General features: G+C 43.1%; 1 protein-coding gene and 1 long non-coding RNA gene across 4 annotated transcripts; one reads left to right on the top strand and one right to left on the bottom strand.

The window, feature by feature from the left end:
• Positions 1 to 27,099: 27,099 nt before the first annotated feature.
• Positions 27,100 to 43,899, bottom strand: LOC122680030. Of its 3 annotated transcripts, XR_006336584.1 has the most exons (5): positions 43,719 to 43,899; positions 37,046 to 37,128; positions 34,605 to 34,876; positions 30,165 to 30,323; positions 27,100 to 27,154 (listed from the first exon to the last, which is right to left on the bottom strand). It is a non-coding gene; the product is annotated as an uncharacterized LOC122680030 (long non-coding RNA). The 3 variants fall into 3 exon arrangements; XR_006336587.1 differs by lacking the exon at positions 37,046 to 37,128 and having other exon boundaries at positions 43,719 to 43,898; XR_006336585.1 differs by lacking the exon at positions 34,605 to 34,876 and having other exon boundaries at positions 43,719 to 43,894.
• Positions 43,900 to 50,234: 6,335 nt separating this feature from the next.
• On the top strand, positions 50,235 to 55,197 carry DUSP6 (dual specificity phosphatase 6). The gene is made up of 3 exons (XM_043880855.1): positions 50,235 to 51,609; positions 52,188 to 52,625; positions 53,685 to 55,197. Exons 1-3 carry the CDS (start codon positions 51,210 to 51,212, stop codon positions 53,990 to 53,992), a joined length of 1,146 nt encoding a protein of 381 aa, XP_043736790.1. The 5' UTR covers positions 50,235 to 51,209; the 3' UTR covers positions 53,993 to 55,197.
• The last annotated feature ends 16,892 nt before the right edge of the window (positions 55,198 to 72,089 follow it).

Below are 72,089 nucleotides of genomic sequence, written 5' to 3'. Positions count from 1 at the left end.
CGCATCTCATAGCTTTGGACAGCTCCCTTTCTGCTTTCTGGATATCAGTCAGCATCTAACAGGCATGGATTGAAGGGGACTTGCTGACATACAACAGGACTACACAGGCAACATTTGAGTTAGATCAGGCAAGAGGGTCCTGCAGGATATGGAAGGACCCAGGGCAAAGAGGCCCTAGACCTCTTGAGAGTAACCAAGAAAATCTAAAGGTGCCACACAGCACAAATACACCGAGCTGGTTCTTGTGTTGTTGCTTTCTTATTGCAAGTTTCTCATTCTGCTTATTACAGAAAGATCAGAAAATACAGTCAACCAAAAATATCAGCAATCTATGATCCAGTTTGTCATGGACTTACATTTTTAAACATGTAAATACATATAGATAGGTATCTACTGCTGCTGCTGCTGCTAAGTCGCTTCAGTCGTGTCTGATGCTGTGCAACTCTATAGACGGCAGCCCACCAGGCTCCGCCGTCCCTGGGATTCTCCAGGCAAGAACACTGGAGTGGGTTGCCATTTCCTTCTCCAATGCATGAAAGGAAAAGTGAAAGTGAAGTCGCTCAGTCATGTCCGACTCTTAGCGACCCCATGGTCTGCAGCCTACCAGGCTCCTCCGTCCATGGGATTTTCCAGGCGAGAGTACTGGAGTGGGGTGCCATTGCCTTCTCACAAATAAACATATATTTTTTACAAACATGGGAACTTTGCTTTGCTTTTAAATGTATCATTGTGTGTGAATGCATGCTAACTCGCTTCTGTCGTGTCCGATTCTTTGCCACCCTATGAACCCTATGGCTCGTTTGTCCATGAGATTCTCCAGGCAAGAATACTGGAGTGGGTTGCCATGCTCTTCTCCAGGGGATCTTCCAGACCCCGGGATTGAACCTGCATCTTTTACATCCTCCTACACTGGCAGGTGTGTTCTTTACCACTAGCGCCATCTGGGAAGCCCAAATGTATAGTTAATAGCTTTCCATATCAATTCATGTATTTGAAAGTCAGTGCTGATTAATAGATTGGTTAAATAGAACCAGTCTGCTACTGTGAGGCTCTTCGATTGTTTCTAACTTTTTGCCTTCACAAAAAATCCTGCCGGAGAACATCTTGACAAAATTCTTTAATCATTTCCTTAAGAAAAATTCCTGGAAGTGATGTTGCCAAATGAAAGTTCATGCATATTTAAGTTTTCTTTTCCTGATTTCCTTTTCCTTAAGTAATCTGTGTTCATCTTCTTAACACTTGCTTCCTATTTCAGTGAGAAAATAAATGCCACCAGAAGATAACTTGCACTCTCTCCCACACCACTTCTACCACTATCTGACCTGAGCCCTGCCTTCCCTTCTCTTCGGGACTGGATGCCGGCCCCCCCTTGCCTATGCACGGACACTGCTCCAGCAAGTGTCTTTTCACTTTTCTGCACCATCAATCTTTCCTCTCCTTCCTGGGGATCATTATAATCAATAAAACAACTATTATTTTTCCCATCTCTCTAAACAAATAAACAGAACACTTCACTTGGCCCCATTTCCACTTCTAACTGTAGGTCTATTTCTCTTCCCTCTGCAGCAAACTCCACAGGAGTTGTCTTCGTTCACTGGTTCCGGTTCCTCCCATTCTTTCTTAAACTCACTTCAATCAGGCTTTCATATGCACACTCCAACAAAACTGTTCTTGTCAAGGTCAGCCATGACCTTCAAGTTGCTATAGTCAATGAACAACTTTTCCTCTCATTTTACCTAACCAATCCACAGCAGTTGACACTGATCATGAATCTCTCTCCTTGAAAAAGGTTTGTTTTTTTTTTTTCACAAGACTCAGAATATCATGAGCTCCTGGTTATCCTTCTTCACATCTTCCTTCTCAGCATCCTTTGATGGCTTATCATCATCTCCATGAACTTAACTCTACAGTGTTTCAGAAGTCAGGGTTTGGACACCTCTTTGTTGTTTAAAGGCACTCTTTTGGTCATTTCATTCAGTGTCTCGGCCATAGACGTGTTAACAAACTCCCAAATGTACCACTTCAGCCTAGGCTCCTTCTCCCACCTGTATCCCACCCCCAACTCCAGATCCATCCTTCCTTGACATTGCAAATACAGCATGTCCAAGATTGAACCCCTGGTCTTCCCCTTCCCAACTGTTCTTCCTACTGATGTCCCGATGTCAGTCAATGGCAACTCTAACTAGAGCCATAAGCCTGGGAGTCTTCCTTGATCTCTCTTGGCCCCTCACTCTATCCATCCGAACCTTCAGTAAATCCTGTTGGTCACATCTTTAGAATATATCTTGTACCATACCATCGTCACCACCACTCTGGTCCTAACTACCAGAACATCTTTCCTGGACTGTTGAAAGAACCTCAGGACTGGTCTTCTTGCTTCCACCTTGCTCTCCTAGAAACTATTTCCAACACATCCAGAGGGGTACCAACAAAGGATGGGCAAGGACATAGAGCTCTGCTGCCCAAAATCAGACAATGGCTTTCCATCTCAGGGTAGGAGTAGAGTCCTTGTTAGATCCTAGTTGCACATAATCAGTCTCATTGCCTTTCCAACCTCAGGTCCTGCTACCTTCCCTCCTCTTCCTTGCTCTGTCCTCGCCTCATGCATTATTTGCGTGTGTTAGTTGTTCTGTGTGGAAATGCTTCTCCACAGACTCCTGGAAGACTTACTCCCTCACCTCCGCTCAGTTTTTGATTAAATATCACCTTTCTCTGAGCCTTTCTTGACACTTATTTTAAAAACCACACTCTGGGGTTTCTCTGTGGTCCAGCGGCTAAGACTCTGCGGTCTCAAGGCAGGGGGCCCAGGTTAGATCCCTGGTCAGAGAACTAGATCCCACATGCTGCAGCTAAGACCCAGCACAGCCAGATAAATTAATATATTTATTTGGGTCTTAGTTATGGCATGAGAACTCTTAGTTGCTGCTTGGGGTATCCAGTTCCCTGACCAGGGCTTAAACCTGGGCCCCTTGCTTTGGGAGCTTGGAAGCTTAGCCACTGGACCATGAGGGAAGTCCCCAAAATAAATATTAAAAAATAAAATAAAATGAAAACCACAATTCTCCACCCCATTGGTCCTGATATGCTCCTCCACTTGATTTTCTCCATAACACTACATACCGTATTATTTCTTTTGTTGCCTAGATCCTCCCATTAGAATCTAAGTGCATGAGATTTGCTGTTGTATCTCCTGCACCTGGAAAACCCCCAGCATGTGACAGGTGCTCAAGACATGTCTGTTGAGTGAATAAATCTTTCCAAAAAATTAGAAAAGTAAAAAGAGAGAATTAGAAAAAAAAAACCACCCATATATTTGAAAAGGAAATTTTAGTCAGCCATGAGAAAGGAAGCAATCCTGCCATTTACAATAACATGAATGGACCTATGGACATTAATCTAAGTGAAATAAGTCAGAGAGAGAAAAACAAATACTGTATGAACTCACTTAAAAGTAATAGAAACTACACAAGATGTTAGAAAAAAGAGTAGAATGGTGATTACCAGGGGCTAAGGGTGGGGTTTATGGGGAGATGTTGGATAAAGGGAAAAAAATTCCAGTAATGAGTTCTAAGGATCTCATGTATAGTATGGCGGTTATAGCTATAATACTGCAGGATATACTTCAAAGTTGCAAAAAGAGTAGATCTTAAATGTGTGTGTGTGTACTCTCTGTCATGTCTGACTCTTCATAGCTCCATAAACTATAGCCCAACAGGCTCCTCTGTCCATGTAATTTTCCAGGTAAGAATACTATAGTGGGTTGCCATTTCCTACTCCAGGGGATCTTCCCAACCCAGGGATCAAACTTGTGTATCCTGAGTTTGCATTGATAGGCAGGTTCTTTACCACTAGCCCCACCTGGGAAGCCCCATAAGTCTTAAATGTTCTCACCCCAAAAAAGAAATGGTAATTATATAATGTGATGGAGGTGTTAGCTAAAGTTTTGATGGTAATCATTTTGCAGTATATAATTATCAGATCAACACACAGTACTCCTTAAACTTACACAATGTTATATGTCAGTCAATTCTATCTCAGTAAAGCTGAAAAAGAATCATCCCATCACCACAGTATCCAGAGAATCATCACTTATGTACATATGAACTCACATTTCTCCCGTGTATCCCTATGTATTTTTGGTGGAGTCACTATATGTGTGTGTTCAGTCATTAAGTCATGCCCAATTTTTTGCAGCTACTTAGACTGTAGCAAGCCAGGCTCCTCTGTCCTCCACTATCTTCCAGAGTTTGCTCAGATTCATGTCCATTGAGTCAGTGATGCTATCCAAACATCTCATCCTCTGTCATCCCCTTCTCCTTTTGCCTTCACTCTTTCCCAGCATCTAGGTCTTCTACAGTGAGTCAGCTCTTTACATCAGGTGGCCAAAGTACTTGAGCATCAGCTTCAGCAATAGTCCTTCCAGTGACTAATATTTAGAGTTGATTTCCTTTAAGACTGACTGGTTTGCAAAGTTGAAAAAGACACATGTACCCCAGTGTTCATTGCAGCACTATTTACAATAGCTAGAACATGGAAGCAAACTAGATGTCCATTGAAAGATGAATGGATAAAGAATCTGTGGAATATTACAATGGAATATTACTCAGCCATAAAAAAGAATGCATTTGAATCAGTTCTAATGAGGTGGATGAACCTAGAGCCTATTATACAGAGTGAAGTAAGTCAGAAAGAGAAAAACAAATACTGTATACATATATATGGAATCTAGAAAGATGGTACTGATGAAATTATTTGCAGAGCAGCAATGGAGACAGAAACATAAGAACAGCCAAATGGACATGGGGGTGGGGAGGAAGAAGAGGGTGGGATTTATGGAGAGAGTAACATGGAAACTTACATTACCAGATGTAAAATAGATAGCCCATGGGAATTGGCTGTATGACTCAGGGAACTCACACTGGGATTCTGTAACAACTTAGAAGGGTGGGATGGGGAGGGAAGTGGGAGGGAGATTCAAAAGGGAAGGGACTTATGTATACTTATGGCTGATTCATATTGATGTTTGGCAGAAACCAACACAATTCTATAAAGCAATTATCCTTCAATTAAGAAAATAAATAAACTGAAAATTGAAAAAAAAAAAAACCCACAAAGATTGACTGTTTTGATCTCCTTGTGGTCCAAGGGATTCTCAAGAGTCTTCTCCAGCACCACAATTCGAAAGCATCAGTCCTTTGGCACTCAGCCTTCTGTGTGGACCAACTTTCACATCCGTATGTGACTACTAGAAAAACCATAGCTTTGACTATATGAGCCTTTGTTGGCAAAGCGATGTTACTCTATACATAGTTTAAAAACCTGCTTTAAAATTTTCGATATGCATATAATTTAGACTTTGAACACATACCCCCAGAGCCATTCAGAAATAACAAGTTATACCTTGCTGGGAGTTTATGAGGGTCTATTTCGCAATTTCTCCCCTGAAACTTGTCCTTACCAGATTTGTTTTTATATAACCCAGCCAATATAATAAATTTGCCTGTGATCTTGAAATCTCTCTTAGCCGACTTTACTTTCAGTGGCTTCCCAGTTTCCTGTCCCCTTCACCACTTCTCACTATACACACATCCCTCCTCCTTCCCTAATAATGGCAGGGATTCAAGAGAATGAAAAGTGAACTGTCTTGATAGAGAAAATTTCCAGAATTTCAAAATCTAACTTGTTAATACACAGAAAGTCTGATAGCTTGAATGAGGATGGCCAAGTATGAACACAGCTGTTTTTCACTTGTGGTATTTTGAAGTCTCTCATAAACTATTGCTGCCTTGTATAGCCAACCAGCTGTGCCCTGTGTGACTCCACGGGGTGCCACGGACACAAACCACAATGAGAAGTCACCCCCTCGGAGCTGTGCAGTGTGACAGCCCCCTTAAAGGTCTAACTATATTACACTCAGTTCAGTTTTAGGAATCATTTCTGAGATGCTTTCTTTCTCTGGCTCTGTCCTTTCCCTCACAATCTATTGAGTGTTTATCTAAGAAAAGCACACTTTCTGGTGTGATAATCAATTTTTTTAAAAAAATTATCATTTTTGGCCCTTTCTCTGATGCACAAGAAAGGTATGCAAGCCATTTGGTCCAGTAAAATGAGCAGACACGTCTGCCAAATGAGTGTGCTAACATTCTCTCTAAGGGGAGCTAGGGATGGAAGCAGACAGTTGAGCTTTGAAACCCATGACATCTCCGGTGGGCCAGTCAGCATCTGGCTTCTTTGGACCTTGATGCCTTGTCTGCTTCATCTATTTACTCTGACCCTCAACCCCTAACTCAAGCCCCACGTTGCATGTGATGGGTCTTATGTGTGTGAATCTAATCTTTTCTCATTGCTGCAAGAACATTTTAAACACCTTTTAGACCTAAGAATCCCTTTCTACCAAACCAGGAATCCAAAAAATGCTTACCCAAAATGTTAGCAAAAAAAAAAAAAGATCAAGGCAGAGCTGGTCTGGCTGAAAAGGTTCTACCTCTTCACCTGTAGGTCTCTTGGAAGCAGAATCTGAAAACCTGGCACCTCTGCTGGAACTCACGCACAAAGAATCCTCTTTCCTCCCATTCCTATGCAGTGTCCCCTAGATTCCCCTGGAGACCAGAGAGAGGTCCTTGCTTAAGGTACAAAATGTTAGTGGAGAGCACCAAAAAACTCAGCAATGCAGATAAAGAGTATTTTAATGTATTACTCTAACAATCAAAATTAATGCAAAAAGTTGAACTTCCCTGGTGGTGCATTAAATAAGAATCCGCCTGCTAATGCAGGGGACACTGGTTTGATCCCTGGTCCAGGAAGGTTCCACATGCCACAGAGCGACTAAGCCCGTGTGCCTCAGTTACTGAAGACTGCACCCTCTAGAGCCTGTGCTCCGCAACAAGAGAAGCCACTGCAATGAGAAGCTCACGCACTGAAACTGGAGAGTAGTCCCCGCTCTCCACAATTAGAGAAAGCAATGAAGACCCAGCACAGCCAAATAAATAAATAAAGTAGTGTGCACATGTCAAAAAAACTTTTTTAATTAATGCAAAACCATAACGATGAACAAAATATGAACATGTTAGACAAAGACAGGATTAGCAATGGAGCCATGCTGAGCCACACTGGAACTTGAAACAAAAGGAAAAAATGAGTCATACGAACTTAATCTTGATAATACTCTTTATCTTGATTACCTAGTTTCTGGTGTCCCTTTAAATTTTGAGCCCAAAGTGAGTGCCTCACATCTCCTTACCTGCCTCTCCTGGTACCCTTTACCTCTACTACTCCACATGGTGCTATAACTGACTATTTCTCATGTCTTGCTTCCCTCCTTAGACTATACACTCCCTGAGTATATAAGAGTCATGTCATAGTAGTCAATATTTCTAATATATTAAGTTCATAGTAAGCATTTAATAAACATCTTTTAAATGAATGGATTGGACTAGTAACTATTGGCTATAGGTATTTCCACCTAGCTCAACTTCTAACTAGCCCTGTGATCGAAGGCAAATGATCATTTCTCTGGCTTCAGCTTGCTGCTGCTGCTGCTAAGTCGCTTCAGTCGTGTCCGACTCTGTGCGACCCCATAGACGGCAACCCACCAGGCTCCCCCGTCCCTGGGATTCTCCAGGCAAGAACACTGGAGTGGGTTGCCATTTCCTTCTCCAATGCATGAAAGTGAAAAGTGAAAGTGAAGTCACTCAGTCATGTCCGACTCTTAGCGACCCCATGGACCGCAGCCTACCAGGCTTCTCCGTCCATGGGAATTTCCAGGCAAGAGTACTGGAGTGGGTTGAAACTGAAGTTGAAGGGGAACAATTAAGTGACTTTTTCCAGGTCCTACAATAAGCATTTGGAGCTACCAGTAATTAGAAGAATTACATGTAAATATAATACCCAAAATTCAATTTTGATTCCATTTTCCAGGGCTCCTACCACTAAAGCATACTTATACACATTAAAATAAGAATATATAAAAAAAAAAAGAATATCAGGTAGAACTAGAAAATCACAGCAATATATTAAACATATTCATATTATATTCTTTGGGTTCTCTTTCTCCTACTCATAGAAAGTTTCTCCTAACTCATAGTAAGTTTTTCTTACCATGCTGAGTTTGTTTTTCTGTTAATCTTTTTTTTCCGAGTAAGAAATGAGACTATTCTACAATACATTCTCTTAAAGAACTTTAAAAGTAACACAAGTTGTTAAAACATTTTTCCAGTACATGTAATTACTATGACTACCACGATAAACTACTACTAAGGATGGTGACAGCACTTATTTTTGAATGTTTATCACGTCTCAGGCATAAACACCTTGTCTGTATTTATTCATTTAATCTTCACAACTGTGAGGTAAAGTATTATTATTATCTTTATTTTATTTATAAGGAAAATGAGGCCCAAAGGTAATTTTGCTATGCTTATGCATTTATGGTAAGTTACACAAGAAGGATTCAATCCAGGCAGTCCGGCTTCAGAACTGAGGCTTTTAAATGCCATACTATGTTGCTTTTCCTGCTTCCCTATGTTTTCAAAATATGTTTCTTTTACCTGGAGCAGGACTACACTGGTAACCATCAGAGTTACTTTTATAATAATGTTTGGAAGTCTGTAAAATGAAAGACTTGGTCATCTCAAATGTCCTTCCTGTATCTGTGAATCGAAATCATCTATCTGTAGAAGCCTGTGCCTGTGTGCTAAGTCACTTCAGTCATGTCCAGCTCTTTGTGACCCCATGGACTGTATAGCCTACTAGGCTCCTCTGTTCATGGGGATTCTCCAGGCAAGAATCCTGGAGTGGGTTGCCATGCCCTCCTCCAGGGGATCTTCCCAACCCCAGGGATCAAACCAACCCTGTCTCTTATGTTTCCCGCATTGGCAAGTGGGTTCTTTACCACCAGAGCCACCTGGAGACCACCCTGTAGAACCTGGAGGAGCCCAAGTCTCCCCAAATATTCCCTGCCTCTTGGTTGATGGTATCAGTAAAGCAGCTGCAGGCATGCTGGTGTTTTACAACGGAGTGCAGAGTTGTATTTAGGAAAGCTACGGAGTTCTCTGTAAAATGCCCTCTTGACCAGATAATTGCTTTAAACTTACACATTGCTGAGACTGTATTTTCAAACTGCTTAGAGGGTAATTTCTCCAGTAATGTTATCCTGCTTGGGGAATTCAGGCACTCTCCTTTCATTAGACCAGTGTATGTTGTGTGTGTGTTAGTCAATCAGTCGTGTCTGACTCTTTGCCACCCCATGAACTATAGCCCACCAGGTTCCTCTGTCCATTGAATTCTCAAGGCAAGAATGCTGGAGTGAGTTGCCATTCCCTTCTCCAGGGCCAGTGTTATGTTAAGAAATACTTTTCTCCTTCAGTTCCATTCCTGTCAGCCTGTAGTTTTTAAAACTGGGGAAAGCCATAGAAGTATTGAAAAGCATTTTATGCTTTCTCATCATCTTTTGTATGTGATTGAGAGAGAAGAAAGACAAGAGTGAAGCCATTCATTGCAGGTTTAGACATATGTCTCCATGGAGCACCTACTGTCTAACCTACTACATACAGCCTTCTGTAGGAAGCACCTCAGACAAGGGTCCCACCCTCAAGGAGTTTTCCGATCTTCCCAGGACAGAAAACATGAACACAGAAGCACTCTGAGTTGGTTAGGTGATCCAGTACCAAGATGGAAAGAATAGTAGGAGAAAAGAAGGAAGCAGATCATCTTCATACACCTAGTGTGTGAGGACGTAGAAGTCTTATCTTGCGCCATCTCTGTAACTGTCTTTTTTAACATTAATTCTTATTGGAGTAGAATTGATTTATAGCGTTGTGTTAGTTTCTGCTGTACAACAAAGCAGTTCAGTTAAACATACATACGTTTCCACTCTTTCTAAGATTGTTTCCCCATATAGGTCATTCCAGTATTGAGTAGTGGGTATTGAGCAGTGTTCCCTGTGCTATACCGCAGGTTCTCATTGGCATAACTGTCTTTTTGAGTTGAGTACTACTCGGTCTTCTCTGGTGGCTCAATGGTAAAGAGTCTGCCTGCCAATGCAGGAGATGTAGGTTCAATCCCTGGGTCGGGAAGATTCCCTGGAGAAGGAAATGGCAACTCACTCCAGCATTCTTGCCTTGAGTATTCCATGGAGAGAGGAGCCTGGAGGGCTACAGTTCATGGGGTTGCAAAAGAGTCAGACGTGACTTAGTGACCAAACAACAACAAATGACTATCTCTAATATAAAAATAAGGACATTAGGCTTAGAGTTGGAGAAGGCAATGGCACCCCACTCCAGTACTCTTGCCTGGAGAATCCCATGGACGGAGGAGCCTGGTGGGCTGCAGTCCATGGGATCGCTGACTTGGACACGACTGAGCGACTTCAGTTTCACTTTTCACTTTCCTGCATTGGAGAAGGAAATGGCAACCCGTTCCAGTGTTCTTGCCTGGAGAATCCCAGGGAAGGGGAGCCTGGTGGGCTGCCGTCTATGGGGTCGCACAGAGTCAGACACGACTGAAGCGACTTAGCAGCAACAGCAGCAGCAGGCTTAGAGTAAAAGCCAATCAGTTTGCATAATTTGCTTTCCCAAAGTGCTCATGAACAGGTTTTGCTAATATGTTTGAAATGTCTTACTTGACCTAGATACTGTGAAGTTTAACCAGATAAGGATTATTGCATTACCTCTCTTCCCCTCAGTGATGCAGACCTTGGGTTTGAAAGCGGCTTTTGTCTAATCATCTCATCGATGGAGTGTTTGTTTATTAGCATATCACCAAGGTTTGGGGAATTAGAACAGGCCCTTAGTTTCATTTTCACACTAACTATTATTTAGGCTTTGGTCCTGGGCCACCAGACACAAAGGTTCTCACGTATTATTTAGTAGTACCAAAAGCTCAGGGCTCAGTGACCAAAATTTGCCACCTGGCTCCATGCTCCATGCTTTTTCTTTCTTCTTTCCAGAGGCAAGCTAGATGCTGGCTGTTTCCATGAAGGAGGGCTCAGGGGGGAACCTGCCACCTCTGTCACTCTAAAGCCATGACCTTGAAACAACAGCTTTGGGACAGCAAGACCTGTAAAATTTGTTTGGTGTGTTTTTTAATGAGTTTACCATGATGGTGTTCTACCTCTCCTTCCTTCTCTACCCATGACCCCAGGCAATGAGAGAGGGGGTGAGATTTAACCATCCATGACAGATGGCAATTTGGCAGCCTTGGAAATGTGGTGGTCTGTTTACCTAGAGGCCAAATGTGAGGCTAGAAACGTACACATCTCAGGCCTCAACCTGAGTCTGAGAGATTCAGCCTTCTTGTTGGGAATCAGAGGGACTCAACTAAGCTCTCAAAGATTCATAACATACTGGCCTGCATGACCATTAAGTATTTCTCCCTTAAGTAAAGTCAGATGGATCAAGGGAGGACAGTGACTCACCCGGCATTTGTAACTTTTGAGGTGGCAATCCTATCCTTATTAAAAGGGGACTTTTGATAATTTAATTTAAAAAATGACTAATTTCTATTTTTGTAGGACAATTAGAATATCTATTCCACACTTGGTCAGTGATATTTTTAGTTATTCAATGAAATATTCATAGAAATATTGGCACAGAGCTTTTTGAATCTAAAATGTAAAGCATCATCACAAAAGTTAAGAATATGAAATAGCTGAATGATGGTATTTGATGGGAAAGGGGAGCTTCCGGTAAGTGGTTTGGATGGCTCCTCTATTCAGGCAGCACATAGTTGATTTGAGTCATAGATGTGCATGTTTTCCAGGGTCTTGGCTTACAGGTGAAAACATGATGGTCTTTCCACCGCCACATACAGTCTTGTTAGCACTGGAGGTGGCCAGGAAGTCAGCACTATTTCCCAGGATGGTGGAATGTACTCTTTCCTGTAATAGACCCAAGGGGAAGAAAGCAAAATAATTAGAAAACAAGGTCCCTAGAAGATCTTAAAATTTAATTGTAGGAAAAGAACCTGAATTCAGAGAACTTCTCAACAACAAATGGAAGATTACCGATGTAGCCACGGATGGCATGGCACATGCATGGCCTGTCATATCATTCCTGGCCTCCTCCATCTACCGCACATCCCATCTGTGCCTCCCCACCTTCCTTTACCTGCTCAACCTGTACTCATCCTAGAAGACTCTGGCATCAGCTTTTCCAGGAAATCTTCTGACACCCCGGAAGATGAGTGCGTGCGGGCTTCTGCATGCCTATCTCAGTCATCAACCTGATCACATTTTATTAGACTATTTTTTTTCCAAGTGGACTGTGACCTCCATGAAGGCAGTGACTAGGGTTTACTCATCAGTGTAGCTCCAGGACCAAGCCCAGTGCAAGTAAATACCCAGCAATACAGAGTAAATCAATCCACAAATAACTGCTGATGGTTTGCAGTGATGAGGAAGGACCACAGCGTAACCAGGGAGAGCTTCTCAGAGGAGTGCTGAGTAACATTTGAAGGAAGTGGAACTAATTGGATTGGTAGGAAAAGGACTGGACATATCATTTATGGGAAATGTCAGTAGCTGCACTGTGCTGCTCTCAGAAACCATTGTGCAGGGGATTCATGCTAACAGAATTAATAACAGAGGAAAGAGAATAGTCGGAGGACCATGGAAAGCACTTTGTTCTGGATTTGATGGGCAGACCACATCACGCTTTCCACTACTGTAGTCGAGAGGGTGAGCCAATGCCAGCTTCCTGATCAAATGCTCACCAGAGAATCTCTCTTTGGCTTATTTAAATCCCACTGTGCTTTCAGTTTAATGCAGCATTTCCTTTATTTCCTGTCTGAAATCCTTATGCCTATTTCAGTGGTGCCATTGGATTATTTCCATGTACTACTATAAATCTATCCCCTAAAGATCCGGGCTAATTCAGGTTTTTCTTTTTTCTTTTTTAAGGCTGCAACTTCTTTATCTTCAAGCAACTATAATCTCACATTTAGTATGATTGGAGCATCAGTTCCCATGTATTTTTATGTCATGAAAAGCCCTTTATTGAGACCTACAATCACAACAGCACCATCAGGAAGAGGAAATGAGCAGGGCTGCTAACCAGAACACTCTGTACCTTTTTAAACATTAACCATTGTTCAGGTCTGTAGACCTGGCTGCCGGAGGCAGTGTGGGAAATCCAGAATCGCATGCAAAAAAATACAACTTATGGAAAATTTTAGGGTTCCCATATCTGCCTTGATCCAATAAAAGTATGATACCAAATATGCATATATTTATATATTACACATTTTTTTAGAGAAATAGAAGTTACAACTAAACTGACCAATCTCTTATCTGAAAATAGCTCTATCTGATCCATGTCATCTTTAGAGAGCAAAGTCATTCCATCTGACAGTGTTTAAGCTAGGCTAACATCACGCCATTAAAACATCACTATGAAAGAAGTTTTTGTTTCATGAGTAATTTTGTTTTACACTTAGATAGAACTTGATAATCTTTGTTATTTGCTGGCACAGCCTAGGCATATATGGGTTATCATTGAATTTTTTTTTTTACAGTGTTGTTATTTTTTTTAAATTTTTTAAAATTTTAATTGGAGGCTAATTACTTTACAATATTGTGGTGGTTTTTGCCATACATTCACATGAATCAGCCATGGGTGCACATTTGTTCCCCATCCTGACCCTCCCACCCACCTCCCTCCCCATCCTATTCCTCAGGGTCATCCCAGTGCACTAGCCCTGAGCACCCTGTCTCATGTATCAAACCTGAACTGGTGATCTATTTCACGTATGATAATATACACATTTCAATGGTATTCTTTCAAATCATCCCACCCTTGCCTTCTCCCACAGAGTCTAAAAGTCTGTTCTTCACATCTGTGTCTCTTTCGCTATCTCGAATATAGGGTCATTGTTATCTTCTTTCTAAATTCCATATATATGCATTAGTATACTGTATTGGTGTTTTTCTTTCTGACTTACTTCACTCTATATAATAGGCTCCAGTTTCATTCACCTCATTAGAACTGATTCAAATGCATTCTTTTTAATAACTGAGTAATATTCCATTGTGTTTATGTACCACAGCTTTCTTATCCATTTGTCTGCCAACGGACATCTAGGTTGCTTCCATGTCCTGGCTATTGTAAATAGTGCTGCAATGAACACTGGGGTACACATGTCTTTTTCAATTCTAGTTTCCTCAGTGTGTATGCCCAGCAGTGGGATTGCTGGGTCATATGGCAGTTCTATTTGCAGTTTTTTAAGGAATCTCCACACTGCTCTCCATAGTGGCTGTACTAGTTTGCATTGCCATCAACAGTGTAAGAGGGTTCCTTTTTCTCTGCACCCTCTCCAGCGTTTATTGTTTGTAGACTTTTTGTTAACAGCCATTCTGACTGGCATGAGATGGTACCTCATTGTGGTTTTGATTTGTATTTCTCTGATAACCAATGATGTCGAGCATCTTTTTGATGTTGAGCATCTTTCAGATTTTGAGCATCTGAGACACACAGATGTTTGTTAATCATCTGTATGTCTTCTTTGGAGAAATGTCTGTTTAGTTCTTTGGCCCATTTTTCAACTGGGTCATTTATTTTTCTGGAATTGAGCTGCAGGAGTTGCTTATATAGTTTTGAGATTAATTCTTTGTCAGTTGCTTCATTTGCTATTATTTTCTCCCATTCTGAAGGCTGTCTTTTCACTTTACTTACAGTTTCCTTCATTGTGCAAAAGTTTTTAAGTTTAATTAGGTTCCATTTGTTTATTTTTGCTTTTATTTCTGGGAGGTGGGTCATAGAGGATCCTGCTATGATTTCCATCATCAGAGAGTGTTTTGGCTATGTTTTCCTCTAGGAGTTTCATAGTTTCTGGTCTTACATTTAGATCTTTAATCCATTTTGAGTTTATTTTTGTGTATGGTGTTAGAAAGTGTTCTAGTTTCATTCTTTTACAAGTGGTTGACCAGTTTTCCCAGTACCACTTGTTAAAGAGGTTGTCTTTTCTCCATTGTATATTCTTGATTCCTTTGTCAAAGATAAGTTGTCCATAGGTGTGTGGATTTATCTCTGGGCTTTCTATTTTGTTCCATTGGTCTATGTTTCTTCTTTGTGCCAGTACCATACTGTCTTGATGACTGTAGCTTTGTAGTATAGTCTTCAGTCAGGCAGGTTGATTCCTCCAGTTCCATTCTTCTTTCTCAAGATTGCTTTGGCTATTCGAGTTTTTTGTATTTCCATACAAATTGTGAAATTATTTGGTCTGGTTCTGTGAAAAATACTGTTGGTAGCTTGATAAGGATTACATTGACTCTATAGGTTGCTTTGGGTAGTATAGTCATTTTCACTATATTGATTCTTCCAATCCATGAACACGGTATGTTTCTCCATCTATTTGCGTCATCTTTGATTTCTTTCATCAGTGTTTTATAGTTTTCTGTATATAGGTCTTTTGTTTCTTTAGGTAGATTTATTCCTAAGTATTTTATTCTTTTTGTTGCAATGGTGAATGGAACTGTTTCCTTAGTTTCTCTTTCTGTTTTCTCACTGTTAGTGTAAAGGAATGCAAGGATTTCTGTGTGTTAATTTTATATCCTGCAACTTTACTATATTCATTGATTAGCTCTAGTAATTTTCTGGTGGAGTCTTTAGGGTTTTCTGCATAGAGGATCATGTCATCTGCAAACAGTGAGAGTTTCACTTCTTTTCTAATCTGGATTCCTTTTATTTCTTTTGCTTCTCTGATTGCTGTGGCTAAAACTTCCAACACTATGTTGAATAGTAGTGGTAAGAGTGGGCATCCTTGTCTTGTTTCTGACTGGGAAATGCTTCCAATTTTTCACCATTGAGGATAATGTTTGCTGTGGGTTTATCTTATATGACTTTTATTATGTTGAGGTATGTTCCTTCTATGCCTGCTTTCTGGAGGGTTTTTTTTTTTTTATCATAAATGGATGTTGAATTTTGTCAAAGGCTTTCTCTGCATCTATTGAGAGAATCATATGGTTTTTATCTTTCAATTTGTTAATGTGGTGTATCACATTGATTGATCTGTGAATATTGAAGAATCCTTGCATCCCTGGGATAAAGCCCACTTGGTCATGATGTATGATCTTTTTAGTATGTTGTTGGATTCTGTTTGCTAGGATATTGTTAAGGATTTTTGCATCTATGTTCATCAATGATATACTGGCCTGTAGTTTTCTTTTTTTTGTGGCATCTTTGTCTGGTTTTGGTATTAGGGTGATGGTGGCCTCATAGAATGAGTTTGGAAGTTTACCTTCCTCTGCAATTTTCTGGAAGAGTTTGAATAAGATAAGTGTTAGCTCTTCTCTAAATTTTTGGTAGAATTCAGCTGTGAAGCCATCTGATCCTGGGCTTTTGTTTGTTGGAAGATTTCTGATTACAGTTTTGATTTCTGTGCTTGTGATGGGCCTGTTAAGATTTTCTATTTCTTCCTGGCCCAGTTTTGGAAAATTATACTTTTCTGAGAATTTGTCCATTTCTTCCAAGTTGTCCATTTTATTGGCATATAGCTGCTGATAGTAGTCTCTTATGATCCTTTGTATTTCTGTGTTGTCTGTTGTGATTTCTCCATTTTCATTTCTAATTTTGTTGATGTGATTCTTCTCCCTTTTTTTCTTGATGAGTCTGGCTAATAGTTTGTCTATTTCATTTATCTTCTCAAAGAACCAGCTTTTAGCTTTGTTGATTTTGGCTATGGTCTCCTTTGTTTCTTTTGCATTTATTTCTGCCCTAATTTTTATTATTTCTTTCCTTCTACTAACCCTGGGGTGCTTCATTTCTTTTTCTAGTTGCTTTAGGTGTAAAGTTTGGTTATTTATTTGATTTTTCTCCTGTTTCTTGAGGTAGGCTTGTATTGCTATGAACCTTCCCCTTAGCACTGCTTTTACTATATCCCATAGGTTTTGGGTTGTTGTGTTTTCATTTTCATTCATTTCTATGCATATTTTTATTTCTTTTTTTATTTCTTCTGTGATTTGTTGATTATTCAGAAGTGTGTTGTTTAGCCTCCATATGTTTGTATTTTTAATAGTTTTTTTTTCCTGTAGTTGACATTTAATCTTACCACACTGTGATCAGAAAAGATGCTTGAGATGATTTCAATTTTGTTGAACTTCTATCATTGATTTTTGCAGATCAAGGAACACTCTTTTGGGCTTTCTTGATTTTATTTCTTTTTCTATAAATGTGAATCATGGGAAGCAGCATTTAAATGATTCTATCAAAAATGGGATGGCTAAAATCATCATCATCATTGTCATTTTGATACTGAGTGTTTACTATGCCATGTACAGTGCACAAATTTTACACATTAGATCATAGAACTTGGCACTTACTTCTATTATGATACTTCTCAAGGTGAACTAAAATACCTTACATAAGCATCTGTCTCTACTACATTCTGTCTTCACTGTAGTACCCTGGGTATAGAGCCCATACCTTACTCATCTTGTTATGCCAGCATGCTGCACAGATTGGGCACTAAATAAATGCCTGATATTTAAGTAGAAATAACTTGAGGTCACAAAACCATATCATTTGAAGAATCTTAAAACATATTATGGCCCTACTACAATGTTCTTTCTAATACCAAGATCTGGAAACAAACTATATCCCAACCATAGGGAAACAGTTCAATATGAGCAAGGTTGGATATAACAAGACACACTTGATGCACTTAATATAACAGAAACACATTCGCTGTGAAGATGCTGCTATCAGAAATATAACTGGCCTGTGTGTTGGGAGTGCTTTCCTTCTCCGTCTCCTATTGGGGTTTCAGATCAGAACTTTCCCCAGCCTTTCCACCTTCAGACTGTCTCTGTATTAAGTGTTCTTTTCTAGTTCACCCTGCCTGGCCACTTGCCTTTTGTTTTAATTAATTGATTAAGTTTTTTTTTCTCTTTTTTTTTGCATCCTTTCCCCTACCACTCTAAGCCTTCTCAGGTGCTTTGTGCATTATTTATTTGCTCCCACAATTCTATCAAAACTGTACTGGCATCTTTCCCAACAAGGCATCCTGCTAGCAGACGGTTCCTGTCTTGCTTCCAACAATTCTTTTCAGGGGCTACTTTGCAGAGATCCTGGGTTCAACGAACCTTCATCCTCCAGCAAGAGAGCTGCCCAGACAATTTTTGGTGGGGTAAAATTAGGCCTTTCCCCCAAATAACAGCAAAATAATAATAAATAAATGTATGTCCTCAAAGAGCATTTGCTTGGTTCTGCACAAATCAGAAGGGATTATATGTACACCTCAGGATTAATGATCAATGAATTAGCAGAATTTCTGATCCTATTAGAAATGCTAATCTCATGAGAACAGAGAGAACCAGTTGTGAAAGGGCTGAGCTGTCCAGACGGTGCCTGTCCCCACCGACCTGGCTCTGTGAGAAAGGAAGGAAAGGGGGAGGGAAAGAATATTTGTTCAGAGCTTACTGTATTCCAGACTTTGGGTAAGGGGCTCTTACAGACCCGGTGTAGTTTATCCTCACACCAACCTTTCAAAGCAAGATTACAGTCAGCTTTGTTCCTGATGGAAAACCTGGATGTCATTAAAATTAAGCAGCCTGACTTGGGCCACCCAGCCAGGAAGTGCAAACCTAGAAGGGAGGATTTGAACTCAGGTTTTTATGAGTACAAAGTCTGCCATGTTGTTATAACAGTGGCAGGGTTTGGTTAGACAGCTGGTAACAATGTTCAGGTTATTAAAGACCAAAAAGCAAAGTACAGGTCATCCCTGACAAGGCTGATTCCTCCTGTTATTGTGGACTCCAGGACTCCTTCCCACACTGACTGTGTTGCATAGACCTGAATGAGAAGTCACGTTATCCCAGATGGACTCTGAGAAGTCACAACCTTAGGCATAGGATTTAATGGCCACAGCCCCAGTACTGTGTTATTTGAGCAGGCGCTGGCCCCATGAGTAGAAAGGACTTGAGGACCCATGGAGAGAACCTATCTCTGTTCCTAACCTACTGTATCTTTTTATGGAAATTTCATCATCTTGAAAATAATTCCTTAGCACTTGCTTTCTCCAAAATATCCTACTGAAATACATCCACCCTTAAGAAAGTGACTCCTGAAACTTCTTTATCACCCAGTATCCTGGCAGGAGATAGTTGTGCAAGGCCCATAGGTCAGGTGCCTGATGATGAAGCAAGAAGATGAGTTCTAGAAGCACGATTTTCCCTTTACCACATCGTCCCTCACCATGTGCTCAGTTCTATCTTTTTGGTTCAGTTTTCCTCTTGGTAAATTATTGGTAATAACGGGACAGGAATTTAAATCAAGCAGAAGTGGAAACATGAGTAGATGTAAATGATTTGTTTCATTTAAGAACAATAGCCAAACTAACTTTAACATTTATGTTTTTAAAAGTACTTACTTCTTTGGCTGCACCAGGTCTTGGCTGCAGCACGCAGGATCTTCGATCTTCATTGTGGCATGTGGAATCTTTAGCTGCTGCGTGTGGGATCTAGTTCCCCGACCAGGGATCACGTCTGGGTGCCCTGCGTTGGGAGCAAGGAGTCTCAGCCCCTGGAATGCCAGGGAAGTCCAACATTTGTGTTTTTAATAAATATTTAATTTTAGAATAGTTTTAGATTTATAGAAAAGTTATAGAGATAGTACAAAGAAAGGTTCTCGTATATCACACACCCAGTGTTTCCCTTATTGTCAACATCTTACAACAGCACAGAACATTTGTCACAGCTAAGAAACCTAAAGTAATAGGACATTATTGACTAAAGGTTGTACTTTATTCAGATTTCCCCAGTTTTTACCTAATGTCCTTTCCTGTTCCCACCCAGTTGTCCCATCTCTTCAGGCTCCTCTAGACTGTGACAGTTTCTCCGACTTTCCTTGTTTGTGATGACTTTGGCAGTTTGAGGAGTATGAGTCAGGTAATGTATAGAATGTGTTTCAATTTGGCTTTATCTGATGTTTTCCTCATGGTTAGATGGGGTTGGTGGGTTTTGGGGAGGACAGCCTCAGAAGTAAAGAGCCCTTCTCATCCCACCTTATCAAGATTATGTTTATTGTGTACATGCGTACTCAAGTCGTGTCCGACTCTTTGCAACCCCATGGACTGTGTAGCGCGCCAGGCTCCTCTGTTCATGGAATTTTCCAGGCAGGAATACTGGAGTGGATTGCCATTTCCTACTCCAGAGGATCTTCCACACCCAGGGATCGAACCTGATTATGTTCATTAAATGTTAAATCACAGTTGATTTAACATTTATTTTTATTTATTTATTTTAATTTTTTTTATTTTAATTTTTTTTTTATTAGTTGGAGGCTAATTACTTCACAACATTTCAGTGGGTTTTGTCATACATTGATATGAATCAGCCATAGATTTACACGTATTCCCCATCCCGATCCCCCCTCCCACCTCCCTCTCCACCCGATTCCTCTGGGTCTTCCCAGTGCACCAGGCCCGAGCACTTGTCTCATGCATCCCACCTGGGCTGGTGATCTGTTTCACCATAGATAGTATACATGCTGTTCTTTTGAAATATCCCACCCTCACCTTCTCCCACAAAGTTCAAAAGTCTGTTCTGTATTTCTGTGTCTCTTTTTCTGTTTTGCATATAGGGCTATCATTACCATCTTTCTAAATTCCATATATATGTGTTAGTATGCTGTAATGTTCTTTATCTTTCTGGCTACTTCACTCTGTATAATGGGCTCCAGCTTCATCCATCTCGTTAGGACTGATTCAAATGAATTCTTTTTAGCGGCTGAGTAATATTCCATGGTATATATGTACCACAGCTTCCTTATCCATTCATCTGCTGATGGGCATCTAGGTTGCTTCCATGTCCTGGCTATTATTTAACATTTATTTTTAAAGAAAATAAATCATGTGGCAAATTATTCTGAACTAGAGCCAGCTCTGTCCATTTTTTACAAGGACAGAACTGGCACAAAATCAAACTGTCAAAGTCTCTGGAAACAAACTAATGTTTCATTCAGTCCAAATTCCAGGTTGTAACGTTTATGTGAGTTCCTTTTGCAGAAAACATTTGGAGTTCCTGAGGAGAAAAAAAATGGCTGTCATATATAGAATGTAGTTAAGATGCCATGTCTGAAGCATTTCAAAGACTTGCCAGCGAGTGTCATCACAGAACACCAGCTGTGGAACCCTGTCTGTTGAACCCACAGGCCCCAAGTCCCCAGAAGACAATATTAGCAATGAACCAGATTTTCACATTTCCTGCCTCCCCTGAATTCATAACATTTCCAAACTGCCGGGCTGCTCCTGGGAGTCTGTACCCTTACCTTGTAGGGAAAGTGCTGGCAGAACCACCTTTCATTTGTGTTGCATAAGAACATCATCTTCATTTCAGTAATTTAACTCTGATTAAATTTAGCTGTCAGCCTTTAAAGTTCTCTGAGCAGCTTTCAGACTCAGAAAGGGAAGAGGCATGCCAGCAGCTTTTCTGCAATCCCTTCCCACCTACCTTCCTGCAAGCTCCTTTCCAAGCAGCTGGGTGAAGCCAGAATCATTCAGAGAATAATCGTTTGCCAGGCTGGGAGGTGCCTGGTGGAAATGGATCCTTTCACTCTGTGGCCTGGCGCTGCCCAGGGAAGGCAGCTGGGAGCACCCAGCACTGCCTGCCACTTTTGCATCTTTCAAGTTGCTTCCTTTGGTTTCTTGCTTCTCAGGTCAATATAGCCTGTGGGGTTTGTTTTTGTTTTTTAAATTTAATTAACATTTTTAAAAATTGGAATATAATTGCTGTAAAATGTTGCGTTAGTTTCTACCATACAATGAAGTGGATCAGTTATATGTATATATATATCCCCTTGGACCTCTCTCCCACCCATCCCTCAGCCTAGTCATCTAGGTCATCCCATTTTTTCCCACATTTTTAAAACTTGAAAGATTGTTTGAATTCTATAGTGCTATAAAATTCTCAAAAGTTTCACACACATGATTTCATATAATCCCATCATTTTTATTACTATTATATATATTTTTTGGTTCTTTCGATTTTTCCTTTCTCTCCAGACCGTCTTGTATTTTTCCTCTTCCTGTTTGGGTCCTCTGGTCCCCAGCCCTCAGGCTCTCCCTGAAACCCACGGCTGTTTCCCCCGGAGGAGTGTCTTTTCCTGTGCTCTCCACTTCCTGCCATTGGGAGAGGGGAAGGGGAGGGGCAGGAATGGGGCTGGGGGTGTGGTTCCCGGTCTTCTTCCCTGGCAAGGGCAGAAGCAGGCCCATTCTGGGCAGGGCCACACACAGCTCCCCAGGCCTCCTCCCACACCCCTCTTAACTTACTCTCTTAACAATCTCAAGGGTCTCAAGGCTGCAAATTGCATTTTAGAGTTTCCATCTGGTGCTTTCTGTGAGCTCACCATGCAGGAAACTAAGAAATACAGAAAGACCTAAAAAGTGGTCCCAGGAATCCTGATGTAGGTTATGGCCATTACAGGCAGCACAGCCTTCCACTCACCAGGGTCCTAAAAGGATATATAAGGAGGAGTTTTGTAATCAGATCCATATGCTCCAGGCTTAAAGACCAGGACAGATCTTCCATGTTACACAATCCACAACTGCTTTGATCTTCGCTGTCCTGGTCAGTATTCCCAGCTGGATAAATAACATTAGTCCAAAAAGAGCTTGCTGGACAAATGGTAAAAATTGATAATGTCCTACATTTGCCAGAAGCACAGGTGCTTCAGATCAATTGGGCTAACCTTGTGGAAACAATTAGCACTAAGCCTTTTTATAAGACAAAAAAAGCTTTTATACTAACAGGTTCAGATTCTGGAGGTAAAATGAATTTTCTGGGAGTGAAAAATGTTCCCTGTAGAGCTGATGGATTGTTAACATTCAGCATGGTTTACTGAGCTCTTAAAAAAGAAGAAAAGAAAAACAACCCAAACAAAAGTAATAAAAATCTGTCCCATCACCATCAGCTTATTACAACAGTTAACTTTCTGCTTATGAGTTTTTCAATGATAACTCCCCTGAAAGCTTGAGATAAATATATTATTATAATACGGATTATCATTCTCCAAGTTTGCTCTTATCAGAACGGATACAGGTGGAATTGGAGACTCCTACCAGAATATGGGTTTGAGTAAGCTCTGGGAGTTTGTGATGGACAGGGAGGCCTGGCGCGCTGAGATTCCTGGGGTCGCAAAGAGATACAACTGAACTGACTGACGACTGACTGACCAGAATATGGCTAGTTTCCAATGGCTTAGAAGTGTTTCTTAAGACTAAATAGATAGCCTCATAATTGGGTTTGTGAGTACAAATTTGTCAAGATTCCACTTTACATGGCATGGATATTCTCAGCTCGAACCCTCAAAAAATATTCCTCTGTAAATATATAGGCAAATACCGAAAGCCTCATTCTAGCTTTTCTCCAGTTGGGAGGCACACTATAAATGCAAGTCTCTTTCTGTTGGTGAAGGCATGTTGTGTGACTTTAAGCAGATCCTTCATCGTCTGGGGCCTCTGCTGCCTCATGCCTAGACTAAAGGGTTAGCTGCTCAGTCGTGTCCAATTCTTTGGGACCCCCACGGACTGTAGCCCATCAGGCTCCTCTGTCCATGGGATTTCCCAGGCAAGAATACTGGAGTGGGCTGCCATTTCCTTCTCCAGGGGATCTTCCTGACCCAGGGATCGAACCTGAGTCTCCTGAATTACAGGCAGACTCTTTACCATCTGAGCCAGCAGGGAAGTGCCTAGACTAAGGTCTAGTCCTAATAATCTGTGCCCCTAATTAGAACAGTGATCAGCAAAGAGGGTTCTGCAGCCAAGTCGCTGTGGTTTCAAATGCTGTCTCCATCTCTAAGTAGTTACCTATCAATGGGCAAGACAGTTAGCCTTGGAGCCTACATTTCCTCATCTGTAAAATGGTTATAGTAATAGTATCTGCCTGAAAAGGTTGGGGTAAGGATTAAGTGAGATAGTTATATGAAACACTTAGTATAGGGCCTGGCCTATTACTGGTGCTGGAGAAATGTTTACTTTATTTGTAGAATCCATATTGTTATAACAAATGGTTTATTTGTATGTGGTTTCCATCCTTTTCACTAAATTGACCTGCTTTCTTTTTTTTCTAATTGAAATATAATTGATTTACACTGCTGTGCTAGTTTCAGGTGTATAGCAAAGTGATTCACTTTATGTAAATAGATCCCACATGTGTGCATGCTAAGTCACTTCAGTTGTGGCTGACTCTCTGCGACCCCATGGACTGTGGTTTGCCAGGCTCCTCTGTCCATGGGATTCTCCAGGCAAGAATACTAGAGTGAGTTGCCATGCCCTCTCCAGGGGATCTTTCCGACCAGGGAGTGAACCCACATCTCCTGCGACTCCTGCATTGCAGGCAGATTCTTGACCACCAGGGAAACCTATATGTATGTATATACACTTTTTTTCAGATTCTTTTGCCTTATAGGTTATTCAAAAATGTTGAATATGGTTTCCTGTGCCATTCAGTAGGTCCTTGTTGTTTATCTATTTTATATATAGTAGTATGTATATGTTAATCCCAGACTCCAATACATTGATCAACTTTTATGCGGATGAATCAGGCAAACAGGTCATGGAAGACTGAGATACTGTTATAAATTCAGAGGTGTTGTTATTAACATGACATCAATGTTCCTTCTAGAGATTCTAGTGTTTTTGATGCAAAACAGTAAATAGGTGTGTGGTGTCCTCTCTGGATGGGTTCCAATGACTGTGTCTACCAAGAAGGCAAATGCCCCATTAGAAATGTGGTTCTTTTCCTGAATGATTTCTGAGCAAGGAAGAAAAGGTTTAAAAATAATCATTTTTGACAAATGATGGGAGCAGATTATAGAGGTATGTGTGTGCATCTCAGGGGAATATTCTGTATCCTAATAAAAAATTATGGCTAATCCCCGTCGAACCCACAGCAACGGAGCACGTTGTGGTAGATGACAAGGTTATAGACGATGAGACAGCTGGAAGGGGAAGAGTGAGGATTGTGGTAATGACCAGGAAAGGGAAGGCCTGGTTTCTGGTCCACTTAAGCTAACTGGTCAATGATTTCCTGTTTTCATTTTCGTTGTCTAAAGTGTTTGGTGAACTAATTGCTACTTTGCGCGAACAACCATTTCCAGCTGGGAGGTGAGGACATTTGACTCCCCTTCTCCCAGCGGTTAGACCCAGCGTCTACCTATGAGCCAAGTAGATCATCTCTCTCCTTTGGAATAGAAGCACCTGGCAGGCAAACACCTTGCCTGCCTAGTTTACCAGTGCCTGGTACAGAATATTAGAGAATATATTCTGTATGCGTATGGAATAGGCTCTTGACAGGCGCTTGTTGAGTCAAAGAACAGACAGAGGTTTTTCCTCATTAGGCTGCTGGAGTGGCTTCCGCAGCAAAACCAAACAAGAGGAGGAGGGAAGGAAGAGAAAGGAGAGAAGGGGAAGAAGTGGGGTGGAGGAAGTGGGGAAGGAGGGGGGGGGGGGAGGTTCCAGCAAGTTGAGGAGGGCTCTGATCAAGGTTTCCAGAAGTTCGTCTTCTCTGCACTCCTTCCCTGGCTCCCTCTTGCTTCCTAAGCTCCATCAGAGAAGGCTGGTCATTGCTGATTTAGGATACTTTTCAAACCAAAGCTGAAAATAACTTCAAAAGAATGTGACATCTTAGGGCTATCAAATGCCATAACCAGGAGATGCTGCTTACAGGAAAGTAAAATACAGTCTGTCTCTTTCTCAGTGGCTGTCATGCAGAAACAGTGGTTCCGGCTGACTTTAAAATTGCTGCCTAAATGAAGGAATGAGGATCTTCTGGGAAACGTAGGCTCCTAATGGAGGGTTGTGGTTTGAAAAGTTTCCCACGCAGTGATTTTTTAAAATGCCTATTGACCTCTCTGCAGTGGCTGCTTTTCCATCATAATCTGTTACATAATTATGGTGCAACTTCCAGGCTGCTTCTTACAAAACTGATTTAAACTTAGCCACCTAGACCAGCATCACTTACCTTTTTCTAGAATCTGTGGGGCTTATTAGAATTGCATTGGCAGAGCTAGAGAATCTGGTGATTTCAGCCAAATGAACCCCTGGGAAAATTGGTTCAAGGGCTCCTTTTCCTTCCTAGGCTTGCAAGCGATGCTGTAAAGCCAACAATTGCAATTTGAACGGCTTGAGAAAAATTGAGTTTGGTGCCTGAGTAAATGTTTGTTTCGGAGCAACTCTCCCCACCTCCCACATACTGACCTTTCAGCATTGCACATTGAAACTTGCAGCATCTAAGAATCGATTTTAGTCCGAATTCTGTGATGAAAATAACAGAAGCAGAGTTCGGGTATCTTAAGCAAACAGATGAATGTATTGGAAGGATACAAAAGAGCTCACGGAACAGAAGGAGAAGCCAAGAATCCACTATATCAAAGTCCGAGAGAAGTTGTAGGAATTCAAGTGGCAGGAATAATACAATTCCCTTTGGCCATTGCTACCAGAGTAAGGGACTTAGAACCATTCTCAGTTTTCACGTCACATGTCTCCACACTAACATTCCAGGTCAGGAGCATCTGGGACACCTAGTTTCAGCTATGTTCGTGCTCTCTGTTTGGTCAGGATAGGGGAAGGCACCGTGATGGAAAAACGTGTCTTACTGGGGAAGCGTTTCTCCTACAGGGATTTTTCTCTCCAGAGAAAAACCAAGGCGCTCTCTCTTCAGGCTATGGTGGCACGTGTCTGCCCTACTGCAGGGGCAGAATGGGGTGTGTATTTTTAACTCGCCAGCCTCCAGTTCTACGTCATATCTTCCTTCTCCTCCAAACTGTGTGTTAGCACACCAGGCCAGCACACACCCGTCCCCGCAGGAACAGTCAGATGTGTGAGCAGCCTAGAATTTGGAGAAGGAGAAAAATGAGTTAAAGGAATGATATGGGAGAGTGGAGGTGTGGGTATCATGCTCTTCTTCTGAGCTGTTGATTTCTGTTTTCCTCAGGTCAACACATTTTTAATTTAATTTGAGAGAAACTCGAATTATACTTCTGCGGCAATACCATCAAATCTGCTATCTGTGATTTCTTTTTTTTAACATGTGAAGAGAAAACAAAGATAGAGTAATATCCAAGATGTTTTAAAGTTTCTTTTTCTAGAACTGACCTCTCTATAATTTTTTATTATATCATGCAGTTAATTATAACAGTGCATCCGGAGTGGAGCAAAACAACACCTCCTAGAAAAGAAAATGTCTTCCAGAGTTACGCCCGTGCAGGCCTTAGTTTGAAGAATACCTATCTAATTCTGTGGCTGCTTCAGAAAATACAGAGACTTGTAGCTCTCGTAAACCTATTTGTTACTTCTTTTAAAACTCTGGTATGTTTTATACAGTTCAGCAAAAAGTTAACCCTTGAGTTTGATCCATGTTAGAGCAAATCAGTATGTTCATTCTACTTCTCTTTTCCCTTTCAGTTCCAATTACCTCCCCCAGCACTGCAAATTGCCCTCACCTCTCTATGGCGACAAGTCCCCAACCCAGAATGAAGCTGATGTTTACCGGATACCTGTCACGTGACAAACATGCACATATGTGTAATCCAAGATCCAGAGAGGTTTTTAAAAAAAAGTATTCAGGGTCACAAAGCTAGTAATTGTAAGTTCACATTGGAACCTCTATCTGTCTGATTTCAAAGCACATTCCTCCCATCGTATTACGTCAAATAAGATAGTTGGCTATCAGCTCATCTAGAACTACTACAGATTCCAGGAAAAAATGCATATTACAAGTTCCTAAGACCAAAATGACGCTAGAAGAGTTGGCTAAATGGAGGCAGAAATATGTCAGATATGTTGTATCTGACATATAGTCTCTTGGTTCTCTCCCTTTCCCGTTGGGAGTGCCCAGAGGGTGAGTGAGTGGATTGAGTACTCCTGAGCTCACGTTGAAGAGTTTAGGTCAGGGAGAAAGATGGCTAAAGGTTGGAGGACCATAAAGTCATGGTGAAAACTTATAAACTAGATGAAACAAAGCTTTCATTTTAGTGGACATTGATTCATTCTTTCATACAATGAGTATTTATGCTATGTGTTTGTGAATGTCTATGAGAGGGCAGGCATACAAAGATGAATAAGACATGGCTCTTGCTTCAAGGAATTCAGTGTCTATTGAGGAAGAGAGATAAGTTAACAAGCTGTCAGAGTGGAGTGGGATAATACATATTTTCTCTGTCCTTAGATGCCCTTTCTATAATCAACATATTATGGGCACACACTGATTTTTGCCTGTTCATTATTCTCTCCAATTTGACTTTCTCCAGAAGGATTACATCTTCTCCACTGGAAAATCTGATGAGACTGTTAAATCTAGGGGTCCTCAACCCTCTGTGTACACGCGTTCTAAGTCACTTTAGTCACGTCTGACTCTGTGTGACCCTATGGACTGTAGCCCACCAGGCTCCTCTGTCCATGGGATTTCTCAGCCACGAACACTGGAGTGGGTTGCCATGTCCTCCTCTAGGGGATTCTCCCGACCCAAGGATCAAACCCAGGTCTCTTTCGTCTCCTGCATTGCCAGTCAAATTCTTTACCACTAGTGCCACCTGGGAAGACCCCTCAACCCTCTACTCACCAACAAGTGGCTTCCTTACCCAAGCTGGAACACTGTTTATTCCTTGGAATCAAAATCTTAAAGGAGGATAGAAAGAAAAAAAAATCCCCAGAAATGACAGAAAATCATTCATTCTGGATCAGGGCACTGACAATACTTGAGTGTTCCTAGACCCACCTCATCCTCTCCCTGCCAGTTTCTATCAATTTAAGCATCTTCTGGACCCTCCAGAGGGCTGATAGAAATCCTCCCATTGCTTTTTTTAAAATATATGATTTTATTTATTTATGTTTGGCTACACTGGGTCTTTTTTGCTTTGCTTGGGCTTTCCCTAGTTGCAGCTAGCAGGGACTATGCATCATTGTGGTGCGTGGACTTCTCATTGTGGGGGCTTCTCTTTCGTTTTGGAGCACAGGCTCTATGCACGTGGCCTTCAGTAGTTTTGGCTCACAGGCTCTAGAGCACAAGCTCAGAGGTTGTGACCCACGGGCTTGGTTGCTCCCCAGCATGTGGGATCTTCCCAGACCAGGGATTGAACCCATATCCCCTGTATTGGCAGGCAGATTCTTATCCACTGTGCCACCAGGAAAGTCCAGGTCGCATTGTTAAACAGTGAAAAGACAAAATCCCCTGGGTGTGATATGGGTTGTCTGGGACAAGATTGAGAGCAGGAGGATCAGTTAGGAGACTATTGTATCAATCCAGGTGAGACAGTCAGCGACTAACTCACTGAGTAGAGAGTGAAAGAAGGAAAGATGAATTCTAGAATCGAGAGAGATAGAGCTAGCTGGAAGTGATGACCACCAGATGCAGAAATATGAAGAGTCGAAAGAATTGTTTTTCCATGAAACCATGTAGGGCAGGTCACGTCAACTCCTTTCTGTTGGTCTAGAGGGTATGCTCTGACCTGGCCTTGGTTCTGGCAGTATTTTCTTACCTGTGAAGGCTGCCTCTTCCCCCGCGCCCCCACCCTCCTAGTCCTGGGATGAACATATCACTTCCTCCCGAAAAATCATCTCCATTATCCACTTGGCAGGGACATCAAATTCCTCCTTTCACCTTGCCTCCTAAGCCCCCAGGGTACGTGTACAGTAGATTCTTGGAAATAGTTCTGGACAGCATGTCATTGTCCAACCTCAACAAGCACATTCTGATGACGACTGGACGTCGTGTGGATATCTGCTACATTTGTGATTCCATTTACATCCTCACCTACACGACCACAGCCCACGCAGTTCACACAACCTCAGCCCTCCTTCCCTATCGGATTCCTGAGGTGTCCTGTGCTGTCAACTCTGCTACAGAGGAAAGGTGTTCAAGGAGTGGTGTGGTCATGCGGAAAGAACCCCCCGGCGCTGGGCAGAGGTGGACTAGGTGGACTATGCTCTTTACCCTCAAAAGGAACACATGGGTCACAAGCAAACAGCAGCCTTTGTGAGTCAGCGCCCACTCTGCCCGACTGTCCTTTGCACCAATCTTTTGAACCAATAAATACAGGAACACCCACAACTACCACCTCTTATCTGCAGGAAAATAAGCCAGTTAGGGAAGTTGTGCAAGACACTGAACAAACATCCACAAGAACCAAGGACTCCACCCTCCCTGGAAAGCCCTTCAACCCCGGATGTGGGGCGCTCACCATTGAGATGGAGAAGAATTGACAATGGCTTTACTTGGGTCTTTCTCTAGTTTCTCTTTTTTTGGAAGATATCTTGGAACTTGAGGATCTTTTTAAAAAATAACATTTTAAGGAACATTAGTGGCATTCAGAATATCACATTATTTCCTGGGTGATCTTCTGAAAAAAATAAAAGCAAGATATTGGTAAGTTCAGTGACTTCAGGAACCTCAGAATTTTCAGATCCATGCTATTAAATAACTCCCCTATTTAAGGCTGTCCAAGTAACTAATGTGCTGCAGACTCTCAGACTGTGAAGGAAATCTTGAAGGATGATAGAAGACAAAGAAACAAACATATCTCACTTACAGTTGATGCTCCCAGGCAGTTTTTTGCTGGGTGATTAGATTATTGTATGTGTTACAACTTGATCACCTGTATTTCACTTTAAATACATTTTCCTCAGTTTCTTTGCCAGCAAAGCACACTTGATAGAAATGCCTCAAAATCAATTTATACTGCTTCACTAGTTTTATGCATTTTAAATTTCAGGAAACAACAATTAGGATATTTTCAATGAAGAAAAGAGCTCCATTAAGCTGCCACAAATGTCAAAAGTTCCTGGCTATGCTAATACTTATGTAATTGTTCTGGAAACCCCACGCACCAGAGTAGACCTACAACACAAGGAGTGACTCACTGAATATTTCTACGCACATACACTCTCTAAAATGTGCTCCAGTTTTTTTTTTTTCCCCCTGATGGGGGAAAGACAAAATATGGTACATCAAATCCAAAAGTTCTTTCTGTTATTTTTTCAAAGTACTGCCTCACATGAGAGCATTAGAAGATGCTGCTGTTTTCACTAATGAAGCAGCCAGATGGGCTAGAATTAAAACAGGTTGAAACTCTGAAATCCGTCCTGAAAGACAAAATCACATAAAGAACGTGTGGGTTCTCAAGTTTCCAAATGGTCTGCATTTCCTCTTGCGACTTTATTCCCAAGTTTGTTTTTTAAAAGTTGTGGCTGGTAGCATATGACTGGTGTCCTATCTTCTGAGCAATGTTAAGGCACCTGCCATCAAATGCCAATCAGAACACACAGGCCTGGGCCCACAACACCAAGGTTCATATACTCCCAGAGCTTTTTTTTTTTCTTTTTTAATATTTATTTATTTGGCTGTGTGGGGTCTCAGCTGTGGTTTGTGGGATTTTCACTGTGTCAGGCATGATCCTTCATTGTGGCTAACGGACTTTCTAGTTGCTCTGCAGCATGTGGGATCTTACTTTCCCGACCAGGGATCAAACCTGTGTCCCCTGCATCACAAGGCAGATTCTTAACCACTGGACCACCAGGGAAGTCCCATCTCCGGGGGCTTTTAACAGATAACTTGTTATTGTTCAGCCACTAAGTGGTATCCATCTCTTTGTGATCCCATGAACTGCAGCATGCCGGGCTCCGCTGTCCTTCACTATCTCCTGGAGTTTGCTCAGATTCATGTCCATCGAGTCAGTGTTGCTATCTAACCATCTCATCCTCTGTTGCCCCCTTCTCCTTTGGCCTTCAGTCTTTCCCAGCATCATGGTCTTTTCCAGTGAGTTGGCTCTTCGCATCAGGTGGCCAAAGTATTGGAGCTTCAGCTTCAGCATCAGTCCTTCCAGTGAATATTCAGGGTTGATTTCCTTTAGGATTGACTGGTTTGATCTCCTTGCTCTCCAAGGGACCCTCAAGAGTCTTCTCTAAGTCCAAATGCTTATGGGGAACTTGCTGAAGCATACTGCATATGCTGTGTCCCCCACAGCATATGTTTGGTGCTACCAACACCACGGTAGAGCATCAGCAAGAGATGGAATGACGTTTAGAAATTCCATCAGTGGGGAACCAAACCCAGTTTGTTTATATGAGGACTCTAGGGGCAGCTCTGTCAGGCAGTTGAAACAGATTGTAGATGGGAGTTCCTGTTTAGGCAGTGATGGGCCGGCTATATGGTGGTCATCAGAGATTTTCAACAAGAGGTTATCAGTCTGTACTCTACCTGAGAGGATGAAGAGGAGGAATCTGGCAGGCAATAGCCATCGTGGATCAAGCTGCCACAGCTGGAGATGAAACAGGAGTTCAGAACAGAACCTGGAGCCCAGCTGACCAGATACTGATTAGATGAGCTTACACTTCCTCTGACTAAGAGTAGATATGGGTTCAACTTCTGGGGTAGGGCTGATCTGCACATGAGTCTCCATGGCCTCAGCCCAGGATTGAGCCTGAATTCAGGGAAAGACAGCAGGCAGCTGGCCAAGTACCGCCCACACCAAAGTTTTCGTGGCTCTCAGCCCACTTTTTTTTTTTACAACTTCATCCCTTTTCACAAGATGTTTTAATTACTTGAAATTCCCAAGTCCTAACTCCTCAGGATCCAGTTCAAAAAGCGTCTCCTCTGTGAATCCCTTCTTCACTCCTGACACTTTCTACACCTTGTCTTATCCTGTTTCTCTTTACACATCTCTCCCTGAGTAGCCTTCAAGCTTCTTGCCAAATGAGCTTTGGCATCTCCTGAGCCCAGCACAGCACCAGCGCAGCCTAAGATCTGAATACATATTTGATGATAAATAAATGGATGGTGTAACTGAATGATTCAGTTCACTTAATGGGGTGAGCAAGTATTTACCAAATGGAAGCTGATCAATAAACAAGTTAACGAATGAATTGTTAACATTCCATATATTGACAAAGGATACAGAATAATAGCAGTAGATAACAGTTATGTATCCTGACTGTCCTGGGCGCCTGTGTTTAGTTCATTACATAGATTATCTTATTTCATTTTCACAACAACTCAAGATGGAAGTGCTATTATGACACCCATTTTACAGATGGAAAAATGGAGGCATCATGCTAGAGTCTTTAAGAAGTCAGTCTGATCTGAGATCTGTTCATTCTACCCAGCAACAGAATCACTCACTTCTCAGGCCTTTCACTTGCCACGGCGATGTTGTGACTGCTGGAGGTGGGAAAAGATGACATCAGGCCCTCCTTGTCTCTCTGCCTCTCTCCTCCTCCCCTCCCCGTCTTGCATTAACAAGAAGAGTATGTCCCCTTCAGTTTGACTGCTGGTTCCCCCATGACGACTGCCCCTTTCTCTCCTGATGAGGATAGGCTAGAGTTGTAACGAAAAAGAGCTTCCCTGGTGGCTCAGATTGGAAAGAATCCACGGGCAGTGCAGGAGACCCGGGTCCAATCCCTGGGTTGGGAAGATCCCTTGGAGGAGGGCATGCAACCCACTCCAGTATTCTTTCCTGGAGAAGCTCGTGGACAGAGGAGCCTGGAGGGCCACAGTCCATAGGGTTGCAAAGAGTTGGATACCGTGAAGTGACTTAGCATGCAGGCATGCATGTACTGAAGTAGTCTACAGAGTTGGTTCCTTTGAGTTCTTGACCTTGCTAGTATCAAGGTATAGGTGTGGCTGAAGATGAAATGAAATAATAAGGCATTTCTGTAATCATCTGATATCAGTGTATCTACTTCCTTTTGAGGACCCCAGGAAGTACTTTACCTACATCATCCACTTCAGTCCTCACTCCAACCCCTGGAGGGAGGTATCCTTATCCCCCAACACACTTATGAGGCACCTGAGAATCCCAGAGGTTTAGCAATCTTGCCTAATGTCCCTGAAGCTAGACAAAGAGCCAGGATTGGAACCGAGGGCCGTCTGCCTCCAAGAGATGCAATTCAGTAACTGTCTATGGAGTCCTTCTTTTTGAACATGTTTATCAACACGTAGCATGCTGTCACTAAAATACTTTGGTGGTGGGGATATGGCCACAGTCACCTTCTCTGGCTGTGGGTCAAGGTCTCCTTTAAAGCATGACTTTGATGGCAGCCTTTTGGTCTGCTTACTAAAGAAAGTCACAAAGATGTCATTCATTCATGTAAAGTCAGGGACAGAAGCCAGGTAGGATGGTGTCTCCAGTTGGGAAATCCAGACTCCTTCCTCCACTGACTTCCTCCGCCCTCTCCTCATCTGCTCTTTAGCAGCTCAGTCACTCATATTTTACACGCAGCCATTTTCGTTGACCTGCTCATGATGGATGACAAGCGGCTCTTACGAAATAGGGTACCAATAGGAGAGAGGAGCCCGGAGCCCACGCCCACACTGTTTGCTGTATGAAATTCCAGACTGTTTAATCTGCTCTACCTCATCCTAAAAACTCCAGATTCCACTTTTCTGAATGACTTTCCCCTCCTTGAATGCCTACACAGTTATCTTTGAAGAAGGAGAAAAAGAATAGATGAATCATTTGCAGGAAACGGAGCGGGGAGAAGGGTGGTTGGAACAGCAGATGGCTGAGTGTGTGGGCACGTGGCTGTCTCTGTTGTTCCCTCCACCACCCTCTGGACACGAGTCCTCTGGGAGTCAGGGTACACTCATTTTGGGGTGGGGGCTGCGCCCGCTTTCAGATACTAACATGTAATGCCACATCTGCTCGGATTCCTCTCAGACACTGAAATTTCAGGGATAGAGGGAAACTGACTCAGGCTGGGCTCAGATGGGACTGTTGGTTCTCTCTTTGAAGTTTTGACATTAAACATTCTAATAAGGTGAAAAGTTCCTTTCAGTTAGCAGCAGGAGAATTTCTCGTGCGGCCTTCTTTCTCCGGTAGAATATGAAGTCAGGACGTGAATATTCTTTCCGTGCCGCAGTGCAAGCTCTGTAACCTGGGAAGGGGTTGGCAGATGCCTACAGGGAAGCCAGAGGAGACAGATTACCTACAGATAGAAATCTGCATTAAGCAGGAAAACACAAATTGTTCTTGGTGGGGCTTTTGGTGGGGGGGCGTTGCAGAAAGGACATAAAGACACTACAGCCTTGGGGACAAGTGTCCACGTATTGCTCCCCAAAGTTAGCTGTTTGCTGTATGTATGGAGATGATACCAACTATGGTCTGTTCACCTGGATAACTGAAATCAGTTTCCAGAATCCAGAGAATCTAAGAGAACATGCGCTTTTGGAAAAGCTTGATTTTTTTTCCCAGAAGGTTTCATGTAGACCCTCCTGTTACGTCTATGTAAATTTCCAAATGTTATCTGGATGTCACACTAGGATAAGTAATTATGGCTATTTTATTTTTAGATTACAAAACTCATTCCATCAATAAACTCTTCCACTGATTTTTTTCCCCCCACTTCCATCATCACCATCTGCCCTCCCACCTCTATTGCTCAGGACAGGACTCTGGTGTGAGCACGTGAATGAATGTGCAGAGAGGTAACAGCTTGTTAGTTTTTAGTGCAATAGGATCTTTGGTAAAATACATGGCTAGAAGTTGAGATATGCTTCTTAATGTGTGAGCACGCCTACTTAAGCCATTCGTTAAGCCATGTCTGTCTTTTTGTGACCCCACAGTCTGTAGCCCACCAGTCTCTATCCATGGGCTTTCCCAGGCAAGAATACTGGAGTGGGTTGCCATTCCCTTCTCCAGGGGATCTTCCCGACCTAGGGATTGAACGCAAGTCTCCTGCATTGAGAGGTGGGTTCTTTACCACTGAGCCACCAGGGAAGCCCATGTTTCTTAACACAAATTATTATATACCACTTGGAAACAAAGAACTGTGGCAAGATGCATTTTTAAAAATTAATGAACACTCCTTCAGAATCAACTTTAATCATAAAAGTCATCTGATCAAGAATGAGTAAACTCAGTCCAGAAATCAATCTGAATGATCATAAAAAAAATCTGTCATCATAAATCTTGTAAATAATAGAATTTTCACCTTCATTATGATGTGATGACTTGTTTATCTGAAAGTCCTTCATATTACCCTTCACAAAAGCACTAATTCTTGGATCCTCAAAAGCTTGAAAATAACTCTTCATAATTTATAAACATGACCGTACCAGACTAATTTGTATGGTTCTTGGGATGCCCCACCCAGCTTCACCTGACCCCCAGCCCCAGGCTGGTTCTGAATAGACAGCCTCCTGGGGCTGGAGGGGGTGGGGGGGTTGGGGTGGGGATCTGGTGGGATCACAGCTTACCTGCCATAACAGGAACCTCGTCAGTGGTTCCTGGTTCCTGGCCCAGGTCTGACCTGACAAAACTCATGCCCAGGGAAGGCTGCTGCCCTCCCGCCTCTCCGAGGCAGCTTGCTAAGATGCGGAATCTGGCTTCCCTAACGGCTCCCTGAAATGGCTGAATAACAACCCAGATGCGCAGGGGACTAAAACTTTGAATCAAGGAATAGAGGCTGAGAAGATAAATCCTTCTTCCTTTCTCCACCCCCACCTCTATCTGATGGATTGTTTCAAGGTGACTTGCAGGATGAGCAACTGGCTCGTAATTCTTCATGACTTTATGGCCAGTCCCCAACACGCCTGCCTAGTAACTGCATTCCTTTCTCCCCTGTCTCATCTCTTGGTCTCATTTTTGCAGCCCTGGGATTGCAGAGGCCATCATAGCAATCTTTGCCATAGGTTTTATTCTCTAGGGAATTTGGCTAATACAATGATCAAAAAAAAAAAAAAAAAATCACACATCATATCTTCAGCCTGGCCTCCTACCTACAGTCTATTTTCGTCTATTTTCTTTTTAATAAGAATGAACTGAGATCTAAAGTTTACATCAAGGTTAACTAGAGCCGCTCTGGTCAAGTGTCTCTGGGTGGAGAATATGTTCTCGAAATCTAACTTTCCTGTAAGTGGGTTTCATCTCACCACAGGATGCTTGGATACTAGCAGTTCTTTTCTCAAACTGATTGCTTCTATCCAGCCTGGTTGGAGGGAACATCTGCCAACCCCTTTCTGGGTTAGAAAGCTTTCACTGTGGTACAGAAATAACAACCTAGAAACAGTTTCTCTTACATATAGCCTGGCATTTACAAACCTACCTCCAGATCTCTATCGTATTACCTTTGATGCTACGCTCTATCTTCCTTGTATCCTTAACTTCCATTTCACTGTCAGCAAATTCCTGATATGTACGTATGATAAATCTGTTTCAAAGGAAAAATCAAAATCCTTTTGATTCAGGACATTCTGTTTTGGGTAAAATATGTATCTTTTAATCAACGGTTTGAGAACATCAGACACCAAGAGCAATGTGATATTTGAAGCTTGTAAACAAGACACTTTAAACCATACCCAGAATGAAAAAGTGAAAACTATTTCACTTCCATATTTAATGAACCAGATAGCATCTTCTTATGGAGACATAGGGGGTGAGGATAAAGGCACTTAGATTTTTAGTGCTTCTGAAAGGCAGAGACTGTGAATGTTGGAAGAGAATATTAAGGCTGTTATTTTAATGAGTTAAAATTCTTCAGAAGGTTTGCATTGATAATATCTGAGGCTGAATTTAAGACAAACACTCTTCTGGGATTAAAACAAAACAAAAACCGGGACTCTTGGATCCTGAGCAAACCTGAGGAATGAGAAAAGCTTTCGTTATAAGATGGCATTTAGAATGAGAAAGAAAAAGTCAGGTATCGGAGTTATATATAAAAGTGTGTTCAGGGATTGTTAAAGGCCTCTACATTTTTTTTTTTTAATTTGAAGCTAATGATTGACTTATGGTATTTTAAGTTCAGTGGCTACTATCAACTTAATATTATGGCTGAAAAATAAGGTATAAAAATAAAATAGGAGTTTTATTTTATTAACCAATCAAAAAAAAAGGGGGGGGAGGGACAGAATATGAGTAGATAGTTCATAGACAAGGAAATTCAAACAGCCTTTAAACATGTGCCAAGATGCTTGATCTGACTCTTAGTAAGAGAAATGGAAGTTAAAGTCGCCGTGAGATATCAAGATTCATCTATCAGATTGGCAATAGGTTTGACAGCACAGTGTATCAGCCAAAGTACGAAAAAATACATTAGTGGTAGGAATGCAAACTATACAGTCTCAGAAAGGGGCATTTGGGTGATAAGAAGCAAAATTATACATTTGCATACTCTAACCAAGCAGTTCCACATTTAACAATGTATATCACAAACATACGCATACACAAAGCGGATAAGTGTATAAAAGCATATTCACTGCAGTCATTGCTTGCACTAGTAAAAAAGATTGTGAGGAACCACCATGCCCCCTGACAGGAAGATTTCATAAATAAACCGTGCTGTGCTCACGCAACGGAAGACTATTTGTGTGTGCTAAGTCACTTCAGTCATGTCCGACTCTTTGTGACTCCATGGACTGTAGCTCGCCAGGCTTCTCTGACCATGGGCTTCTCCAGGCAAGAATACTGGAGTGGGTTGCCGTGCCCTCCTCCAGGGTATCTTCCCAACCCAGGGGTCGAACCCACATCTTTTATGTCTACCTCCATTGGCAGGCAGGTTCTTTACCACTAGCAGCACCTGGGAAGCCCATGGCATACTATGCAGCCATTAAAAAGAATGAGGAAGCTCTATGTTTTCTGATGTGAGCCCATTTCCAAAATGTGTTCAGTGAAAAATCAAATTGCACTCCTTTATGTTTAGTCTGCACTGCTGTGTAATGATAATATCAGCAATAGTAAATGTGTATGTTTGTATATGTATAGTCTCTCTCTTTAGGAGCATGCACCAGAGTAGTTAACAATAGTTATCTCTAGGGAAAGGATCTAGGTGTCTAGGAGAGGCTTACTTTTAGTCTTTACCATTTCTTTCCTTTTGAATTTTGTTCCATGCATATGAGTATTAACTGTGCTGTGACTTAGTCACCCAGTCACGTCTGACTCTTTGAGATCCCATGGACTGCAGCCCGCCAGGCTCCTCTGTCCATGGAGATTCTCCAGGCAAGAATACTGGAGTGGGTTGCCATGTTCTCCTCCAGGGGATCTTCCCAACCCAGGGATTGAACCGAGATCTCCCACACTGCAGGCCGATTCTTTACCATCTGAGCCACCAGGGAAGTCTGAGTATTATCTATCCAGATATGTCAATAATATTTATTTTTTTAAGAGGAGGAAAAACTGTATACGTAGATATTTTAAAGGGGGCTTTCATCTAATTCATAAGAAAACTATATTCTGTTGTTCCAAGTCAACTGGAAGCAACATACACATTAATTTTTCATTTATTTTAAAATAAGCTTTATTTATTTAAAATAAACTTTATTCAGGGCAGTTTTCCATTTAGGGCAAAACTGAGCAGGAGGTACAGAGATTTCCAATATGCTCATGTGCACAGCCTCCCCCATTACCTACATCCCCCACCAGAGTGGTCCATTTGTTATAAGCCATGAACCTATAATGAGATGTCATTATCACCCAAAGTCCACACATTAAATAAGGATTCACTCTTGGTTCGGTACATTCTATGACTTTTAAGAAATATATACTGATACATATCCACCATTTTAATACTGTACAGAATAGTTTCACTGCTTTAAATATCCTCTGTACTCCACCAACTCACCCCTCTCTCCCTACAACCTCTAGCAATCACTGATTTTTTTCCTGCCTCAATAGTTTTGTCTTTTCAAGAGTGTCATATAGTGGGAATCATGCAGTGCACGGTCTTTTTCAGATGTGCTTCTTTCATTTAGCAACATGCATTTAATTTTCTTCCATGTTTTTTCATATCTTGATAACTCATATTGTGATATTTAAATTGCCCTTAAAATAAGACCTAATTTGTGCAAGCTTTAAAAAGTTAAGTTATTCTTCTGTAATTTGTAATCTCCCAGTTGCTTGGTGATGAATTTTGCCAGTAAGTTTTCCAAGAAATGCATGTTAAGAGAGAACAAGTTAAACAGAATAATTTACTGTACCAGAACAAATATTTCCATTTTGGATAACTAATCACTTCTTCTTTATGTAACTGTACCTTAGAAAGTACTGTATATTATCTTCTTCTTATGCCTTCCTGCCATGTCTTCTTATTATATCATTCTATAATCACTTAGTTTTCATATATAAAATGAAGATTTTTGGAGTTCCTCATTGTAAGTCTAAATCTTCCCGCCCTGTGTTGGCGGGACTCCACCCATCACCACCATCACCATCCTTTTGGATCTTGAACTTGATACTAAGACCACACTGAGGCTACCTCTGCAACAGTCTCTCTTAGATCATGGTCCCAGCTGTAACCTACTTGAGGGGAGTGTCCCCATGTGATTTATTCTTTTATCCCACAGAAGACCTTGCCCCAACTCAGCAGAGATATTGGGCATGGATTCTCTGAAAGGTAGAAGACAGTCATTTTGACAAAACGTAAAGCATTTTCAATCTGTACTGCATTCTGCAACAGATACCAATGATATATTTCCAAAAAGAGGAGAGAAGTCTGCTATGGTTCAGGGCGGTGAAATGGACATCTCGTTGTCAGAGAGACTCTGGGAGCAGGTGGAAAAGGCATGGCCAGGTGTCCTTTGCAACCAGGCCAGCCTCCAGGAGCCCCAAACACAAAAACACCTGATAGCAATATGCCCAATTCTCCACTTAAATAACCATGTTTAGCTCTGTCTACAAAGGACGTCCCTCCACCTCCATTGCAGCAATAGGAATAATCCCTTACAATTTTGTTTCTAATGAAAAATATGAGGGACAGAAGCCATATTCATTTATTTATTAACAAAACTTCACTTTAAGGAACAGTGTTTGTAATCACACTTGTTGCATGTATTAGAAACGCCACTTCTTGAGTAGTGGAACTTCTCTAGAAACTTAACTAGGATGCTTTTACTCCACTTTCAACTTTTCTGCAGGTCTGAAATTTTCATAATAAAAAGTTAGAGGCAAAAGGCAGTTTCTCTCCTGAAGAGAAATGACATCACTGGCATTTAGAAGAACGGTTCCCCCTCTTTCCTGGCTACAATTACAAGCATCTCTCAGTACCTCCTGGTGTGAGGTAGGATAAGGATTTTGTCATCTTCTATTAATAGGGAGGGATTTTGAGTCACAGAAGGGCTAAGTGATTTTTCTAGCCCCAGAAATAAGAAGAATAAAACGAAGCAAGATGATTAGTTCATTATTTTAGGAACAGAACTATTGTGGTGAAGAGCATCATTTTCTTGAACAGTTGCAATTCCTTCCTAATTGGTTTTCCTGCCCCCGTCTCTCTCCCCACTCCCGTCTACTCACTCCTTTTGTGAACAGAACCATATTCTGAAATCACGTCACACGTATAAATATCTGTGATGACTTCTCACTACCTGAAGAAAAATTCCAAACTCCTTAGCAGGACCTCCAAAGCCCAGGTCCACCTGGCTTAAAGTTCCCTTTCCTCTTTCCTTGCCTCTGTGTCCTTCATAGGGCTTCCCATGTGGCTCATGCCATGCAAGAGACGTGGGTTCAATTTCTGGGTCGGGAAGACCCCTGGAGAAGGGGTAGGCTACCCAGTCCAGTATTTTGGGGGCTTCCCTGGTAGCTCAGATGGTAAAGAATCCAACGGCAATGCGGGAGACCTGGGTTCGATCCCTGGGTTGAGAAGATCCCCTGAAGAAGGGAAAAGCTACCCACTCTAGTATTCTGACCTGGAGAATTCCATGGACAGAGCCTGGCAGGCTACAGTCCATGGGGTGACAAAGAGTGGGACACGACTGAGCGATTGGGCATGCACGCCCTCTCTCACTGCTCGCCCACCCTCCAGTTCTCATGCACAGCTGTCCTTGCCGCCAAACCTTTGTTCATGCCACCTGGCTCTTATCCAGAGTGCCTTTATTTCTCTATCCCTCTGGGACCGTGGAGAGAGGGCCATCTGCTAACAATGACACATTGCAAGTGCCAACAATTTCAGTAACAGAAATAATTTTTTGACATTTTTTACGCAAATTAAAAAAAAACCTCACAAGTCACTGAGTCTAACTAGAGAATGTCACAGCTAATTCTCCATCTTTACAGCATTAGAGTACTACAGGAGCTATACTGAATTACCTAAAGGAAATTACCATATAGGCACTCTAACAAAAGGGCAGAGAAATCCCCATTATAAAGGCTTTGTCCCCGGGAAACTGGTCAGGCCAGGGGGGTGGATTAAGGGAGAGGGGTAGGGTGGAGGAGGGTGGGGCATGGCCAAGCAAGGGTTTAGACTTTTGGTAAAGAATCCAAAATTTCTGATGGCTCCAAAAAAACTTGACAAATTTACACACACACACACAAAGCACATTTGTCAGACGTTTAACAAAAATAACTTTGGAACCACGCATGTGCAAAAATTACCGTAGAGAGTGTGCTGAGCAGGTGGCCTGTTTACTCAAGACGAGGTGTGCTTCTACCATGCGGCCTTTAGCAAAGCACCCTTCACCCACAAATGGAAGATTCCTCCCATTCATGGGAGAGTGGCTCTCATACTCAGTTCTGACTCAGCGCCTTCTCCCTCCACCTGAAAAGCTCCCGCCAGGCGAGACATCAAAGGAAGGAAGGAACTTCCCAGAGGGGACGTCTTAGATGCAGGAGGCCTTAAAACCTTGAGTATATAAATGGGTGCTCTTCCCAGCGACAACAAACCCAGATCACAGAGGATGGCTGCATGGCTTCGGCCAGCAGATTTCCAATTTGCCTTCTGTAGACTGTGCAAGGGGGATTCCAAGGCAGCGCAGTGGTAAAGAATCTGTACACAGATTCGATCCCTGGGTCAGGAAGATCCCCTGGAGAAGGAAATGGCAACCCACTCCAGTATTCTGGCCTGGGAAATCCCATGGACAGAGGAGTCTGGCAGGCTACAGTCCATGGGGTTGAAAGAGTTGGACATGGCTTAGTGAATGAAGAACAAGACTGTGCAGGCAATGGGCATGGCTGTGAGCCATCAGAGATGGAGGGCAAGAGAGCCTGCCGAAGTCCCAGACTGCTGGGAAGGCCCTCTGAGACAACCAATATTCCCAACGTCCCCAATTTATTCATCCAGATCTCTAGGCACCTTGAAATCCAGGCTGCTGACAGTAGCCACTAAGAGGGGTACTAAGGCAATGGGCTCTGTTCTTTAACATTTTTCTTTCGGAATCTTGCATGAATTTTTTTTTCTTTCTATTCCTAAGAATAGAACTGACACTGTATTGTTTCTTATGATATGATCCCTTTTCAGAGAGGTCAATAAACATTTATTAAGAGCTGTATGTGTGTGTGTGTGAATAAAAAAAACAGGTAACTATCAATGAATTAGTATTGCTTCAGGACTATTCTAACCCCTTTACAAATATAACTCATTTATCACGATAGTCCTCTGATATACTATCTTCACTTCAGAGATAAGGAAACTGAGGTATATGACAATTACGTGATTTCCTTCAGAGTCACATGCTAGAAAGGTTTAGAATCCAAGTTGGCCTGACTCTAGAACTTCCAGTCTTGACCTGCAAGATCCAACTGAACAAAAACAGCAGACGCTGCTCTTTTATGACAGGTTGTATGAAGTCACTCTTATCAGGCAGGGAGTAAGGTGTACGAAAGAGGCTTTGAAGGGACTGAGGTATTTGAATTCCAGGGTAATGACCTGATATCTGAGGCCAGCCCTCCCCACTATAAAGCTGTGATAACAATATTCCTGCTATGCAGAATTACCAGGGTAGTTAGACTGAACATGTGCAAAGCTTGATGTAGAATCAATTGTAGCTTTACGTTATTATTTTCACGGAATAATTACCACCTTTGTAATTAGCTCACCAAATGGCCCAAAGCAGGACTGCTTAGACTGGAGATTGGAGGTCTCTGGAGTTCCACTAATATATTCTTGGGGAATCAGTGAGTTCTTAAGTTTGATCAACGGAGCTAAAGCATTCCTTGCATTGTGGACACACATAGTTGTTTCCATTGACTGCTGAGGCAAAAATAGGCTGGCAGGAAATAGTACCTACTTAGAAAAATAATTAGTTCTCTTACACAACAGCTACTTGTACTGCTCACACCTGCGTAAACAAAAGAACACAAGATGAGGCAAAAAGTCTCCCGGGGAAATATGGCCCACATAAGGAGGTGCAAGGTAAATGTTCTGCATGTAGAGGCAGCATGGCCAATATGCAGGGTCCTTCACACATGAGGCCCCATGACTAGGCCAGGGAACGTTCTGGAAAGATAGGCCCTCATACCCCTGGAAGGCCTAATTTCTCACCCAAGATCCTTGCTGAGGCTTTGGAAATAGTACAAGGGGAAGCAAAGTGCCATTGTTCCTTGCCCAAAACAAAAGAAAACTGAAAAGAAACCAACAGAAAATGAACTTGGCTGTACTGCTGACGCAGAGCTGCCAACCTCCTGATGAGTTCTAACATATGTATTTACATGAGCTTTTACATTTCCTACTTTGTCAAAATAAAGGGTAAGTGGAAAGGTTTCCATGGTGATCCAGTGGTTAAGACTCAGTGCTTTGACCGCAGAGGGCACAAGTTCAATCCCTGCTCTGGGAATTAAGATCCTACATGCTATGTGACACACGGGACCCCCCTCAAAAAATTGATAAAGGATGAGGGGGAAAAATCAATGAATGTTTTCCCTTTGGAAGGAAAAGGACAAAAGCATCTGAAGGAAGAAATCAACACTGCTAGCTTGACATGAATTTCCTTACTAGAAACTAATTTCCAAAGTTAGGTTCAAGTTTACAAAGTTATGTTCAAAGACATGTTCAATATTCTTGATAGAATCTCTGTGAGATCCAGAAAATACATTAATGGGCATTCCATCAGATGATGGGAAACAGAAACAGGAGAAAGACGATAAAGACCTAAGCTTTTGCCCGATTGGGGTCAAGGTCTGAAGTTCACAGGAGTTCCTATCTTACTTCAGGCTGTATCATTCCGGCAAGGTGAGGAAGTGCCATCTCTTTTATAGGAAAGCTCCGTCCACCCCTCCCCGTGACTGTGGACGCGACTCTGGAACTCCAGCTGCTTGAGTCACCACCTTCGCTTTCCCGCCTTTCCCTTCACTGCTGCACTGTTTGGGGAAATTGTTAACCTGCCTTCAGCAAGGCCCTGCAGACCCCTTGAATAAGCTCCCTGCAGCTGACCCTCGGGCAAGCTGCATGAAGCTGGGAACACTGGAAGTGGTAAGCTGGCAAACCAGAATTTGCAGTCATGGTATTTTCATTTGGGGCTCATATTTGAAACTCCCTTTGGTTTTCTCCATGCACAGCCCATCACTGTATATTACCTGGGTGTCCGATTGTCAGAGATTGGGGCCTCTTGTACAGGTCCTGCTGTTCTGACTTAACTTGCTGTCTTGAGCCTCCTGTGTGTATGCTCAGTCACACTGAACTCTTTGCAACCTCATGGACTGCAGCCCGCCAGGCTCCTCTGTCCATAAGATTTCCCAGGCAAGACTACTGGAGTGGGTTGCCATTTCCTCCTCCAGGGGATCGTCCCAGACCAGGGATTTAACCCATGTCTCCTGCATTGGCCAGGCAGGTTCTTTACCACTGTGCCACCTGGGAGGCCCTTGTGAACCCATATGCCCTTTATTTACAGTCAGACTATTTCAAACACATTTTTCAAATGCAGTTAAATTCTGTTCTGAGGTTTAAGCTGTCCTGAAAGTCACCGACTATCACTTAAAAAAAAAAAAATTGGAGTATAGTTGATTTATAATGGCGTGTTAATTTCAGATGTATAGCAAAGTGAATTAGTTATCCATATATCCACTCTTTTCATGTTCTTTTCCCCAAAAATCACTAGAGTATTGAGGAGAGTTTCCTGTGCTATGAAGCAGATTCTTATTAGTTATATATTTTATATATCATGGTATGTATATGTCAATCCCAATTTCCCAATTTAGCCCTCCCCTCCCCTTTCCTCCTGGTAACCCTAAGTTTGTTTTCTACAACTTTGACTCTACTTCTGCTTTGTAAATAAATTCATTTCTACCTGCGTTTTTCAGATTCCACAAATAAGCACCATCATATGATATTTGTCTCTGTCTGTCTTCACTCTGACTGTCACTTTGAGGGCCTCCCCAGGACCTCTAAAAATACCGAATCCTGGATATGTCAGAAGGCTCCATTTTAAGTTTGATCTTCCAAAACACGCTCTCCATATTAGGTGAAAATCTGTTTAACTATTTTCACATGATGTGTTAATAAATGTCACTGTATTCACAGAGATTACTCCAAGAAGATTAAAGGTCGTACCAACCCTTTTAGGTCTCATAAATCACAAGTGTTCTCAAACGCAGGAAAATTCCTGCCAAGTTGGAATGCTTCTCCAATAACCAAGCAAACGTTTATAGCCAAAAGATTTTAAGGAACTTTCCAGGGGGAAATACGAGGAAGAATTCAGCACAGGTGCTCGTTGCATGCACAAACGCACACACGCAGAGGGACAGCAGGATCTATGAAACTGTTTCTGTGCACTTGTGAAAATGGATCAGAGATGACCTGCCATATTCTGCAACGTTTAAACAGTCTTCTATATGTGACTGATACCCTAAGCAGGGAACTGAGGCCTCCGGAAGTAAGGAAGCCAGTGGTTCTCACAGTCACTGGAATTCTCCTGAGAGAGCTTTTCCTGGGAGCCCTGGCAACAGGGCCAGAATGAGATTCAAAGCAGGATAACCAGCAACAGCCAATCAGCTTTATGCAGAAATGTAGCAGTGATTTTAAAAAACATCATCCATTGAGTATCTACTTTATGCCTTTTGTCTGTCATCTTGGCTGTCCCTAACCCTCACAGTCATTTGAGGTGGGCCTAACTATTCCCCATTTTACATACTGCTGAATTCCTTTCCTCGCTTTATTTTTCACTGTAGCAGTCTCCCTTTTTAACACGCTGTATAATTATTTATTTTGTTTATTGTCCTCACTAGAAGGTGCACTCCAGGAGGACAGCATTCTTACCAGTTTTACTCACTGTTGCCTTCCTGGAACCCAGAGTAAATGAATAAATGAGTGAATGAATGAATGGAGGTGCAGAGTGGTTAAATGACGTTCCTCTGTCAAACTATTACTTAAGAGACAGAGCTAAGATTTGAACTCAGGTCGTGGGTGCTACACCAACACACATCAGTAATGGTAGCTGTGAGGATAAGCATCTAAGACATACTCTAAGAAAGCTAGTTGGGCATTTATTGAATGGTTGACTGATGAAGAGGTGTATGAAGTCAAAGAAAACCACCACATGTAAAAGAAGCAGGAAGGAAATGAGCCTGACTTTTGATCCTTGACATCTGTGGGGAAGGAGCAACATAAACGTGAAGCCCAGAAAAGCCTGGTGGCCAAAATTCAGTTCAGAAGTGCAGACCTTAATTCCTTCAAACTTCAGGAGGAATAACAAAGTGTGGTGGGTCCGGTCTCCACAATGCTTTCTAATATGGGTACATGGTAATCCTTAAGGGTCTGTAAAGAGTCAGACCTCAAATCTCCACCCCACCATATGCTACCCTCTGACCTCAGGCACATTCCTTAATCTCTGTAAAGGGGAATAATTTGCAAGGGTTTTCTGAAGACTGATAGAAATACCATATGTAAACACAGAAATTAAGACCGTGCCCAGTGTGGTAATGGGGTAAATGCCCATTAGCTATTTCTTCAATTATATCAGTGTACAGAGTGTTTAAGAGGGGAGCAGTAGTGAGAAGTTAGAAAGGTAGCTGGGTATATTTTGTATTTAACCGGTTTAAAGGATTTTGATGTCGGTCTGTAACAGCACATGCTTTTCTTGACATCTGAATTGCGATGGATTACACTGCTTAGCACAGTTCCTCAGAGGATTTCTCCTGAGACTAGGGAATTCCAGGCTGGCTCTTAGGCCCCACACAGCATCGTTGGGATGGAAAGGACTGGGTCCATTCTGCAGGTTACGAATTCAGAAAGATCAAAATAATACCAATGCTTAATGACACACCAACAACGTCTTAGGGCATCTCACTATACCTTTTCAATCATCACAGAGATTCTATCAATTTCCTTATGCCAACGTGGAAGACTGCAGCTTAAAAAGGTAGAGGATATAATCAAGGTCGCACATTTAGAAAGGGGTGGGGACAGACCCCTTCAAACCCGGGCCGTCGCCACCCCAGGGGCCCTTTCTTTCAAGTCAGTTCAGTTCAGTTCAGTCGCTCAGTCGTCTCCGACTCTTTGCGACCCCATGGACTGCAGCACGCCAGGATTCCCAGTCCATCACCAACTCCCGAAGTTCGCTTTTTTTTTTTTTTTAAACACCGCACTTTTTCGGACCCAGTGGTTAGAAAGCCATTCTATAAAATGTCTAGAGAGGAGGTGAAGGGTTTAGAAGCACGGGCAAAACTAAATGTTTCGAGTTTGAAAAGTGTGGCCACCATCACCCCAAACTGATGCCCAGGCTCAGGTAACTGCATTTTTAAAATGGCTAAATGGAAATCAACTTCTCTCCCTGTCTCTTCTGTTGGAGGGCTTGGGCTGAGAGGTTTTGCACATCTCAGTTCCGCTGCAGGGCATCCTGCCTCTCCCCTCCTGGCCTCCAGGTCCCATTAACAGAAAGGCCTCGCGGTAGAAACATCTGCAACAGGTGGGGGCGGGTCGGAGGCGTCACCTCCCGCGCAGGCCTCCTCCAGCTCGAACCGGATGGTATCCAGTGAAATATGGGAGTTCTGTTCCAAGGGATGACCAAAAAAGGCGCAGGGAGCGGAGTGCTGCAACCCCCACCTTCTCCCAGCACGCTCCTCCAGGGGCGGCCCGACCGCAGCAAAGCTCCAAAATTGGCAACCTGGGCCTAGCAGCCGCTTTTTTTTTTTTTTCTTCAGCGTACATTCTCCACACCAGGGAAGAGACGGGTGACTAAAGATGCAAATTGGAGCGGGGGCGTCAGCAGGCAGGCCCGTGGGTGCAGGGCGTCTAGCTTGGGGAGACCCCGCGACCTCAGGTGCCCCCGGCGATATCCGCGGTGGGCGCAGAGCGCCGCGAGGGCGCTCGGAAAAGCCGCTCCCAGCCGAGCCGCTGCCTCCGCTTCCGCCTCCCCGGCGGCGGCGGCGACGGGACAATGCGCGGCCTCTTTCCGCCCGGGGTTAGGGAGGGGCGGCCGGATTGGGGCCCGCGCCTTCCGGCCGCAACCCTCCCGCCCCCACCCCCTGCGCGCCGCGCCGGCCGCACACAGGTGGTTTTCCGCTCGGGAGCAGCAGGCTCGGGTACTTTCATATAACAATAAGGTTGTGCGCGCTGGCAATGTTCCTCCCCGCCGCCGCCACCGCCGCGGCCCCCACCCGCCACGCCTCTATCCGGCAGCCCGCCCCACCCCGTGGTACGCCGGCCGAGCGCGGCTCGCTGCTCTGGCCAGCACCTCCCCAATTACCTGCTGGCTATGCAGCGCGGTAGAGACGCTCCCCCAAATCCCCAGGTCGCCTTTGGAGCAGGGGCAGGCACTCCTCACCCCACACCCGCCCCAGGCAGAACTGGAGCCCAAAGTTCTGTACTCGGCCCCCCACCGGTCCCCAGGGTCCCTAGACGCTCGGCGCCAGCTGAACTGGGCTGCGGAGGCGGCGGGTGCTCACGAGGAGCGCAACGCGCGGGAGGGGGCAGTGTTCCGCCAGTGCCCGGAGACTTGCAAGGGAGGGGGTTGCTGCCCCGGGAAGGAAGGGGCTGACCCGGCGCGGGTTGTCGGGGTGGCTCCGTTCTCACCTGCCTCGGTCTACAGTAAGAGTAGACCTTACTGTAAGTGGGTCTGCCGAACCCACCTTGAGCCCCCGCAGCCTGCAGGCCTTGCGGGAGGACTTCCCCACGCTTTGCGGATGGTGGGGACAGCCTGCCCGGCTCCGCGTGCCCGGGTGCACCTCGTCCAGGAAGCCCCTCCAGGGAGGCTCCTGTGTCTGGAAGCTGAGCTCGCTGCTCAGAAATGATTAACGAGCGCTACCCACCAGCGCGCAGTGGGTGACGGCGGGGACCGGGGAGGGGGTGCTTGGATCCCCGGAACAATGGCTTATAATGCCCCACGCCGCCCCAGAAGAATAAAAGCATCAGACTGCCCAACGACTTTGTTCTGCAGTCTCCACTGGTTTTTAAAATATTAATTAAAACGCCGTTGTGTTTTTTTAAAGAGGCTTGCTTCCTATTATCTGGACTTCCAAGCATTTGCTTGCTTAAAAATGTTTCAACAAAATCCTGGTTTGTTTCAAAAGATGTTTGGATTAGCATTTAACACCTCATCGGTCACTAAAGCCCAGGCAGTTTACCAGCCCCAACAGAGCCTCGGCTAAAAGAACATCAGGGGAAACAGAGCTGGGCTTTTAAAACTGGCAAACAAATGCCACACACACTGTCTAAGGGGCGGGGGGTGGGGGAGCGATCGTGAACTCCAGTGCAAATGAGTTTAAAGGGAAGAAAAGGGAAAAAGTCAGCACAAGTTTCCCTAAAGCTAGCTTGCGCTCACAGGCGTCGCGAACAAGGGCTTTTGTGCCCGCTAATTGCACCATTTGTGCGCAAAAGTTCCGACGCGAAGTGTGAACTCTCAACAGAAGGAAACATGAGACAACTGAAGTGCCCCGGTTTCTGTGCCCTGCTCCTCCTCCGCCGCCGCCGCCTCTTCTTTCTCCTTCCTCCCGCGGAGCCCGCTGTTGCAGCTTGTTTGCACTGGGGCTTATCCGGAGCGGAAATTCCTTTCCGTTTTTGTGAATGACAAACTCATTAACAATTCATCAACACAACCTGTTCCAGCCGGCCCGTCCCCACGGCAACAGCCCCTTCCGCAGAGCGCTCATTGGCTGGCCCGGAGAATGTATCCATTGAGACGCTCGCTGTTTGTATCCATTGAGGAGCTGCCTCGCGCAGGGGGTGTGCGAGCGCCGTGTCCAAGGGAGAGTGAGCAATCGAGGTTTGAATAATCCTAGGAGAAAGACGGCCGGGTGGATTTGAGGTGCAGTCTTGGAGCGAAGGATTAGGAGCCGCTGGACTTTTCTTTCCTCCCTTCTCTGTAGCACGGAGTCCGAATTAATCGGATTTCATTCATCCTGGAGGAACAAAACTGTCTGGGCAGCTTCATTCAGGGAGATTCATTGACACCGAGAACGAGCGGCTGCAGCCGGGTGCAGAGGGAACCGCCGGCTTCACTTCGGTCTCGCCTGCCCCAACCGCTATCCCGGCTTGGGAAGAGCGAGGTGGACTCCAACCCCGCTCCGAGAGCGGCGGCTTCCCGCGGCGCGCTCGGCCTCTGCCTGCCCCGAGGGGCGTCTGATAGGCACCCCGCCCTCTCCGGCAGCTCGACCCCCATGATAGATACGCTCAGACCCGTGCCCTTCGCGTCGGAAATGGCGATCAGCAAGACGGTGGCGTGGCTCAACGAGCAGCTGGAGCTGGGCAACGAGCGGCTGCTGCTGATGGACTGCCGGCCGCAGGAGCTCTACGAGTCGTCCCACATCGAGTCGGCCATCAACGTGGCCATCCCGGGGATCATGCTACGGCGCCTGCAGAAGGGCAACCTGCCGGTGCGCGCGCTGTTCACGCGCGGCGAGGACCGGGACCGCTTCACGCGGCGCTGCGGCACGGACACCGTGGTGCTCTACGATGAGAGCAGCAGCGACTGGAACGAGAATACGGGCGGCGAGTCGGTGCTCGGGCTGCTGCTCAAGAAGCTCAAGGACGAGGGCTGCCGGGCGTTCTACCTGGAAGGTACGAGCCGGGGGCTCCGCGCGGGGGGCCAGGCGGAGGACACCGAGCTGCCGGCTGCAGGCAGGGCGCCCGGCCGGCCATTCTGAACCCACTGCTGCGCCCGGCGGTTGTCTGCCTGACCCCCACCTGCGGACCTCGCGAGTCCCGCACCCACGAGCTTGGCCCGCGCGGAACCGGCCCTCTTCCGGCCGCACTCATGGGCCCTTTCTTCCTGACCACCTCTGCTTTCTACCCGAAATGTCCTTCCCCTTTCCCTAGTTTCTGTCGTTCGATTTTTGATTCAGATTTTGCAGGACGGTTTTGGTGCAGATTGGCACCTTCTAGCCCTTCAAGATATTCGGAAAAGTTGCCATTTTGTGCATTTCCGGATTCAAAAGAATGAGGGTTCCCCGGGGAGGCGGGCCGTTTGTTCTGTTCCCAAGGGTGCACATTTAAGTGTCTTTCTCTTATATTTGGTTTCGCGTGTATGGGGGTTGGTAGAGTTCTGTGGTGTGTTTCTACGTGCGGCTGCGGCTCTCAAAGCTGTGAAAACTACTACGGGATCTCGGGTTACATGATTGTTTTTCTCCTCCTGGCAGGTGGTTTCAGTAAGTTCCAAGCCGAGTTCGCCTTGCACTGCGAGACCAATCTAGACGGCTCGTGTAGCAGCAGCTCGCCACCGTTGCCGGTGCTGGGGCTCGGGGGCCTGCGGATCAGCTCCGACTCCTCCTCGGACATTGAGTCTGACCTTGACCGAGACCCCAATAGTGCAACGGACTCGGATGGCAGCCCTCTGTCCAACAGTCAGCCTTCTTTCCCCGTGGAGATCTTGCCCTTCCTCTATTTGGGCTGTGCCAAGGACTCCACCAACCTGGACGTGTTGGAGGAGTTTGGCATCAAGTACATCTTGAACGTCACCCCCAACTTGCCGAATCTCTTTGAGAATGCAGGAGAGTTCAAATACAAGCAGATCCCTATCTCGGATCACTGGAGCCAAAACCTGTCCCAGTTTTTCCCTGAGGCCATTTCTTTCATAGGTGAGACTAATGAACAATTCTCGCCCAGGCTTTAAACGCAGAATTCCTCACCATTCTTAGAGTTTAAGCTGTTCATCTTTCTGGCTGCTTGCTAATTTGTGGGACTGCAGGTCTCAAATGTTTCAGGACGGTTCTTGATTCTGGTATAGCTTCTTGCTTTAAAAAAAAAAAAAAAAAAAAGTGCCTTTTGACAAGGCTGCGGACCACAGGTGTGTTGCAAATTTTGTCCGTTGTTTGACTCTTGTCTCCAGTCATTTGAAAGAGGGGCCATTTGTACGTAGACCGCTGAATTTTCCCACCATCTTTGGACTGGAGGAGGGCCAGGTAGAAGTACTCTTGGTAGACAGGAATCCTGGCATGGCTTTATAATTTTAAAAGACCGACCTGGGAGTTGTTTTAGGATACCAAGTTAGTTTGTTGGAAAGCTCCGTGAATGCGAGATGCTGTAATCCAACTGAATGTTACTGTGATACCGGTTCACAGTGAGACAGTGAGGGTAACCTGAGCCCAGCAGGAAGAACTGTGGGCTGAAAGCCTGGAGAAGCGAATCTCCAGGCATTGTAATGCATTTCCTATTACAAAGGAACTCATTTTCAGGCCATGTCGACATCCTGTTCCTCCTAATGGGCTGTCCCCTGTGACTTCCCTCTCTCTTTTTTAAAATGCCTGAATACCTCCATTGTTAGCTGCACAACAGTTGGAGAATAATTTAATAGACCCTTGCAGTCTGCTTGTCTGTATAAAAGGCATTCACGACCATATTGCAGGGTTTCTGGTATTCACATGCTGAGGCAAAGAATGCACACATTAAGGGGTTTTGTGTTGGCAGAAACTTAATACAAAAGCTCCCTTTTCAGAAAATATCTGAAATATGTAATTGTGCCCAGTGTACATGTTTTAGCCCAGTGATAACATTTTCTGCTGCCTGCAGGGCTCAGCTGCCACACACAATTATTTTTTAATCTTTAGTATTATTATTACTCAGGTTTTAGACTGATTGTTCACAAAGGGGGGTTTTCGGTCTACTGATATTTTTCCCTTTTATTTTTCTGTTTACAGATGAAGCCCGGGGCAAAAACTGTGGCGTCCTTGTGCATTGCTTAGCTGGCATCAGTCGCTCGGTCACTGTGACTGTGGCTTACCTTATGCAGAAGCTCAATCTGTCGATGAACGATGCTTATGACATTGTGAAGATGAAGAAATCCAACATCTCCCCCAACTTCAACTTCATGGGCCAGCTGCTGGACTTCGAGAGGACGCTGGGACTGAGCAGCCCCTGTGACAACCGCGTGCCCACACAGCAGCTCTATTTCACCACCCCCTCCAACCAGAATGTGTACCAGGTGGACTCTCTGCAATCCACGTGAAGGCCCCCGCCCCCCCAGCTGGAATGTGTCCAGTCGATCCTTAGCAGTTTCTCTTAGCAGCATCAGCCAGGCTGCTTTCTTTGTATGTGGCCCCAGGTGTCAGTAGGACACCAGCTGTCTGTATTAGACAAGGTTACCACGTAAGGAATTGGCTATTCCCAAGGGAGAGATTTGCTCCCTTCCTGTTGGAAGAACAGGACCTGCTGTATAGACCCAGGCCGTAGGTTCGCTCCACACCCGTGTGTACAGCCTACCCCTGCAGGGACTGGAATTCGAGGACTTCCAGGTACATAGGGTAGGACCAAATGGTAGGGTAGGAGCATGTGTTCTTTCGGGCCTTGTATGACTGTTTCTTTTGCATCTGGAACTGATTCTATATTGTCTTCAGTGAAGACCGATTCAATTTTGCATATAAAGGAGCCAAAGAGAGGTTTCAGCTCTGTGTTTGTAGTGTCAGTTTGCAAAAAACAAACAAAAATAAATAATCAATCAAATGAATCTCATATTCCATTTGATTATTGTAAATATTTGATCTTAAATCACTTGACTGTTTGTTTGAACTGTGTTTTTCCTTTGATGGGTTTAAAAGAAATCATCCAAAGGGAGAAAGAGCAGTTTGCCACTTAAAAATAATGGAAACTTCTGCTCTTTTTTGAATCCAAAGGATATATTTGCAGCATGCTCAACGTTACCAATTCTGAATGACATTTTCATGGACACTTAATGATCATGGAGACCTTGTTATGGTGCAGTCTTCAGTCTCTTTCATGTATCTTCCTTGTGACTTTTTTTCTCCTTAATGTAGTTTGACTCTGCCTTATCTTTGTAAATATTTCGGTTTGTATTGTCTCAGAGTGGATATCTTGGAAAGACACCAAAATCATGGGCTCACTTTTTTGTTGTTGAAACTTCAGCTGTGCTAAACAGTATCTTACCTCTGTACAAAATTCTTCAGGGAGTGTCACCTCAAATGCAATACTTTGGGTTGGTTTCTTTCCTTTTTAAAAACAATTTGTGTGAAACTGGAAGCGTGTGTGTGTGTGTATGTGAAAGTGAGCATGGGTACTCATTCAATAGGCGACATGCATATGATTGTGAAGGAAGGAGACAAGTGGCTCCATATGTTCATGGTGTAAAGTTCTGAGCTGAAATTTTATTATAAGAATGTAAAACCTTAAATTATTAATAAATGACTATTTTGGCTATCAAATGTGTATTTTTTCAAAATCTCTCCTTAATTGTACTTTAGATGTGAAGTGATAAGTTCTAGGATTTTTCAGTTGGGGATTGATACTGGCTTGTATAAAATACATGTAGGAATATTGGGGCAAAGTTCTCACCTCAAACTATTTCCAAGAAGTTTTCAGGTGCAGTTTATGAAATTAGCCTTTTGCTTCAAATAAAAGTGATGTAATGGAAGGGATTGACTATATCATTTCCTATGAGTGTGAGTGTGAAATTCACTCAGTTGTGTCCGACTCTGTGATTCCATGGACTCTGCTGTCCATGGAATTCTCCAGGTGAGAGTACTGGAGTGGGCAGCCATTCTCTTCTCCAGAGGATCTTCCCAGCCCAGGGATTGAACCAGGGTCTCTCTTGCATTGCAGGCAGAGTCTTTACCATCTGAGCCAGCAGGGAAGTTCATATCATTCCTATGGACAAAATATAGTAAGTCTGGCTTATTTAAGAAAACTGGGATGCTCTTGAAGGAAAATGGTGTCATAAGAGCTAGCTTTCTGAAATTACAATATTTAGATACTCATGAACAGTCACAAAGAGAAGGCTTCAGAATAACAAGATGACAGAGCAGTAACCTTTTGATTTTCCCTGTCAGGGTCTTCTGCTCAGTAATACACATGCCAGGAAGAAAGTAGAGATAATTATTTCTCTGGCTTGTAACTGGCACTTCTGCCTGCAAATTCTAGTATTGGAATAGTAAATGAATCAGGGGTGGTGTCTCCCCTTTGGTGTATGTGACAGAGCACAGCTGAGCTAAGCTGAGTCTGGATGTGGCCACAATATCACATTAGCGCTTAAAGCATCACCACTCCTGTTCTAATGCGCTTGTGCTTAACTAATTTAGAATGTGGGCCAGAAACCCCTGTTGAAAAAGAGAGTTTTTTTTTTAAATGTTGAGGTTATTTTGAACCATTAATTTTGAAGGTAAAGGCTTAATATTCTGTCACTTCCCTCAGGACATCGCTCTCCTTGTCCCTAGTGTCCAAGTAAACAAAAATAAAAGACAAGTGTATGAAATCAAAAAGAACTAGAACATACATTTCCAGCCCTTTTCGAAGGAGCTTAGTCCCTTTGTCTGCAGTGGAGAGAAAAGCGAGCTTTTCACGCACACGGTACATGGATGTCAGCTGGATTATCAGCTAGGAGGCAAATAACCCTGATTCTCTGGCAATTGTATCAAGCTGTCCCGTGTGACTTTTAGCAGCTAAGCGTGTACAAAAGGCAGAAAGAGTGCAGAAAAATACCAAGTCAGTCCCTCCCATTTGGGTGCCCTGAGTCAGCCAGAGCTCGGAAAGGAGAAGTGGGTTGCAGTTCAACTTGGCTCGTGTTAATCCGGTTCTGAACGGTTTCCGCTCCTGGCATTCCCTAAACTGCCTCTTCAAAGTAGGGATTTGCCAGCAGCCGTAGCAATTTCCTGTCCAGCTGCAGCTCGAGTAGCTGTGTGCGCTTCTCCTCCCTTCTCTTTTCTCTGATTTCTTTTCTCTTTTCTCTTTCTTCTCTCTTTAATACGGGCGGCGGATAATTTTAGTGCATTTCCTCTTTGTGGATTATCGTCTCCTTTCCTTCTAGCACTTGCAAACACTGAGTCCCTTCGGCTCTGCTCAGGCCGACAGCTGGCCTCCCCGGCACTTCCTCTCCGCTCACTGTGGGTTTGCTGTTTGTCACTCCACTTCTGAAATTAATAATGTTTTCTGGCCGAGTGCCACAAGCCATTACCACAAAGGGGAAGTAACACATATGAATAGCAGGAAGCCGTGCAGGGTCACGGCGTGAGCTGAGCTTGCGGTGGGAGCATAATTGAGCCCGGCCCATTCAGCAAGTGTCTGACATCGATTTGGGGGAGAGGGGGCTCCCTGCCTTTAAGCAGCTCAAGCTGTGAAAAAAAAAAAAGTTTCCAATAAATTGGTAGCAAATGGTCTTTGTCATCAGTGCAAATAAAAGAGAGGGCGCAAGGAGAGTTTAGGGCCCCCATAAAGTTGCAATGTTAGGGATTTCTCCCCCCTTCTCCTGGTATATTGTTTCATAAGGCTGGTGAGCAGAGCGGGGGGCCAGCTTCCCTCCGTTGCCACAAAGGGCCTCATGTTAAATGGGGATTTTTTACGGTTCACCCAGGCCAGAGGATTCAAAGAGCTATTCTCTTTCTTTTTCTTCTCTGGAAGGTGGAAGGTTGTAAATGACAGCGTGGGCCCCCACCTCACCCTGTGCCTTCCTTTCTCCAGGCCGGCCCTCGTTCCTTTGGTGCCTTTGTGCTTGCAGGAGCCCCCGTGAAGGCGATCATTTTGCATCTTGGAGTTGGGCTCACTTCCTGAATGGAGCCCTGCACGGTTACCAGGGCAACCTTTGCCAGCAGCTGCAGCTCCCCGGCCTGCCCCCTCACCTGCTGTCCCCATTAGTGGCTTCCTCAGGTCTCTCTGAGCCAGCTACCTTTCCTGGCCTTCTGCAGGGAGCTGGGGGAGGCGGTGGCTTTCTTGGAGGTTTTCTGCAGGTTTCATGGGACTGCTGGAGACTTAGAAGATGTATTGCTTAATGGTCAAAATCGGTCTTAGGGTTAATATCAGACTGAGAAAGGGTTATCTGGGGATAGAAATACCAGCACAACCTTCAAAGGAGTGAAAACGGAGGCTTGCTTGACCCAACAATTAGAAGCCCTAAACTCTCACTCTCACTACTGAATCAGAAGGCCTGGGCAAGTCACCCAATCTCACTGCATCTTTCTCTCTCTCTTTTTTCCTTGTCTGTAAAGTGAGAGAGTTTTTCTCTTTCATTCTAGGATTCTCTTATCATTCCAGTGTTCTGGTACACATGCTAAATGGTAAAATGAGCTGCAGATCAGGGGAAACAAATAACATTTACTGAGGGTATTAGATACTGTACTTGATGTATAATATTATCTCATCTAATCCTCAAAGCAGCTTTGAGATGAGTCCTATTATTATCCTATTTTCAATGAGGAAACTGAGGCAGAGAGAGGCCAGCAGAGCCTACGGTCCCCTCGTGGGAATTGGTAGAACTGAGCTTTGAAGCTTTAATTCTTCCTGTTGTAAAACTGCTTGTCATCAGAATTTTCTCCTCTTTGTAAAGTCCTGTGATGCTGACTAGGAAGTGGTGACCCCATTTCGCAGCCGAGGAAGTGGAGGAAGCAGGGGTTAAGTGACCTGCCAAATCAAACCCAAATCAACAGAGTCAGAGGACCCTAGCTAATGTGTCATCGGAGAGATGTCAGGCTGCCTAGAACATGCCACCCTCCCTCTACTGAAGAAGTTGCTCTGTCTTGGGCCCATGAGCCCAGAATTACAAACCTGATTTTTCCAAGGATCTCTAGAGCAGCTAGCAACAGGCCAGCTGGCCCTGACCCTTGCCCATACTCCCCTTTCAGGATTACACAAGTGAACTGGCCCCAGAGAGAGTCACTTCCTCCCTGTGATCCAGTTGGAAGAAAACTTGCCTGGTGATGGGGCGGGAGGGGAAGGGGGGAGGGGAAGGAGAGGGAGGGGGAGAGGGAGAGAGGGAAGCATGGGGAGCTGCAGAATAAGACAGGCATATTAGAAGTAAATGGAGAAGCAGAATACAAGGGCCGGTCACGTGAAAGCTGGCTGTAACTAAATATTCTTGAAAAGTCATCTAAAACCTCAATCTTCAGGCTTCAAACTGCTTCAAAAGGATTATTTTGGGTGTAAATTTATATGTCGTTCCTCACATACAAGATTCTGCAGACTTTCAAATACACACACTCCTTGCATGTTCCTATTGCACTTGTCCCTGAATTAGTCTGGCTTTGGTGATGGAATCTCTAAACTTCTTTAAAGTCCATAATTGATTTCCTAAGAGTATTTAAGGGAACGAAACAAAGTTCAAACAATTCACAAATATTTATCCAGGCCTTGATCTGTGTTGCACTGCTTGGATGAAACAAGGTTAAAATAAAAAGTAGCCAAAGACGTAACAGGCCCTCAAAGGCTGATGAAGACGAAGTCATGTTTCAAAGTGTAACCTCTCAATTTTGCTGCTGGTGCCCCAAGTCAAAGAGGAAGTCCAAAGGAGCTATTGGGCAAGTACTTGTATGTCCTTATCTGAGGCAACAGTCAAAATAACATTTTTTTTTTTTTAAACCTCATGGACGGTAGCCCATTAGGCTCCTCTGTCCATGGAATTCTCTAGACAAGAATACTGAATAGGTAAGCATTCCCTTCTCCAGGGGATCTTCCCAACCCAGGGATTGAACCCAGGTCTCCTGCATTGCAGGCAGTTTCTTTACTGTCTGAACCACCAGGGAAGCCCTTAGATCCGATGTTTTATTTTTTATATGGGAAAGGATTATTAGCCCACATGTTTGCAGTTTGGCTCACCCACTTCCCTATTTTGTCATGGAAAATACCTTTAGAAACTGTTTGCAGGCTTTTAATAATGAGAAGTTTTGGCCTACCATACCTCCAGAAATGAACTCTCAGGCACACAAAGGGAAAAAGAAAAAATATACACGATTTGATAATGACATCCTCAAAAGCACTAAGCCAAAAAAAAAAGAAAGAAAAAAAAAAAAAAGGTGCTTCTTCTAAGATAGAATTCTCCTTTTCCTGCATTTGGAGACTCACTAAGTATTTATTACATTAAGGATTTTCCACTAAGTCTAGTTTACTTCCTATTGCAAAATGCTAACAGGATAAGGAAGAAAGAGGGGAGGGTACAGAAGAGGTTCTTTGGCAGCACATAACTCCAAGGACAATTGTAGCAGGAATATCCATTTCTCTTATGTTCTGGCTATTATTGCTATGTAACAAATGAGCCCCAAACTTAGTGGCTTAAACAACAACAATCATTAGTTTTGTTCATAGGTCTGCATTAGAAGAGATCTCAGCAGGAAAGTCTGGCCTCTGCTCAGTGCCGTATTATTTGGGGTAGTTTGACTGCAACCCAGAAGCTCCATTTCCAGGATGGTGCCTTCACACACCTGGCAAGTTGGTGCGGGGAGCTCAGCCAACGGCTGGTGCCAGGGGCTTTGATTCTTTTTCATATGGTCTAAATTTCCTCCCAGTATGATGTCTGAGTTCCATGGGTGAAACCCCAAGTGAGAGAGTCAGGTGGAAACTGTTGACTTTTAGGATGTAGGCTCACAAAGGTAGTCACACAATGGTCTACACGATTTGAGGCGAGGAGATGAAGGAGGGGCAAGATTCTGGAAAAGCACATGGGATGGAGCATAAGGCTACAACCATTTGTAGCCTTACAAAAACAGAGACTGCCACATCTTATGGGGAAACTGCTTGAATTTGGGACTCTAAGAAGTAATAATGAGTCCCCAAATTAGTCTCATGATCCTATCTTGAAAAGACTATGGCTGTCAACAATGCTGCAACTATTCTTTTAATCGAACCCTTCTTTCTTCTATCTCTAATGTTCCCAATGTAGTAATACCACTGAAACGATAACAAAGATTGACTCATGAAATAAAATATGAAACAATTTGCAAAAGAAAGCTAATGCTTTCATTTGGGCCAGAGAAAATGTTATATTTGTGATAGATTCAACCAAGTTATTGAATATAGTGATAGTTCATTATTTTCATGCAAAATAGTATTCTATTGTTATTTCATAGTATTCCATTGTAGCAGACCCTCTTACATAGACAGACAGTTGGATTTTTTTCCAGTTTTAACTCTATGAACAGTACTGCTAAGAATACTTTTGTGCATCGACCCTGATACCCATGTGAACACGTTTCTCTGGGGGTAGGAAAGGAATGGAATAGGAATAGGCTGTGTAGATCCCCAATAATGGCAAATTCTTTTCAAAGTGGTTGTACCAGTTTACAATACCATCAACAGTATTTGAGTTTTTGTAGTTCCACATTTTTGTCAACACTTGATACTGTCAGACTTGTTTTAGTTGTAATTCATCTAGAAGATGTGAAATGGTTATTTATTATGATTTTCACTTTCAGTATTCTGATTCCTCATAAGGTTGAGCCTTTGTTCAGTGTTGATTGGCCAAAAGATATATATTTTATTTTGAAAAGTTCCTGTTTAAGCCTCTTGCTTTTGCCAAATTTTTGATTGCATAACCTCTATTTTTTGTATTGATTTAAGGGCGTCCCTGGTGGCTCGGTCAGTAAAGAATCAGCCTGCAATGTGGGAGATCTCGGTTCAATCCCTGGGTTGGGAAGATCCGCTAGAGGAGGGCATGGCAACCCACTCCAGTATTCTTGCCTGGAGAAGCTCCATGGACAGAAGAGCTTGATGGGCTGCAGTCCGTGGGGTCTCACAGAGTCGGACATGACTAGGTGACTAAGCATAACAGAAGGAATGCTTTGATGTCCTGAGCACTAGTCCCTTATTGATTATATGCATTGAAAATATCAGTGCAGTGGTTTTCAGAATTTGTCCCTCTGGTGCCTCTCAGGGAAGAGCGTAGGCACCTTTGGTGGCAGGTTATATATTGTATCACTCTGAAAGGTGTTAATCAGAAAGACAATGACAAAAACGGCAGTGGCCAACCTGCATAACCTTATATGGAGGCCTTAGGGAATCACGGGACTTGTGGGTAAAAACGTTTGAAAACCACTGAATCTATTTTAACAAACATGGAAACAGAGTCAGAAAGATTGAGTTGAAAGAATAGCTACTTTGGATTACCTGGGGCTGGTGTAGAAGCATTTTGGGGTGTACTAAATCTTGTACCAAGTTTTGAAGAGTGCTATGTTTTTCACAGACATGAAAAGGATGCTACGGTTATAGGTGATGAATTATGCCTAGACTTGGAAGTAGTGAAAGACAAATTCTTTGTAAGGCATGGGAATAGTATTTTTCAAGTTGTAAAACAGCAAAAATCAGATGCCCAGGTATATGGGGGGTGAAATTTAAAAAGAGTTTGCAGAGAGTGGAAAAAATAGTGCCTTTTGGTGGGCCTCGTCTCCCTTCCCAGTAACATCTTGAACTGGAAAAACTCCAGCTCTCTCCTCCTGTGCGGTGGGTTCTTGTGTTTCCTTTACTACTCACACACTTTTCTTTCGACACTTCTGATCATCAGACGGGCAGAGGAATTTCCCCACACCAAGCAATTTTCTGTGATACCAGCTGGATGTCCTACAATTAAACCCCATTCTAACACTGTCTATTTAAAGATAGTGGCAGATTCTGTAGCTTCAGGGCTGAACACCCCCCCACCCCTGGCCCGGCCACCCCCAAGATGGTTCCTATCCCACTTCAGATGCTAATAGCAAGTAGAAGGTCACAGCTACCTACCACTTCAGCCCAATACATAGCCACTAATCAGAGGGTCCCATGACCCAGGCTCCATCAGCTTGCTAGAGCTGCTCACAGAACCCAAGGTAATGCTTAATTATGTTTTTTTTAAATATATAATTTCTTTTTTAAATATATAATTTTATTTATTTATTTACTTATTTTTTGGCTGTTCTAGGTTTTCATTGCTGGGTGGGCTTTTCTCTAGTTGGGGATAGTGAGGGGCTACTCTTGTTTCAGTGCACAGGCTTCTCATTGCAGTGGCCTCTCCTGTTGGGAAACATGGGTTCCAGGGCACACAGCTTCAGTATTTGTGGCACGTGGGCTTAATCACTGAGGTTTGAGGATTCTGGAGCACAGGCTCAATAGCTGTGGCACACAGGCCTAGCTTCTCTGTGGCATGTGGGATCTTCCGAGGCCAGGGATTGAACCTGTGTCTCCCGCCTTGGCGAGCAGATTCTTTACCACTGAGCTACCAGGGAAGCCCATCCCTGGTTTCTTAAAGGGTATGATGAAGGATGCAATTGTGCATCAGGGAAGAGATACATAGGGCAAGGGTCTTCAGCAAAAGTTTATGTCTCCGTGGCCTTAGGTCCTTTTCATTCACTAGACAGGAAGCTCTTGAAACTCCATACTATTGGAATTTTTATGGATGTTTTATCGAGTAGGCATGATCAATCATTAACTTCATTTCCAGCCCTTTTCCTTTCTCAAGATAATGGGAGGCAGGGCTGAAAATTCCAATCTAATCATGACTTATTCTTTCTGATAACCAGTCCTCGTCCAAGAGCCCACGCAGAGTCCTCTTATTAAAACAAAAGACTGTCTTATCCCCCAGGAAATTACAGGGTTTCAAGGGCCCTGTGTCAGGAACTGGGGACAGAGACCAATATATATATTTCTTACTATAAATCACAATATCACACGTCTGATTACAGAATCCTACTGTATATGACGGAGAATTAGCTTCAGAGGCCTATAATAGAGAACAAAAACTAAAAATTGTCAAAACCCATGAGGACTGATTCTCTTCTGTAAAAGTCAGGAGGTGGAAAATCCTGGCTTCGTCGGACCGCTTCACAGGCTCATTTAAGAATCAGGTTTCTTCTAGCTTTGATTCCCACAGTCACAAAACAGAGGCTCCTGCTGGCCATCACATTCACATTCCAGTCAGTAGGAAGGAGGATGGAGAGAAGGAAAAAGATGACACCCCTCGCAGAGTCTGTTCCCTCAAAGAATCTTCCAGGAAATCCTGTACCACACTTGTCATCTGTGACCTCAGCACCCAGAGTTATCCACATGGCCGTAACTAGAGAGACTGCAGAATACAGACTTTAGTCGGGCACGTGCGTCCCCTAATATGTAATTGAGGTTCTGTTACTGGGAAAAAAGGGGAGACTGAATATTACTTACCCTCTTCATTCCTGGAGAAAACCCTACCCCCCACTCGAGGGGGCAGGTCCATGACCCAGGCCAGGGCAAGAGTGCTGCATTTTCCCATCTCAGTGATTGATTCAGGGATAAAACATGATTCAAATTCAATCAATCCTATTACTCTCTGGATTTTTCCAAGGAAAGGATTTTCTCTTAAGGTTGCTAAGCTCTAGACCTACTCAGTTAGAATTGCTGGATATGAGGCCTGGGAATCTGTTTTTTAATAAAAGGTCCACAGGTAATTCTTTGATTGACCAGTTTGGGAATTACTAATATGTCATATATATTAAGCCAGTAGTTAATTTAATCTAGTATCTCCTGTCTCAGGATATTCAAAGAACAGTGTGAAAGGGAGATTGCTAGGTATCTTTCATAATATGAGCATCAAAAGATGGGGCATATATTAATTGTTTAGTTCTAACTGCACTGTAAGCTTTTAGGTGCCCCTGAAGATAGACTGTCTTAGAACTATGATTTTTTTTCTAGTTTATTATTTGCCCTATACAATAGCATTTGAAAATATAAATCATCTTAGAAATACTTTGTTTTAATTTCACCAAGACTTATAGGTCTGCTGTTCTCATTGGACTGTGCTCACTTTATGAGAACCCTCTGATCTTAAAGAAGAAAAAAAAAGAAACTTCTGTGATTTTATGGACTCGGAACCACCAACTCTTGTATTTTGTGTTTTCCAGTTTAAAGTTCTCTGATTCCTTTAAAAATTCTAAAAATTTTAAGTGCCCTTTGGATGCGTCCAGGTTTGTTGTGACATTTTTGAGGTTTAAAGGCTGGAACTTGATCCAGTACAGTATTTCTGTAGCAAATGAATTCTGGCGTCTCTGTGTGCATGTGTGTGTGCGTGTGTGCAAGCACTTATGAGACTGCTTTCTATTTTGTTTTTAACATCCTTCCTGATGATGCTTGCTTTTGTGACTGCCACAATGCTTTGGACCTCCTTCTTCGGGGAATGGGCTGCGATGATGCCATCATCCTTTTCCTGGATCACGTCTGCACTCGGAGGCCCTGGTCTCCTGAGAACAAGGTGGCTCGCCTTTTCCTGCGGGCACTACCTGTGGCTCCCTCCACTGAGCATCAGAGTTCTCTGCCCACTCACACATCTCTGTGAGATCTTCCTTGTGTTTATTCCTGTCGGCCTGGTATTTCAATTGTCAGAGAGTCTTGGCATCATTTATAAATTTGAGATTTCACTTTATTGATGCCTACATTGTTTTTGGTAAATGATAACTTGCCCACATACAGCTTCATAAAACACAGAATTTTAAATATATCCTCAAACAGAAGAGTGATTATCCCTTTAATGTGCCCTGATAATATCCATCAGCAATTCACAGGTAATAATAGAATCTGATTAAAAGTAGTGAGTCTTTTATGAAAATATAGCTTCATAAAATATATATAATTTCAAAAAATTCTTGCTCTCTGTCCAACTTCAATTTCAGTGAAATTTCTACTCCCAAATCCTTCTCGGAAGGACATTTTGGAACTGCCACTGACTTTTATACAAAGCTTCATATTTTTCAGGCTCTCCTAACACCTTGACAAAAGAAATCTAGAGTTAAAAAGTTAAAAAAAAAAAAAAAGGGCTGGCTGAGTGGACCATAGATTATCTCAGATCAGATATGATTCTTAGCTGTAAAATGAAGATTACAAGCTCCATCAATGGATTCCATCTTCCCAGATGAGACCCCAGATCTGTCACTTACTTTCCCTGTGAACTTGAACAAGTTACTTAGTCTCTCTGAGCCTTGGGTGTCCTCACCTGAACAATGGGAATAATACCAACACTTAGCTGATCGACTTGTTGTGAAGATTGAATGAGAAAATTGATGTAAAGCACTTAGTAAAATTGAATTATGATTGTAAGCCTCTGGGGAGTTCATTTAATAATAGACAAAGTGTTTGTTCAAAGAATATTTTGGGGGCTATAAAAAGATAAATTAGATACAAATCTTGACCTTTTAGCCTTGAAAGGAAGCTAATAAGGAATGTAAGTCCTTGTGGGTACAGAGTGACAAATAACCTCAAGTTAAGAACACAGATCCTGGATTTAAACTCCTGCAGGTTCAAATCTTAGTTTCGTTACTAGCTGCATGTAAAACCTTAGACCAGTTCCTTCACCTCATTAAATTTTTCCTCTTCTCTTCTGTTAAAAAGTGGAGATAATAATATTGTTTATTCTGTGGTGGTGGTGTAGCAAGTGAGAAAATGTACGTGAAGTGCTTAGCACTTTGGCTGGCGTATAGAACGGATGTCACCTATTTCCATCAAAGAGATCCAGAAGCAGTACCACAGCAATTGAGAGGAAGAGGGGAATGTTTTTGTTTTTTTTTTTCTGTTTGGGGAAGGGAAGCCTCATGAAAAACTTCCTGAAATTGCTGCTGAATCACAAAGTCAATTTAAAAATTTACCAGAGAATACACATTGAGCTTCCCAGCATTGGGTTTCCCAGGTGGTTCAGTGAGAAAAGAACCCCCCTGCCAATGCAGGAGGGTCGGGAGATTGGGGTTCAGCCCCTGAGTTGGGAAGATCACCTCGAGTGGAAAATGGCTACCCACTCCAGTATTCTTGCCTGGAAAATTCCATGGACAGAAGAGCCTGGTGGGCAAAGAGTCAGACACAGCTGAGCATGGACATACATACTGAGCTATTACCGTGAGACTGGTCTAACTATCCTTTGAGGTAGGTCTTATAGAGCTTTAAAATTCCCATCTTCCAAATGAGAAAACAGAAATTAGAGAGTTTAAATCGAGTCATCTGCTGGTATTTCCTCACAGATCGGTCTGACCCTGAAGCCCAGGTTGTTAACATCTGTTTTGTCCTCCACAGCAATGTGGATATTGCCTGTCTCACTGGTCCACTTCCTTCCCAGCTCGGGGATCAGGTCATTGGGAGAGCTGAATCCGTCACTGCAAGACTGCTGACCAGCAGCAAATCAGACCCAAGGAAGCTTGTGGCTTATTTTATCCAGGTCATACTAGGGTCAAGACAAATATCCCGACTTCGTGGTAAGACAAGCGAAACAAAACCTAGCCAAACCAAACCAAACCAGACCAAACCTATACCTTTTCAATCACATGAATGTTGAAGTCCATTGAATGGTGCCGAGTGATCCTGACAAATTCCTCTCCTCTGGCTGCCTTTACCTTGTCTTTTTTGTAGTAACTCCAACACCCTCCACACATCAGTCAAGCTAGAAACTACGGCTAATTCAAACACAGATTAGTTATATTACTTTCAGGTTAGACTCCTTGTTCTTTCCTAATTCCTTGATGGGAGACAAGAAAAGCTCTAGTTTCAGCAACAGCATATCGACAGACCATTTTCTGATAGTAAAACCAGAATCTGCATTTTTTCAGCCTTTCCTTTGTGCCAGATTGTGTGCTATTTGCAGACTATCTCCTCTAATCTTTGGTAACTTCTTTGCGAGGCAGATCTTATTCTCATGGAGTGGTTAAGAACCAATTTCCTGATAGCTCAGCGGTAAAGAATCTGCCTGCAACGCAGGAGCTGCAGGAGACAGAGGTTCCATCAGGAAGATCCCTTGGAGGAGGGCATAGCAACCCACTCCAGTATTCTTGCCTGGAGAATCCCCTGGAAAGAGGAGCCTGGCGGGCTACAGTCTATAAGGTCACAAAAAGTTGGACAGGACTGAAGGGACTTAGGATGCATGCACAGTTGTTAAGTACAAGGGCTCTCAAATTAGATTGCTAGGCTCCAATCCTGACTCCATCACTTACCAGCTGTCTGACTTGAAGAAAATTGATTAACTTCTCTATGTCTCTGTTTTCTTCCCTGGAAAGTAAAAATACTATAGAGATGTGGTGGGAAACACAGTAATTAACACACGATAGTGTCTTGCTTATTTTAATTAACTAATGCATGTTAGCACTGTTGAGGAGGAAATAAATCTTCCTCTAACTTCATAGGTTTAATGATTGGAGGCTTGTGAATTAAGTGGACAAAAGCCAGATTGGCAAGAGCAAAGACAAACTTTTATTCATTTATGTTTGCAGTAGTTCACAGAAAAATGTGACTCAAGAAAGTGGTTAAAATTTAGGGCTTTTTTTTTTTTTTTACCATCTTAATAGTGGAAGAGGAGGGAGACAAGGACACTTATGGGAAAACACAGACTTTTAAGAAAGAAAAATGGGCCCTTAGGGGAATAAATGGGAGATATGGTAGTTTTGCGACAAAGCCTATTAAGGTGATTTTCCAGTGCTGACTTCTCTCCAGCGAAAGATGTCAGTTTTCACTGGGTGGTTAAGCTCCGGGCAGGGCATTTATGACAGTTGAATTCTTTCAGGAAGCTCTGCTTCTATGCAGGTAAAGGGAGTTTAGGAAACAGACTCTTACAGTGGTATATTCTGGATCCCTTCAATTCTTATCAAGTCCATTTTGCAGATGGGCAAACGGAGGCTTAGAGAGATTGACTTACCTGTGACCACCAAGGCAGCCCCTGTGCTGGGAAAGATTGAGAGCAGGAAGAGGAGATGACATAGGATGAGACTGTTGGATGGCACCACTGACTCAGTGGACATGAATTTGAGCAAGCTCCGGGAGATAATGAAGGACAGAGAAGCCCGGCGTGCTGCAGTCCATGGGGTCACAAAGAGTTGGACACAACTAAGTGACTGAACAGCAACAACCAAGGCCGTAAAGGGTGGAATTGGGATTTGAACTCAGGTTGATGTGACCTCAGAGCCTTTGATCTTTCCACTGTGCATGATCAGAGATGGAGAAACTATAATCTCGTGGCAAAATTCTTAGAAAATATAATTTTTTCGAACGAATTTGACATTCCTGGCCTTCAACTTCATCATTTTTGCAAAATGAGGTTTTGAATAATATAACCTTGCAGGGCCTCCCTACCTCAAAATTAGTATTGATTTTAGGTGTTTGTAGCATAACCTTTCACTGGAGAAGAAATTATGGTCATGTTTCTAAGAATGTAGCAGAGGAGACACTTTGATGTGTGTAGGCGCATGAGCTTGCAAGCTAGAAGCTCACGTAGTTTCCTCGTGTGTACACCTGCGGATGTGGTTCAGTTGTGAAACTGAGCAGGAAAGAGCCTGTGAGGCTTCTGGGCACAGAAGTTTTCTGTCCTGCCTTTTCTTGACCCCAGCCTCCATGACTTTCCCTGAGTTCCAAAGGGCAGATTTGAACACTTGCTAATTCAGGAAAGGAAGGGATACAAACCCAAGGGAAGGATAGCCAGGAAATCATAGTGCAACCTTGGGGCAGGGTCCTGGTTCCACCTCAAGGGATACACATATCTTTAAGCTTGTTAAGACGGCAACATTCCTCATATCAGAGAAAGACCACTTGAGGCTACATTAAAGGAACCAGAGAAACTTATCAAGAAGATGACCTGAGACTAGATTAGAGGACTGGAGGCCCTGCCCAGACCCTAATTTTATCTTAATCTATAATCCCACCCTTTGAACTGCTGCTGTCAAAGTCCTCATCAAATCCTCCTGGGTTTGGACACAGTTTTCAAAAGCAAGAGCCCACTGTGTCCCCTTTTGCCTGGCAAAGCAATAAAGCTATTTTTTTTCTACTTTATCCAAAACTGTCTCTAAGATTCAATTCGGCTCCCGGTGCACGGAGGCTGAGCTTTCAGCATCAGTTTCTCTGAGAAGAATGACTGTCACTGGAAGGAAAAGGGAAGACCTTAAGATGCAGAAAGTTGAGTTGTTTATTTCTATCACACACGCTGTTGACCTTAGATTCTGCACGTCCTCAGGGAGTGTCTAAGGTCATTTCCAAAAGGTGAATGGCAAGGGAAGTCCTTCTGAAAGAGATAAGTGGCTTCTTAAAGTAAACTCAGAATAAATGGACTACAAATTCTGTTTACTAAATATTTCCTGGTTGATGGACTCTAGCGTGCAGCCCTGCATGGCATTTGAGGAGGGGAAGAAAGAAGAGGTTGCATTCTGTTTCTGTATCGTTTGGGAAAGGCTTTTGGAAACTGCTCCAGATGGGAGATTACATAATTTCAGAGCAGTAACTCAAATCTATAGAAAAAATGCTACTGTCTGGATGATGTGTTTACAATGGAGACTGCTGAGACCTGTGAGAGGCTTCTGTTTTCAATTTTTTTTTTTAAATTTTTTGACCAGTTCCTGAGGCATGTAGGGTATTTGTTCTCCAAGCAGGGATTGAACCTTCAGGCCTTGCAATGGAAGCACAGAGTCTTAACCACTGGACTGCCAGGGAAGTCCCTTGTGTGAGAGGCTTTCGAAAGCTTGCGGTAAAATTTGTTAAATGTATTCTTTGTAGTTTATTAAGTCTGTATAATTCCTTGCGCCACCACAAGATTTTCTGCGTGTGCAGCTTGCTTCCTTTGTCCTAAATACACTCTGCATTTTGTGTGGTTGCATTTCAACATCACAAGGTTTTGCTGCTGGTTATTCTAACCAAAGGCTTTTTCCTCCCCACTTTGAGAACAGATTGGAAGGCTGGATGCTTGAGCCAGAGCCAGCTGAGTCAAACAGTTTAAAAATTTTTTTCCCTCTTCTTTCTCTCCTTTTAAAAATATCTCTTCTTTCTTTATATTTCCTTTTCTGATGATGGGCCTTAGTGATGTTAATTTAGTAGCAGGATTCGTGTTTTTTTTAAATGAATTTATTTGTTTTAATTGGAGGATAATTACTTTATAATATTGTGATGGTTTTTGCCATACATCAACATTAATTGGCCTCAGGTATACATGTGTCCCCCATCCTGAACCCCCCCTCCTACCTCCCTTCCCACCCCATACCTCTAGGTTGTCCTAGCACTAGTTTGGGGTGCCCAGTAGCAGGATTCTTATATTGAGTCTAATTTTTCAAGATGATTTCTTCAGCCTCAGGATGGGACTGATCTAAAGTTTGATTGTCTGATGCAGTGAAGCCTATAATTAAACCCAAAAAAAAGCTAATGCAGGAAGAGAAGGCAAAGGATTACTAGTTGAGACCCGAAGTTGTAAGATACTGAAAGACAAAAAAATTGGCTTTTTTAAATCCCATGTGAGATTAAAAAAAAAAAAACACAAAACCAAAACCCAAACAACCAAGCCAACCAAACAAAACATAAGACCTGGCTTCTAAAGACAAGGCTCACTTTAGAAAAGAGAAAGAGAAAATCCATTTATTTAGGCATCTGTCAAGAAGTTTGTTCTTCCCACCAGAATAAATCACAGGTGTACCCAACGGGAAGCCCACCTAAAATAAAATAATAAAATCCTAATAAAATGCTGATCAGTTCAGATTAAGGAATAGGGTTCAAAATATTAAAAAAAAAAAAAACACACCTCAAAATCTCTTTCCTTAAACCACACTTCTCCTCATATCTTCCCTACAAGTTGATTCATTCATGTTTTAAATGAAGTAAAAAAAGCGGCCCAACTTTAGTTTCTCTTGGGACTGGGACTTGAGGTGCCTGAGCTGTTTCTTCTGTCTTTTTGTGACTTTCTGATGACTGAAGAGTTCCACCCACTTTGTTTAAGGCCTCTCCAGGGCTCCAATTTACACGTCGGTGGGATCTGTTTTTTGTTTTGCTTTAATTGCTCCTCCGAACTTTACTCATTTGGCAATCCTACCCACTACCTTTCTTGTTTTTCTAATCTTTAAGGGTAATAGCCCACATCCCCCTCCCCAGCAGGCAGGCTCTTAGGGATTAATAGTGACTGATTGATTTACAGTTTTCCTTGTTTTGTTTGGCTGGTTTGGTTGTTTTGTTTTCTTCTCACAGGGGGTGAAAAGCCAAATGGTGTTTTTCTTATTACTTTGGATCTCAGCTAGCAATCCTCTGAATTCTCGTCCTAGATTAGCCCTTGTTTTTTAGTATAACTACAGTGAAAAATTATAAACCAGTCAAAAGTTTGACAAAACATACTTTGGGTGTTAAAAGTATGCATAAGTGATTTTTGCATTTTTATATAAACAGGATTATCGTCACATATTTTTCCACAACCAGCTTTTCCAACTTCAATAATTTACTAAGAACTTCTTTCACCTTCCCTAAGTATAGCTTTGTTTCCTTAAAAGAGACTTTTTTATGACATTGTATTCAGTGATACAAATGTGCAATAATTTATATGATTGACCTGTTATTGAGGAACATTAGCTTGTTTACAATTTTTCACTATGATCAGCAGTACTATAATGAAAATCATTGGTTTATTC

This window comes from Cervus elaphus, chromosome 3 (genome assembly GCF_910594005.1).
Source record: "Cervus elaphus chromosome 3, mCerEla1.1, whole genome shotgun sequence".
Classification (NCBI taxonomy): Eukaryota; Metazoa; Chordata; class Mammalia; order Artiodactyla; family Cervidae; genus Cervus; species Cervus elaphus.
The sequence above is the reverse complement of the archived record's forward strand: the minus strand, read 5'-3'. Positions and strand labels throughout refer to the sequence as shown.

Coding starts and splice junctions, on each gene's coding strand:
- DUSP6 (XM_043880855.1), top strand. CDS start 51,210: ATGATAGATACGCTCAGACCCGTGCCCTTCGCGTCGGAAATGGCGATC. Junction 51,610..52,187: donor CCGGGCGTTCTACCTGGAAG/GTACGAGCCGGG, acceptor TCCTCCTGGCAG/GTGGTTTCAGTAAGTTCCAA. Junction 52,626..53,684: donor TGAGGCCATTTCTTTCATAG/GTGAGACTAATG, acceptor TTCTGTTTACAG/ATGAAGCCCGGGGCAAAAAC.